Source organism: Diadema antillarum, unplaced genomic scaffold (genome assembly GCF_040938485.1).
Source record: "Diadema antillarum isolate AM-2024a unplaced genomic scaffold, OU_Dant_1.0 scf00000163, whole genome shotgun sequence".
NCBI lineage: Eukaryota > Metazoa > Echinodermata > Echinoidea > Diadematoida > Diadematidae > Diadema > Diadema antillarum.
Genome location: NW_027271052.1, coordinates 348,659 through 420,747, shown reverse-complemented (window position 1 = coordinate 420,747; position 72,089 = coordinate 348,659). Strand labels below are relative to the sequence as shown.

The following is a 72,089-nucleotide window of genomic DNA, read 5'->3' as shown; positions in this document are numbered from 1 at the left end:
ATTTTGCTCACTATAAGTTTGATATATTGTCTGATCACCTCTAAATTTGATGTCGTTTCCCGAAACTTATTACGCATATACGTTGTATAAGATATGTTTAATTAGTGTTAACATATTTTGGTTACCATGGCAACAAATAAACATAAGCAAGTTCCGTTTCACATTTTGACCCTTATTTTGTTACTTATTATCTTATGTATTCACAACATAAAATAATAAAATTTTCTACTTTTAAAGGAAGTATTCAATTATGTTTGAAAAAACTACAGCGCCCTCTTGTGTTTTGTCTTGATTTTTTTTCTGTGGTAAACACCATTTTCTTAAGATTTGGACCTGTAAATACTCCGAAAAGGTTAAAATGAAGTTCAAATGTGTCTTTATATGTCTAGATAGAGATCAACAGCAAAAACTATGCAATTTCGCCTTGACTGCCCGACATATGTCTTAAAATTAGTTAATCTAATATTATTTAATGGAATTCTCTTTGTTTTCTTTGTATTTTGACAAATTGCTCCCTCTTTGTGGTTTCCAAGAAAAGTTTTGATGGTGCCATTTTGTAGAGTATGTCTTGAGTTACATTTTTGCCACATTTCAGAGCAATTGATAGAAAAATATTGAAATGATAGAGGGAGCGGATTGTGACCTCCATGGTTTACCAAGCTTAAAAAAGGTATTTGGAGTTATGAGGGTTAACGGCTGATACTGAGACTAAGCTACTTCTCTGGAATTAAGCAGGCAAATAGACGTACCGACAGCTGACCAAGGATACTCATTACAATATTCTTTTTGGAAAAAAAAATGATAAAAGGAAAAGAAATTTATAGATAAGTGTTTGGCGTAAATATTCTAAAGAGAATGGAAAACGCCACTAAACACAAAACAACAACAACAACAACAATTGCTATCATAGCAAAATATCATCTACAGATACATACCATTTCAAAATGCATAAGCAGAATTTGTCCCTTTAAGTGGTACCAATATCGTAAAAATCTGGTCTTGGCCCATGGACTACATGTCTAGTATGAATTGAAGTAGCCCGACTGGGCTGTGTATAGTTAGAATTGAAGGTGAACTTGTCCTTTAAGACATGTAGATCTAGAAGTTGACCGAAAGATCGGCCTGTATCTGGTCATCAGGGATTTTATTCCGCGGAGACTGCGTCTCTGGCTTCATGGATCCCCTCCTCCGGAGAGCGATAACGTCAAAAAAATAAAAGACTCCTCCGCTCCGGAGATCCGGCCGGACACACGGATCTTTCTGTGTATAAACTCTAATCTAGAAGTAACCCCGTCGCGGGGCGCTGTAACACAGTACTTACGGTACGAATTTGTCCGTATGGGGTCGCTGCTGCGGTTAATCTAGAAGTACCTACTAGAAGTACCTGTACGTAGCAAATTTTACCGTTCAGGTTCACAAATTCTTGAGCTATTTTTCAAGCAGACAAAGAAACAAACCAACGCCGATGAAAACATAACCTCTTTCTCTAGCGCCTAGCGGAGGAATTAATGACGATAACAACAATGATATAGGTAGGCCTACGGGTATAAAAGCCAGGGTATCCACGCCCACGCCGCCATCCGCCCACCACCGTGCACCAGCCCATCGCATGCACGCACGGCACGGAGGTGCCGATCACAATCAGCGAGGCGGCTCGGCGCCCGGGCTCTCTCACCGTGCTGACCGTGCTGTGTGGCGGAAAAACTGTCTCACTCGATCCTCTTTTACTTTTTCTTCCTTACCTTTAGGCGGTGTCCAGTGATGTCGTCCATATGAAGTTTGCAGGAGTAAGTACTCGACATCCCTTCGCACTCTCCTAAAGATGATTAAACCAGCCGCCCGTAACATACCCTCCGATGTCATATTGCACGGATTTTGTGCCAAGCCGAGCTACTGTGGAATACCTTGCAATCAAAGGATTCTACATTGAGTGTAAGATCTTTAGTGCGGTGTATATATCGGATAATTTTAAGCGTGTAGTGGCGTGCTGTGCTCACAGAGCTGTATTCCAACTCTATGGCTGTGCTTCATCTTTTTTGTATCCGATCTAAAAAAAATGTACATCGACTTTGCGTGGACGCAGCAGCTGCAGCAGGTGCACGTGGGTGGCGCTAGCACCGTTGCAGAAAACAAAACAAACACTCGCAAACCAATTCAATATCAATTTCTAAATACTTTTGTAATTTAGAAAAGCGCAATAATGAAAGAAAAATTGTTCGCCAATTAAAGTCAGGTGATGGAGATATCTTAAGTGACCCAGATAAAATTTTGGAAGAAATTGGTATTTATTTTGAGTCCCTATATTCCTCTAATTGTTCCCAAGAAGATGTTGCAGCCGCTTCTCTATTCTTATCTGGCTTACTCAGTATTAGATGTTCCAACAATTTCGGAGATTCAAAAAGAAATCTTAAATGGCCCAATTACAAAATCTGAATTGTGGTCTACCTTAAAGATAATGTCTTCAAACAAGACTCCAGGGTTGGCTGGCCTCCCTAGTGAATTTTATGTAATATTTTTCAATGATATTGTTGATATGCTGATAAACTCATACAATTTTTCTTTCACTAATGGTTTATTAAGCCAGACACAAAGAAATGGAGTACCGGTAATAACATTGTTGTTGAAAGAAGGGAAAGACCCTCTAGAAATCAAAAGTTATAGGCCAATTTCCTCGTTAAATGTGGATTACAAATTAATTGCTAAAGTAATGAGTCAACGCTTAAAAAGGGTTATCAATTCTCTAATTCATTCAGATCAACAGGGATTCTTGAGTGGTCGTAATATTAGTGCAAATATTCCGACCATTATTGACCTTATTGAATACTCTGATTTTGTGAGTGAGCCTGGTTCAATAGTTTTATTAGATTTTGAAAAGGCCTTTGATAGGATTGAACATGACTACTTATTTAAGTCATTAGAGCAATTTGACCTTGGAGAAAATTTTATTGATTATATCCGAAACATTTTATAATAGTAGATCAAGCTTTGTCATTAATAATGGATTTTTGTCAAAGTCATTTTCCATGAACTGGGGTATATTTCAGGGTTGCCTCATATCATCTTATTTGTTTATCTTGGCCATTGAAATGTTGGCTATTGCTATTAGGGACAGTCCAGTCATCAGAGGTATTAAGGTTGGGGATGTGGAAAAAAAGATCTCCTTGTTTGCTGATGATACTATTTGCTTTTTAAATGGTGAAATTGATTCATTTCTCAATTTGTTTGAATTGTTACATTGTTTTTATAGTTTTTCAGGCTGCCGCATAAATATGTCTAAATATGAAGCAATTCACATTGGTAACTTAAAGAATAGCAAAGAAAAACCCTTTGAAGAAAATGGCCTCATTTGGAAAATTAAGACTTTTAACTTTGGGTGTTACATATTCTCTGGACACGCGATCTTTATATGAATTAAATTTCCCTGTGAAGTTAAAAAAGATAGAACAAGTTATGAATTGCTGGAGGAAAAGGAACTTATAATTAATTGGGAAAATAACAGTTGTTAAGACTTTATTACTGCGTCAGTTGTTGTACCTATTCTCAGTTTTATGTATCAACATTCCTAACTCTTTTTTTAAAAGACTGGATAGTATCATATGAATTTATTTGGAATAATGGCAATGACCGGGTTAAAAGAGTTTTACTCTGTGATTCATATGAAGAAGGCGGCCCGGGCTGAAAATGATTGATCCTTGTACTTTACCTATTATATGCAAAATCACAGAAAATGGTCTGAGTGAAACACTTTTTGAATAATGATTATATGAGTGCATGGAAATATATAGAAATCGAAATGCTCAAATTGTTTCACAATGATTATTTAATGTTATGGAAAACAGAAGCTCCCCAATGTGTGTTAAATAAATTTAAAAAATTGTCAAAACAATGGAAACTCTGAAGATTTGGTACGAATATAGACATTTAATATTAAAAGAAGTGAATTTAACCAAGTTTCATATTCAAGATTCCATTTGGTATAATAAGCATGTGAGTTTAAGACATAGACCATATTTTTACTATCATGCTTGGTATGAAAGAGGTATTTTGTATGTTTCTCACTTGTATAGGGGTGCCAATTTTGTGAAGACTTTTGAAGATTTAGTATTAGAATATGACATCCCTATAATGGACCGTCGCAAGTACGATTCCCTGATGAATGGTTTGTTTTTGGATTGGTTTACAGATCAGCATGAAGTCAATGAAAATATCTTTGATAAAATTGTTTCTGATGAGTTGGTTAGAAAACCCAAAGTACTTAAACATGCATATTCTTTGCTACGAAATAAAGACTATTTGTCTCAGAACAAGATTAAAAACAAGTGGGAAGAATGTCTTTGTTTGGATGGAAATGATACTGATTGGCTCGCAATACATAGAAACAATTTTAATTGTACATTAGATACCCAGTTAAGGTCTTTTTATTTTAAAATATTTCATAACGCAATAGCCCTCAACTCATTTTTGTATAAAATTGGTCGAAGTGATTCTCCATTGTGTTATTTTTGTAAGAAGTTTCCTGAAACCTTGAAACATATATTTTGTGATTGTACAGTAGTTGCTCACATTTGGAAGAAGCTTTCTTATTGTATTGACAGCATGATTAACAAGAGAGTCACTACAGTGTACCTTGATTTTAATTACCTATTTGGTGTTGATACTGGAAATAGGCACGACAGGTGTATTACTTTTTTATTCTTATGTATTAAATATTATGTAATTCGCTGCAAATTTCAGCAGGTAGATTTAAATTTTCTATCCTTTATGTCTTTTGTTCGAATGAAACAAAAAATTGAACATAAAATAGCTGAGAAAAGTGGTAAATTGGGCTCTCATTGTAAAAAATGGACATTCATTTATATAATAGTTTGATTCCTCTTCTCCCTACGTACATGTACCACAGTGATTAATCAGTAAAGGAATGTTACTTCATTCTAATTTTGTGCAGACATGGGTAATATTATGAAGTGGAGCCCCACCTATAATAATAGGCAGAGTCGTTTTAGTGTTTTTGGAGTGAATGATAGGGCATTTGCCCTTGTTATTATGTTAGAGAGATTGGTGGGGAGCTTACCTTAGTCGACAAATCTGTACTTGATTCTTTTTTCTTTCAAAAGTGGCACCCGGCCGTTATCTCAAATTATTGTGAATGCTTTTCCCTGTTATTGTGTGATTTCAATACATGTAATTATTATTTTATAGAACGTAATTTATTTCCATGGCTCTTGTTGTGGTGGGACTCCACTGCATATGCAGGGAGACATTTTCGTTGTGTTGTGTTGTGTTGTATTGTATTGTATTGTATTGTATTCTATTGTATTGTATTGTATTGTATTGTATTGTATTGTATTGTATTGTATTGTATTGTATTGTCTTGGTTGTGTGTTCATTTATGCTCCATTGAGCATTATACTTTCACAGGTATGATATGTACTTTGTTTCATGGCAAATGTTATAGTTTTCAATAAAAACAGAAATACAAAAAAAAATCAATTTCAATTTCAGATTATTTTCACAAACCATTTACATAAAATAAGATGTAATACAAACCCCTTGTGGGGACACGTGCTTTGTTTTGTATAATTACAAAAATTGAACCAGGTTGATGTTTATACATGGAATGATGTGTGGGACCTTGAAAAAGCACAGCTTGTTAAGATCCCCCCCCCCCCCAAAAAAAAAAAAAAACAACAACAACAACAACAAACAAACACATAATTACATGCAGGTTAGTGGAAATGATATACATAGTACAATGTATTGTAAAATGAATAAAGGAATGAGGTGAGACCGGAGGTGAGAAACAAAAACAAAAGGGAGGTGGGAAAGCAAGAGAAGAAAAGAAATAAAAACAGAGAGAGTGGTGACATGGTACAAGTACATGGTACAATTTTATTGTATTGTATTGTATTGTCTTGGTTGTGTGTTCATTTATGCTCCATTGAGCATTATACTTTCACAGGTATGATATGTACTTTGTTTCATGGCAAATGTTATAGTTTTCAATAAAAACAGAAATACAAAAAAAAATCAATTTCAATTTCAGATTATTTTCACAAACCATTTACATAAAATAAGATGTAATACAAACCCCTTGTGGGGACACGTGCTTTGTTTTGTATAATTACAAAAATTGAACCAGGTTGATGTTTATACATGGAATGATGTGTGGGACCTTGAAAAAGCACAGCTTGTTAAGATCCCCCCCCCCCCAAAAAAAAAAAAAACAACAACAACAACAACAAACAAACACATAATTACATGCAGGTTAGTGGAAATGATATACATAGTACAATGTATTGTAAAATGAATAAAGGAATGAGGTGAGACCGGAGGTGAGAAACAAAAACAAAAGGGAGGTGGGAAAGCAAGAGAAGAAAAGAAATAAAAACAGAGAGAGTGGTGACATGGTACAAGTATGCGTAATTACACACTTGGTCATTAATTAAAGGTCATATTATCATCAATCAATATAAGATGCAAGAAGGTGTTTTTTTTTTAATCTTTGCTTGAATACAGATAACCTTCGAGTCTCTATCCACTGATGATTGTCATATCTTCTAAGTGGGCTGTTCAGCTCCATATTTGATCAGATTTATTTATGGCAATATATATATACTATATAAAGTCAGAGAAGTAAAACAGTTTCATTGATTGCATGTGATGGACATGCAATAAGTGCAGAGCACAAGAATTTTGCATTGTTTTGCGAAGTTCAATTTTATTCAATTTTATTTACCAGTATGTAGATATCATGAAGATATAGGCTTACCTGTAATCAATCTTCAAGCTTCCATACAAACTTGTGATGTGTAGCCTGCAATCTCAAATGTTGATGTCATTTTTGTTTTTTATGGTTTATTTCAACTTTTTTTTTGTTTACAAATAATGTTCCTGTATGTTCCTGCATCATATGTTATATGTATCTGGTTGGGTTTGTTTGTTTGTTTGTTTGTTTATTTATTTATCTTTTAAGATGCGTGGACTTGTAGTGCTAAGAACACTCGCTTTGGCTCCCGGTTTGGCTGAAGCAGATGCCCGTGTGAAAATGAAACAGGCCCTATATAAATGAAATGAAATGAAATGAACTTCGCAACAGAAATTAGGCAGAAATCGGTAGGCCTATAGCACCACCATCAAATATTGATGCCATGAATACAATTTTGTCTTTTTTAATCTTTTTTAAGAAGGGGATTTGATACAGAATAGCTGATACTTATCAGTAAACAGGTCAATGTGAGGCTTCTGAGATGCTGATGCCATTTTATTAAGTTCACGTTATAGGCATATGTGATCTTGATCAAAATGATATTGAATCATGACAAGGAGAAATATTATTCATACCACATTGACTTCAGTGTAAGCAATAAAACTCAAACAATGAGCAGAACTTTGAACAGTGCATTCAAACTGGGCAAAGTACCGGTAAAAGAGTTTGACCTTTAATTTGAACTGCCCATGAACCCCCCCCCCCCCCAAAAAAAAAAAGAAAAAAAAAGAAAAGAAAAACAAAAAGCAATGAAGAGATATTGGTCACATCATAGAGGTGATGCTGTCATAGCCTCAATATCTTCCATGTTATCATTTTGCAAGCTTGCAAATCTAATGAGGTAAGTTTACTTGATCTAGCAAACATAGTCGAGAGGGTAATTCAATTATTCTATGACATGAGAAATGCACAAGATTGTAAGGCAATAGCATCATCACATCCAATCTACAGACTATATTTATTTGTTTATTTATTTATTTACTTATTTATTTACTTATTTATTTATTTTCTCATTTATTTATTCATTTATTCAATGTATTAATTCATTTGTTTGTCAGAGAACCCATCTATCAAGTTTTGGCATTCATTTCTAGGTTTCTTCTTTTTTTTCTTTCTTTCTTTCTTTCTTTCTTTTTTCTTTTTTCGTTCTCTCGCAGGGTAGGCCTAGCTAGCTAGCGCCTACTTAATTTCAATTTCTTTCACTTGACGATGAGGGCAGCACCACAGTACTGGCACTGACTGGATTTTGTGCGCGCGCTTCTCACATCGAATTGATGGGAACGTAGGATCTTCGATCGGGGCAGCGCAGGCTAGCTAGGCCAGCGGCGCCGGGGAGGGCCAAGCTAGAGGAAGGGTGAGTAAGTAAGAGCGGTCCCTCTGCTTGCTGCTGCTGCATGCATGCATAGCTATAGCTAGCATGCCATGGATCCTGATTGGGGATGCGCTCTGCATGCATGACCCACGATGGAACTGCTCTACCGATGAGTGCAGATCGATGAGTTTTGATCTTTACACAAGTAAGTTGTTAACATTGTTCCGCAATACTACTTAGTTACAGAATGATTATACCTAACTGAATGCGATGTGATGATATGATTATCAAAAATGTCGTATTTATACTAATATAGCTGTACGTGTAACTTGTTACTAGTCTTCATGGTCTTTTGCTGCCCACGGCCATAACGTTTCGGGATTTCGTTACGAAGGTCCCCCAGATCGTCGGGCCGGAGAAATTAGCATCTCCGCTACTCGCTAGCTCATGCGGTACTGCTTTTACGGCCGGATGTTACTTACGATGCTTATTTTCTTCTGCAGACTTACACCAGTGCAAGTGCCTGCATTGTTCCTGTGTAAGTTGCATTTAATTTTGCTTAACTGAATGACACCAACTAGGCCTACTGTGAACTAGAATCCACAGCCATTCATGAAATCAATTGTGAAATGTGAACTGTGTTTCAATCTCACGGCCCTGCCTGGGCTGGGGACTGGCCCAGTGTCAGTGTCGCATCATCCACCAGCACCCATATTGCATTGTCATTGATATTGTACCACCCTGTAATACTATAGTGATTTGTGTCGCGAGAGGAGAGTGGATCGAATCACTGGACGCTTATTTTTTGTGGTTCTGAATTCTGTACTCAGTCAGAGGATGAAATTTTGGTCAAATGTAGCACTAATTCTATGCACAAAGTCATGAAAATTATGAGTTTTGCAAAATTATGTCAATTTGAATATTCACTCCTATTTTTTTGAAAATAGACTTCAAGTTAACCCCTCTACAAAAAGTTATCTTTTAGCAAGGTGTACAAACTGTAAGTCGCATTGTGATTCCAGACACAATTTTCGTAATGAATTATCGACATCTTTCACATCTCGTCCATGCACCAGTAATGGCAGTATCACAATTTTATGCCCATGATTCATCATAGGCCTACACATTTGTGCCGATCTAGCCGAGTAGAAGCAAAGAGAAAATTATCAATTGAGGCTCAAATTTCATATTGTACGATTAATATTTTGAACAATTTATGTGATAAAATCTTGTGATAAGTTGACATCTTCTAAACCTGAGGAGAAATCTGGATTTCATTAAAAATGATATTGATTATCGGTACTAAGTTAAAAATTCTTAGGTTTTGTGTTGTCCTGAACATTATTCCTGCTTGAACATATGCTAACGTGTCTGTAATCATAATTCCATGTATGTTTTCTCATTTTGTAATTTTAATAGAACTTCTTAATTTCATTTGTTTCATGCCAATTTTGCATTTAGCGGCTTTGTGCTTTCAGTCATCTAATATCAGCAGTCGAACTTTCTCATTTGAAGATTATAATATGTGCACAAGCAAAGACAATGTTTTCATTAAGTTTCAGGATTTGATGGTGCTCCCCCTCTTTCCAAGATGTGACTAGTGAGCTCAGAATCGGTTTATTGCACTTCATATAGCACCTTAAGAAGTATACAGTCAACCTTGCCTAAGTCGAATTTATTTGGACTGAAGAAATACCTTCGACTTTTTTATTCGACTTATGAGGATTCCTGCTTGTTATACCATCATGCATAACAAGCAGGAATCAGTAGACGGCAAGTCTAAAAGATAAATGCATGGGACACATTGCACTGTCTGACGTCTTATTTCAAGAACATCAAGACAAATGTAAAGAGAAAAGGACTTGAAAAGACCTTCGACTTAGGCGATTATTCGACTTTTTGAGGTTAACTTAAGCGAGGTTGACTGTAATTACAAAAAGGAGTTTGAAGTTAAATTTTAAGGTATTGCTTCTTTAAAAACACACACGTACGATGATACACACAACACACACACACACACACACACACACACACACACACACACACACACACACACATGCACTCACTCACAGAAACACTGGGATTAGGTTTCATTAATTCCTGCACGTCATTAGTGATCAGTCAACATAATTCCATTCAAATAAAAATTCAATGCAACATCCCTCATCCCCAAAGAGCCTGAGTAGGTGGTGCTTTTCTTCTTTTTTTTTATAGAAACAACAATAAAAACTTTACACACGTATCCATTTTATAATATAAAACGGTTCTGCATCCAGCTGTTGTTGTGTATGCCTGTCGTCATGGTGCTATCAATGGGCAGGAAATTCATTTCTCCAGTCACTGTGCCTGTACCACCTGCTTCTCACGATCAAGGGGACTAAGAATATCGCCTTTATATCACTAACCCCCAAGTTTGTTGATACATGTATACACATCCCCTGTGTGTGTGTTTGTGTGTGTGTGTGTGTGTGTGATGTATGCGTATTGATAAGGGCACTCTGCCATTCAAACCTTCAGCTTTGAAAAAGATCTTATGTTAAGTTATAACCCTTTGCATGCCACATTAGTGTCTTGTCCATAGGTATGTGTGTGAAATTTGGTACACATTTGACTCATTGGTGCCTAAAAGGTAAACAAGGACTTCATTTTCTTTACCACATTTTCCATTGTAAGATTTCTGGAATGGACTTATACATCCCTCTTTCTTTCTTTTTTTCAAGGCGTAATAAAGGATGGATTTACAATTGTATGTGTTTTTCAGTTTGTACACCTACAATACCATAAATACATGGCATATTCATTTTATCGTTATTATGTTTTTTACATGATTTTGTTTACCAAATGGTAATGTACTGTGATATGATTTCAGGGTGGTTTTTTTTTTCCAGATATGAATTTGTCAGCTCTATGCTTAAGCTTGTTTATGATTTGCCCTAGTTTTTGAAATATGAATATTAAGAATTTAATTTTAGAAGACTGTAAAGCTTTGACAATGTATTGCCAGAGTCAGCTTTCCACATATTTTCTTCCTTTATGATCCCCAACTATATACGGGTAATGTGATGACACAGCACAAATGGTTAAGAACAGCTCATGGTAATGAGTATGGAAACATGAATGTGTGAGGTACCGGTAACTTATAATTTGAAGATCATATAATGACAGTCATCAAAATACATGTCTTTTAGAGCACAGCATACACACATGTACAAATGACAAACCACAGAGACATCACATTACAAGTGAAGAATTGAGATATACATTAGCCTAATTTTTTATTTACATTTAAGAGGATTCGTCTAGTTACTTATTGTATCTAATATAAACTTCTGTAATTAATGCTTCTGTAGCTCTGATGTGAAATGTTTCACAGCTCTCGATTGTTTGACATTGTCATATTATATTCCATAATTCAGGTTCTCTACACATATTTATGATTTGTAAGAGAAGTTTTTCCATAACATACTGCTCTTATAATGGTGCTTTTTGTTAACGTCGAGTCATTTCCTTTGTAAAATGTAGTGACTAAAATTATTCAACCGATGTTCTAAGAGCTAAACCGTGCACTTTGTACAGTTCTTGGAAACTTTAGTGATGTTCAAAACCATCATTAGTAATGATCTTTGATATTTATACTCAAAATTATTGTAGTAGATGAAGATCCTAGATGTTGATTGGTGTGTGTGTGTGTTTGTCTAGATGTCTCTCTGTGTGAAATCTATAAACTGTCTTGCCACTGCTACTCTGCCAGTTATATACAATTGTACAGTCATCACAATAAGTAGATCTTACACTTCATGTGTCTTATGAATATGAATAGTACATAAAATATCCTTCCATTATCTTTGTATTTGTTGTTTCTTCATTTGTCTACCAATATGTGTATTTACATACTGTATCTATCTCTTTATGAGTGTGTAATCTGCCTCTATTCATCTTCCCGGGGTCTGACGGACAGATGATTAGAGGATTGCTTTTAATACATTCATAATCTACCTTCCTAGGAAGCTTCAAACCAAGTTTTGTGTGTAGTGGGTGGCTCTTTTCATCTTTAATGAGGTGTAGACAGCTATTGTTGTGTGTAGATTAGAAGGAATCCTCTGCTTTGGTAGTTAAAAATAGAAATTTGGTCTACAGTAAACTGAAGTGTACCTAGCTGCAGTGACTTTATATATGGAGTGTTATTGTTGTGTTGATTATCGCTATTAAACTGAATATCTGCCATCCTGTCTGTGGCTGTACAAATCCCTGCCCCCCCCCCCCCCCCCCAAAAAAAAAAAAAGAGCTGAAAAAAGAGAGCTATTAATCAAGGTTGTACAATATCGCTAATGAGCACCCCAGATGGTGATGCATTGATTAATCCAGGATTATCTCATCAACTTGTGTGTGGAGACAGACATGAAGCATCAAGGCAGCTTAATCAAATTTAAGTGCAGACAAACTCCTGTTTGCATGCAGACACATGAAATACAATGAATTTGTATGCACTGCACTTCAATGATATTCTTTACAAATTCTGTTCATTTTTGTGCCATCTTATTCTTGAAGATTTTATATTTTGAGTATTTTTCTTGACCTTATGTGCATAATGCATCTTGCTGGCAGATTTATGATGTCTCTTCCAACGGTTTACATGACATCATGAACTTAGGTTCATTAATGTACTGGCATAGATGTCAGTCAACGTATAAGAAAGATTTCTTTTTTGTTTCGTTTTGCTGGTCTGTTCAAACTGTCTTAGTTTTTGCTGTCTTTTATTTGATTTCAATTTGTATTGCCCACATATGCACGTGTGTAATTCTTGAAACCCTCATGAACCTACAAGTCACGATGTCTATCCATCCAGCTTTTGTGACTTTTATGACATTGTAGCTCACAATTTTGCACAATTCATGCTCTCAGTCTCAAGTAGTATACATGGAAATATGCACAATCAGTCAGTAGAAAAAGAAGACCTCAGACAATTAGTTGTCAAAACTCTACCAGGGTTTTAATTTTCTGCCCCTAAATACTTAATGTGTGTGCAATTATGGGTTGAGGAAGGGGCTTTAATTAGAACCAAATACGCAGAAACCTGTGTGTGTGTGTTTCTGCAGGTGCAATTATGCTTACCACACACTTAATTTCAATTTTGATAAGCGTTTTTGGCCGAAATGGGGCACTAAAAACTGAGAGACTCCCCCTATTTGTCAACTTGTGCCGAGCTACAATTTGTAAATAGAGACAGGTGTAGACTCAAAATGAGATTTTTGCAGCATACTCTTATCTCTGGAGTCTGAGTATTGAAGCTGTTAAGGTGGCTGAGAAAACATCACTCTTTCGTTATTCATTTGATTAATTTCTCGAGAGACTACGTCCATGACTCCTGTTTTCATTACCTCGCCAGGTTTCTGAGTCATTAAGCGTTCAGGCAAAGGGGCTCAGAGAGGGGAACAGTCGCGGGAGCAAGTAAATTGGAAAAAGCAACGAAAGAGCACCTCTCTCTCTAAGCGAGTGCCGCAGATAGCATCATTGTCGTCTTTGAAGCGTGCGTGCTTGGCTCTGGTGGTGGTGATAATAGCCTCATTCATCTCACGGATGACCAGTCGCAGACCATTGTACTGGGCATCGTACAGAGACCCCTTGCCTTTCACGTTCATCCAAGAATCCGTGCAGTAGGGTGTTCTTGTGACCCTTTACTTGATACATTCAAAGGTAATTATTGATTTGTATCTTCAAGACCTTTATAGATCTGTACATTATATACTGGTACTGGTTCTAGTTGGTACACATGGTTTGCATTTTGTGTTGTGCAACAACGCATGCTTGGAGGTAAGTGTTAGGTCTTGACTATTTAAAATGCTATAAATATGTGTACATACAAAATGTGTAAGATGGAAACATGTACAGTTAACATAGTATAGTTACCAATCAAAAAGATAATTATGTGTTGCTTAAAGGTTTGCATGGTGAAGTAAATGAGGGAGAAAGGTTTGCAGTAACACCATGTGTATAAATACAGTACATGTACATACAATTTACGTGTTTGCCACAAACCCTTCTCCCTCAAAAAGGTAATTGCAGTGTTCAGCAAAGTGAAAATGATCAAAGTGGATGACTTTTCAAAATTAGTGCATGCAAAATGTCACTTCATAATTACATGCAACATGTACTTTTGCTATTAAATAGCTGATTGTTCTTATTCATTTGTCTGCATGTAGAGAAGATTTCAAAGTAGAACCACCTCGCAATGACTTTAATATCAAAGCAGCCTGCATGAAAATGTCACCTAATTGAATTATTTGGCTAAGAAAGGTCACATGTTATTTGAGAGAAAGTTGCTAGATGTGAGCAGTTTGCTTGTGATTACTAAAATGCTACTGGTCAGTGGCCCCTAATTTGTGACTATTGGTAAAGTTTCGTGGATGAGTCATTACATAAACATACGATTTATATAATGTTTACGTAGGACATCCTATTTTCATGATGAATAGTTTGGGCCCTTTTTTTATGTCCACAGTCAACAAACTTGTGACTTTAGGTCAGGGAAAGCATTTAGAGCTTGAACTGAAAGAACTCTTTCCGGTTTTGAAGGTCACTGTGGATTTGTATTGTTCCCTTCGAACCTACTTGCATTGCCCATAACGTGACTTTTAAAATGACATCCTTTACCTGTGGAGTTTTACTCTATCAAACAGTTTATATGCGATGGTCAGAGAACTTAACAATATACATGTACATTGTAATTGTCAAGTGTCTGCAGCACCACAGGAAATTACTCTCAGTTTGTGGTCACTGAGTGCAATATTTTCTTAAGCAAACTAGTTCGCAATAATGCATCATTTTGCCATGAATTTTGGTATCAATGTAAAATGATCACAGACTTTCTAGAATAAAGGTTCAAAAAGCTGTGTTTTGTCACAAGCAGAAAAACAGAACAAAACAAAACAAAAACAAAAACCAAAGAAGCAGGCAACTGTGACTGCATGATTACAAATTTGATCTGTAGACATTGCAGAGGCATTGCAACTTTTTCTGTGGATCACAAAGCAGTGTGTCAAGAATTTGGTTGCCATTTCATAAACTAGTTTTAATTCAACTGCCTCAAAATGTACATGAATGTACTAGTACTCTCGCATTGATGCCTGTAGTACCAGCATTCTAGAATTGGTAGTGCACAGCAAGAAGAAATTATGCAACATTGATGTCATGAACTGAAAGTGTTTTATATCACCAACATTCTGAGCTTTATCAGATAAATAGATACAGACACATTTGAATGTTGCAAGCATTCACATGTCTGATCGCACAGTATACACTATTGTTGTCAGGCTATCCAGCCATTACATTTTCATTTGAATTGGAGCAGAAGGAAATGTGCATGTCTGTGTGCATTATCATTGTGTGTAGATGGGTTTCTAGGCTTCTTTTTCAATTCTTGTTTTTTGGGGGTTTTTTTTTGTCTTTTGCCCATGTTGAGTGTATGCAGATATCTTGGTTTCTTCCCACTTCAGTGATCATATTGATATTGTGATTGTGTATTCTCATGATACAGTGTACATCTTTGTTGTTTTATTCAATTTCATATATTTTTTAAGCTGATTTGTGTGATTCATGTACAGTACAGCTGTATGTTCCACACATTTTCATGATGTATGAATCCATGTAAAACTGCAGGGTGCCTCTGGAAAGCAGTTTTGTACAACTGAATAGGTCCAACCCTGCAGGATGATATAAAGAAAACAAATGAATAAATTGATAATAGGAATAATAGTTAAATCTATCTTAGGCAACCGAATGGTAGAGCATCAATGTACGGTAATATGTATTATTCAATAGTATGCACACATTGAATGTGATTTATGATTGAAATAATACCTTTGAATAATGCATACCATGATATTTGGCTCAACAGCTCCGGCATGTAGTATGAGTGCATTGACCCGTTGAGGAAGAGTCCTGAGTATACTCAGGCAGGGGTCTGTGGGAAATGTGTGTTGTACATAGCAAAATCAGCCCGTTTTCAACGGGTTAACTTTATGCTGGGTTATACCGCGAGGGAGATTGCTTTAGATTTTGTGCATGTTGTGTTTATGGATTTAAGTTCACCTAGTCATAAATGTTTTTACAACATACAGTACATGAACATGATTGTCAAAGAAATGCTTTGTCAGATGTAGTCCCACTCATTAATTTCTAAGTTTGCATTGTGTCACATTGGTTTGTAGAGAGCATACAGATAAAAACATACCTGTAACCAATTTGCCAGTGCTGTTAACTGCACAAGTACTTCTTCATTATCTTCTCAGAATGTATACAGTGTAAGGGTTGTGCAGCAGCATTACTGAAAATGGACCTATCAGGGAAATCAGGTACAAAAGTTAATGTGTGGGATTTTTTTTTCTCTCCCTCCCCTTGCAATAGATTTACATAGTCAGCATGTTGTGATCTACAGCAGCACCGTGGAGATGGACTAGTTCGCTGTGAATGGCCATGGCTGGCGGAGGATCCTTGTTGGATCTGTGTCTAGCGGAGGCTCAGCTGGGCCAGTACTCGGCCTCCTTCCAGGCTAGGGGAGTGCGGGACCTGGAGGCTCTGGCTAGCATCTCCATGCAGGAATACACCAGCTATGGAGTGACTCCCGCAGAGGATAAGAAGCAGCTCTTTCGGTGAGTTCCAGAGCCACTTAGATACACCAGTTCACTGATTGTAATAATAATAATATTAGTGATGATAATAATAATAATAATAATAATAATAATAATAATAATAATAATAATAATAATAATAATGATAATGATAATAACAATAACAATAATAATAATGATGATAATAATAATAATAATAATAATGATAATAACAATAATAATAATAATGATGATAATAATAATAATAATAATAATAATGATGATGATAATACATACATACATGTAATTTCTATTTTTTTCCTATTTTTGTATTTAAATCTTTGTTTCTGTTGTCTCAAATTGAACTGTTTTCATTTGTAATACAAACTGTATAAACCATGCTGCATATGACTGAAGGACCACACATGGTGTAGGTTCTTCATAACATGCAGCTTGAAGGAAAATCTAGGCCTTGCAAGGGTATGGGGCAAAGAATAACCAATAGTGGGATCTTGAAACAGTGTAAAAGAGAGCTTGATTTAGTTTTAGATGCTCTATTGTTAAACAATACCTACAGCACATGTGGTAATTTTTTTTTACAATTTTTGTGGTGAAATGGTTAATCTCTGTCCTTCAAAGTGCACTGGGAATGTGTTGATTAGAAAGAAATTGACCAGGATTTGCTGGAATTAAAGAGAAATGGAGCCAAGATGTATATTTTCAAGTGTCATATAAATATTGCATTATCACATGGTTGCTCCTAGTCAAGTTTTGAAGATTTTTTAGTTTTAAATTTCTTTTTTTTTTAAAAGAAATATGTTTGGGTAGTCATTTTGACTGTTCTTTGACAACGTGAAGAACCTTTAAGCAATTGCATCTGTCTTCCTTTGTGCAGATTGATACATACACTACGCAATCTTGACCTCAACAAACTGTCAGACATGAAAAGCGACAACACGCCTCGACTTGATGACGTGGAAAACTGTGAGGTGCCAGATAGCTCACAGGGGGACATCAGTCACCTGGAGAACAAAAAGGCAGTGAAAAATCACCACAATAAAGCTTTCCAATCATCCAGAAATCTTCCTGTGGTCAATTCTCCATCAGAGAGGGGTGAAGAAAAGAGGGAACATCCCAGGATGTTAAAGGACACCCCAAGAAACAGTGTCCTGAATAGAACGTTTGACATGGATGATGACTCCGATAAAGAAAAGAGTGAGCAGTCAGATGTTGAAGTTAATGTCTACAACCAGGATGAGGGTGATGGTGGTAACCACGGTGATGATGCTAACCGTGGTGATGATGCTGATGCTGAAGTACACATTGTCGAGCACGAGAGGACTGGGTACAACTACGGGGTTCCCTCCGCATCACCTGCAACACAGAGCAGACTGAAATCGGCCGCGAAATCCACGCCGAGCAATGCCTCGCGCGCAGGAGGGACCGGATTTGAAGAGAGGATCCGGGTGTGCGTGCGCAAGAGACCCATGAGCCGTAAGGAGTGGAAGGGCGGGGAGGGAGAGGCAGTCACAACAGAGGGACAGACGACCGTGTTGGTAAAGGAGCGGAAGCTGGCAGTCGATCTCACAAAAGTGATCCAAGTGGTGAGTATACAGTTCAATTTGCAGATGTAAGGCAGTACTTACCACATAAAGAAGATCTTTTTTTAGATTCATTTTATAAATTTCCTTTCATGTCCTATCATATGACACTTTCATAAAATATATATTCAAAAAGGGAAATACAAAATGAATTGCAATGACAATATGCACATGCACTGTCTTGGTGTTGGACAAACATGCTAATGAAAGCGTAGGGTATGTGTTAGAAAGGTTTGTCTTGAGGCATGTGAAAGATACCCGAAGGATTTTAAAGAAAATATTGTACCTTGTAATGAAAAATGTAATAAACTGCAAATCACATTTCAGTGCATTTGTGGTTTGAGTAAGACGCAGAATGTCATTATACCAGAAAAAGTTCTGAAGTCAAGTGAATGTGACGCATATCATTTTACAAGATGTCATCATTGTCAGCAGACAAATATGAGCAGGCTGTTGCCTTCAATACTTCTAGAATTGCCTTCAATACTCGTAGAAAGATTTTGAACATTTATGGAAATAGGTACAAAATAGGTACAATTTTTTTTCATTTATGCTTGCTCAGGGTTGTTTTTTTTTTGTCCAGAGAATACCAAATTTGGAAATACACAATGCAAGAAAATGAAAATTAAATTTCTGACACTTTTTTATGGCAGTCTATGAAAATATTGAAGGTAATCATGTTATCTAGCAGAAAAAAAAAAGACAAGAAAAATGATGGGACACAAGAAATGCAGTGCTCGTAAATGTGAGTTATATTTCAGCAATTCATGATAGATGCATAAACCTGACTTTTTTGCAAATCTATCCTTTGAATGTAATGTACACAGCAGTGTGTTTACTCTTTATGGTACACGTAATGTTCATATTCAAAAGAATTGTAATTCTTATTCTTTGTACACACTAGTGTTGTGTTATTTACTTTTGGTCACTATATGTTACATATTTTCCCAATATCATGACATGTTATTATGTTTTAGTGTAAGTGAATATATTCAAATTCATCGCTTGTAGCTTCAGGGATATTTGTGATCTCATTATATGCTGGTTCCACCCAGTGCTATTTATTCAGTTTGTGTATTGCTAATAAATGATTCATTTGCAGGTTCATAGCTGGAACGGGATATGTCATAATGATGAATTGCACAAAGTATATCAAGTGCAAACATAAAATTTTAGGATATATTTACAGGGTCATTAGTAAGCCGAAAGACTGGTAGTTACAAAAATACTCATGATTTAGGTGAGCCAGGCTCTTTGTAGAAAATACAGGTCTACTGCACAATATATTGGAACGTTCAGTACTGTCCAGTATTGTTTCTTTTTATCTCAGTATTAGTTGAATTATAAGGGGCTATTGGTAGAAACACAGAAGGTAATGATAAATGAGGGACACAGGAAAATCTTATGCCACATTTTCAAATATTTGACAGGCTTTAGAATCTCAACATTGACACAAAGCATGGGTGAATGAGCAGAAGAGTATTATTTAAGAACTTACTATTCTACATGTCCAACCCCCACCCCTCCCCCCCCCCCCCCCCCCCCCCCCCCGGAAAAAAAAATGCTGGTAATATAAATAATGTGATAATTTATATGTTTCTTTGCAGCACAAGTACCATTTTGATGAGGTCTTTCATGAGGCCTGCAGCAATGAAGAGGTGTATGAAAGAACAGCCAAACCACTAGTCAGTGCCATCTTCAACAAGTAAGTACAAAGTTGGATAGTTTGCATTGAACAGACATTTATGAAATAAATTAATAAATAAATAGATAATTTTAGTGCCTCTTGTAATTTGATCAGGTGATTCAGTGTTATTGCATAACAATGAAAAGTCCACAAGTGTGTCCATTATTTATGTTGTAACACTATCATTCATACACTGCCAAATGTCAGTCACTACTAAGTGGCACATCTAATGCATTTCTAATTTATCTGCATCATACCATTCTGTGTGAGATTTTTTGTGCATATTGATGTAGTCTTTGTCATGTTGAATGTATATGTCTTGCATGCAATGTAGGAATGCCTTGTTCGTTTGTATCCCTTTAATTCTACATGCCAAGCCACAAAGAGCCCAAAATTAGGCAGCCCAAGTGTCACAAGTGTGTGTGAGGCCACGTAGTGTTCTCTAATTGCAGTCATCCTTCAGCAGTTGCGCTGACAAGATGGTAATTGAAGAAATAATGAAATTCAGCAGAATGCCTAGGACTGGACTAAAGACCTTTTTGCATTTATCCACATTAGTGATGCACTCTTACACTAACATTATTTTACTGTAGAGCTTGTTTGTAGATGTTTAAAATGTGTTTATTCCTAGGAGCTGCATTTTGACATTTTCTCAGAAGGCTGATCACATTTTGAATATTACACTCTATGTAGGCTATCTATTGAAATGTACAATCGATGTGCAATTACTTCTGCTTCCACAAATTCTACCAAGTACTACTCTAAAGGCATTTGTACATATTTAGCTAATCTATTGCTTGTCTTGTGAAGTTCATTTTAGTTTTATTTCTGCATTCCATGATATTCGATTCAAAACTGAATTTAAAAACTACTTGCTGTATGAATTATTTTTGTGCATCACTACACAAACTGTGATTGTATTGAAGGCACACTATAACAGTCAACATTATATGTCATATTAAAGTTACGCCGTAACAGAAGGAACAGTCTGAATAATTGTTTTGTTGTGGGGGGGGGGGATAAGTAATGAACACTCCCTTTAAAAAAAACACATCAATAGATTAAAAAAAAAAATCCCCAAGTTATGTTTGTCTTTAGTGGCTTTGTCAGTTATATGGTAGTTACATCAATTACCATATTCTTCGGAGTCAAGAGGGGCCTGAGCTTTCGATCCTAGCAGAATCTTCGTCAGAGGCAATTTTACTCCATTGGCTCGCCTTTATTGGATAAGCAGTTTTCAGCACCTTTTTTTGCTACCATATTCTTTGGTGGAAAGATATTTTCTTAATTGGGATCATGTAGTTTTTGATAATGTAGTTTGAATATGACTACAGTGTCTAATTTTGAAATTCTATTCTAAAATCCTTGACTTCAAACTATACTTATAATCCACTAGAGAGGTTATTACGTATGTAGATCAAGATTGTTACTTTTCATCAAAACTGAAGTCTGTGACCTGCAAGTTTTCAACAAGTCTAAAATGTAGGTAAAATTGTAAAATTTCTGTGTGTGGACACTCTAAAAATGTGCAACACACTGGCAGAGTAGATGACGCAGTATGTCTCTCTGACACCCCTCATGATTATACATCTTGTGCCACAGAGGAGAATGCTTATAATGCATTTATTCTCTGCAATCCATCCAGATACATTCTTTACAATTAACTCATCTAAAACCAGGAAAAATCATGGCATGTGCTTGCAAACATACCGCCCTAGGGGCAACATCGACAAATTTGCATTTGCCCAGAGATCCATACCTGAGTGGAACAAACTTCCAAGCTCTGTAGTTTGTGCAGTCTCACCTGAACAGTTCAAGGAACTCTTAATGACCCACCTTAAAATCACACCTTGTGATCAAGCCCACACCCCTCCTCTTATCGTGCACACAAGTCATATTCATCTTCGTGATAGGCTGCACTATATAGCCCTTTGAAGATTAAAGAAGAAGAAGAGGAAGAAGAAGAAGAAGAAATGCAAAGAAAGGAAGCAAAAATATGAACACTCTGAAAGCTGACATTACTTGATGATCTCTCGTGCACCCAAATGTGTCTCTTTGTAAAGTCTTACTCCTAATCCGGCTTTAGCTTCAAAGCTTAAAGAGTCCTTGATGTTTAAAGTACCTTCCCGTGAGATTATCTCTTCACACAAGAGTGAAAGCATTGAATAAGCCAAGACAGTGGCTGCATCATGCTTGCTGATGGACACTTTCTGTAAATCCCCACAAATCCCTTTGTGCTGCCTGCTTGTAGACTATTTGATGCTAATGTCACCATGGAAGGCACCAGTAATCTGGCCATGCCTCATTGAAAGGAGCATTGATGGATGAGACTGTCATGCCTTGTTGCTACATTAACGCACACTCTCTCTTTTGAAGCCATTCCAAGTCTGTCAAGTTTTGATAGATACATGTGTGATTTTAAATCCTTGAATTCAGACAGGGGGATATTTACATAATTGGTCTTAGAGGTTGATGAGTCAGTATTTACAGATACACTAGATAAAAGAACCTTTTTATCGATGAAAATTGCAAATAGTCTTCGATTTTTGTTTGTTTTGTTCAATGTTTTTGTTTGTTTGCGTGTGTGTGTGTTTGTATGTGTGGCTTTGGCTTTGGCTTTGAGACATACTAGAAATGTATATGGTTTTTGATATGGTAAAACCATTTAGTATTTTGTGCTTTTCCCATCCAAGCACATCTTATTGGATACCCGTAATCATATTAGCTAAAATTGTCTTGATACAAATTCATCGACTTACAGCTTTTTAAAAAAAAGAAGATTTTTAAAATTATTATAACAGTTGCATCATCTTGTTCTTTGATACCTATGGTACATCATACATGTACTTCCTATTTAGCTAAAGTCATTTCCATTAATTTTGCTATTTGATTTTATATTTGAGCCCAATTTGGCCTGTTGCTTTTTACATTGTTCTTCCTTCAGGAGTTATAAACTGTAAATATAATACTGTGCAATTCCATTGCATGTGTATGACGATACACATGCTGCAACTGCTGCGTGGAACCCTGTAGAGTACCTCCTTCGTTAAAATGCAGGGCTAGATATAGATTTGATATACAATGTAGACTGAGCACAAGCAATAAAGTCCCATTTGTTGTACACTCGGTTATTCATTAGAGCGTATTGTGCTGATGCCCAGTATGTAGTACACATAGTTGCTTGCGAAGGACCACTTAGATTGGCTATGCATGATTTCAGCTGCGCTAATTAAGGAATAGTGAGTAGTGAATTTGTGGCTCTGTACGTAGCTGTGTCTGGCAAGTGAGTCATTGTGATGTGTTCCGACTTTAATAGGCAGTTCATCACGCATTCTGCTGGCATCCTCTTCCCTGTCTGGCTGTCTCTACAGTGTCACATTCTCAAACCCCTAGAGGGCAGTCTTTCCTCATATTGGTTTTTTTGTTTTTGTTTTGTTTTTGTTTTGTTTTGTTTTTTGTGTGTGTGCATATGTGTGTGTGTGTTTTTTTTGTTTGTTTGTTTTTTTAATCTGTCTATCCCCCTCTCTGTTTCTATTTCTCTATCTTCATTTTTTTTTCTCTGTCTGTCGCTTGATTTTTTATTGATGTAATTTTTTTAGAGTTGACATGAGATATATCATCCTTCCATCTGTTCATCATGTTCTCCCATAAAAACCTGCTTACCATCACCTCTTCTTTTTTTTCCTGTGTATAAGCAGGATTGTTGTAGTTGTGGCACCTCAATTTTTGAATATTTAATATCCTTCAACATCTATTTGTAACATTGCATAATGCATGCATGCTGCAATTTAAAGCACCATAAGGACACATGGGTAGAAGTGAAATGGCCCCACAAATCTTATTGAGGTATTTTAAATTAGTCTAGGGAGGGTAGTTTCACTATGATTTTGTTCTAAATGATTATTAGGTCACATAGAAAGAGTAGCTATGGCGTGTACCATACAAGCCCTACTTACAGTATGCATGTGTTCTATGTACATGCTTCTATTCCCTTTTTTTTTAATGCTGGGGCTGCCACCTGAATGCATTCGGAAACAGTCACAAATCTACACCATTATATATGCAGAAGCTACATCGTACAGTGCATACTTCTAAAATAATATGGCAACCACAAAGAGTTACCAACTTTATAACCCATGTAGCTGTAATTTGGTCATTGAACAGTATTTGCCACTTTTTCATACGTCTGTATCCTATCCCTCACAACATGCTTCTTTATTCAAAGCATTAAAGATGATTGTTGAAATTGTATAATTGTTATATACACCTGGGGGGCATTTCATGAAGCATTTTGGTCGGATATTTTTCTGACAAACTGTTACAAGCTATCAAAATCCTTGCATCTGATTGGCTGAGAGCCCATTTTGTCCGACAACTTGTCGGACAAAATGCTTCATGAAATGCCCCCCTGGTGTATATTTTGTAGTGTTTTTTATCATTAGGTATTTTCACAAGACAACTTATATTAGCACAATAAAAACCCAAGAAAATATTGCCTTTTGTAATAGCAACACAAATGAGTTCTACATCTTCTTCCAAGGTTAAAAATCACTAGCTTTTCTTCTAAATAGGGGAAATACTTTGTTTTGCATTCTTTTACTGTGGTTCTTATCACAATTCAACAACTCATGAAATTGTCCTACAAGTCCTTATTCAGTAGATATATCCGTGGCATACTGTGTAGAATGTGCATTCAGATGTTGACAAAATCTGGTGTTGGTGAATGCTCTCCCTATAGGTGCAATGCAACGTGTTTCGCCTACGGTCAGACCGGCGCCGGGAAGACGCACACTCTCCTCGGAGGTCACGGCAAGGTCAAGGGCCTCTACCTCCTGGCAGCGGAAGATATCTTCCGAGCCATCAGGTCATCACTAGAGGGCGCTGTCTTGGTCGTCTACATTAGCTACTTTGAGATTTACTGTGGACAGCTCTTTGATCTGCTCAATAACAGGGAGAGGTGAGCCAGTGAAAAAAAAAAAAAAATGATGATTGTGTTTTTCTGCTCCTTCTCTGACTAAAACCTACAAAGATAGGGTTCGTGAAAAATACTGAAATGAAATGTAAACTGTAGACTAGACGGATGGCCTTTTCTTCTGTAAAGCAGAGACTCCATTACATCAATTGAAATATATTGTGGTTGCATACGTTTCATGACTGTTTGACACTTGTCACAAACTTTAGAATGAGCAGATTGTTATCCAAGCTGTGTGAAGGTTCATTATATATCACATGTACTTCATATACTTAGTGAAGCTAAGAGTCTTATACTAGTATAGCTTGCCATTGTGAAATGTAATTCAGTGGAAATTTTTTGTTCTTTTTTTCAAAGATTAACATTGTGTTTGTTTTTAAAATTTGTCAGATTACCAAGAATTTCACTTTGCCATGCAGGTTACATGCCAGAGAAAATGCTCATCATAAAGTCTGTATCACGGGTCTGAATGAAGTCAGAGTCAATGGACCACAGTCATTGATACAGGTATGTCCTGTAATTTTAATATGTCAATAGCATAATGGAGCTCCTCCCACTACGCAAAGCATGCATCAAGCCACACTCGTTTGATTGCAAACATTGATCCTATGACATTCTCTGTTGATGCCGGTTAATTCATGCAATGTAAAGGGCTTTTTACACTTGTAAAATTTTGCTTAGCCCCGGACCAACGGTGGGGCTAAGGGGGGGCCTTAGCCCCACCGTTGGTACGGGACTATCCTTAGCCCACTTTCTGTTTACACTCGTTTTTGCCAAAGTGGGCTAGCCCCACCGATAGTACGGTACTATCTGGCCCTGCAAAATAGCAGGGGTTAGCACCGCAATTGCGGTGCCAAGCAAGTGAGTGTAAACAGAACGAAAAAATAATCCTGGGCTAAGCGACGGAGACGAAGTCCGACCCTCACTGACCAATCAGAAACGAGGTATAAAATTGTGATTTGTAACTTTCAATGTATACCTGCAATTATCTAAAGGGATAATTGACCTTGTTATGTATAAGCATTTTCTCGAATAAAGAAATCATTCAATCGAAACCATGGCACCTCCATGTTTGAAGATTGGGTTCATGTTTTTCAGTTCCATGAAAAATGAAAAAAAAAGTACAACATTGATGTGAACCTCTTTTTTGTTACTTTACTCCCCCGGATACATAAATACGGTGTTATTTTCGCGACATTAAACTTTCGTGACTTACAGCCGACGGTCTTTTTCGCAGGCATGAAAATAAGTCCGCGAATTGCCACTGGCATCAAATGCATTGTTTAGAATCGCGCGCATTTTGCTTTCGCGAATATTAGCTCCTCGCGAATTTGCGAAGTTTCATGTCCGCGAAATTTTCTGCAAAATGAAATTCAGCATTCAAACCATGAAAAAAATACAGGGGGCTCCTACACAAATATCAATGAGTAGATCCTGAGGGGACATCTCTTCAAATGTGGTGCTTTTATCTGCCGTGTAACGTTAATATCAAAATTTGACGTTAAAGCGACCTGACTACATTTCACACAAGACAGAATTAGAACAATGGACAGTGGTGCTACCAAATTTTCAGTTTTACGCGCAAATGGTGAATTAAGTTGTTGAGAGTGAATTCTTTAGACTTTTGTCGCTCTGGTTTCGAAAAACAAAGTTCATAACCCAAACATCCTTATTTTTCCTTTCATGTGAGACCTCATGCGTCAAATATGAATATCGCAAGCTCAAAAAAAAGTTTCATGAAAACATGCTTCATTCCTACCGATTCTACGGAAAATACAAAAAGCAATCATTCGGCTCTCCGGATTTAGCACTAGACAATGGGTCATCTGCGCAATGAAAGAGTAATTTACACAAAACAACAAGTGAATAATGTTGAGAGGTATTTACAGAGAATGATGCATGGAACGGAAAACTCCTTGTTGTTAAAAATATTCAGAATAAGCTATGAGACTTAAATCCAATAACTGAAGACTAATGTCGTGAATATTCTCAGGCTGCATGGAGTCCGATTTCTATGGGAAATCAACAATGGTACGGTACACATTTGATGATTTTGTACATCAAACTTATCTCACTGGTTTAATTCCTCACTATTTTTTTTCTCAAGCGTGGTTCATCCTTCATCACTTACAGAGTTTTGAAGTTTTTGAAAGTGGAGGCGAAGCAGAAAGAGAGGGGATATCACCTTTTTTTTATCACTGAACTTGCACTTCTAACATTCTAAAAGTACAAGCACTGGGCAGAAAATCGTCTTTTTGGAGGGACTCGGAAGGCTTTTTCGGTTGGTTACCCCCCCCCCCCCCCCTTTAAAAAAAAAAAAAAAAACACCCTTTGCTTTGTGGTTAGCTGCACGGTCAGGCGAGCTCATGACCATGTGCTAATTAACAACCCTATTCAAACCGAACCGTCTGTAATATTCCCACTAATCCCCCCCCCCCCCTTCCCATATGTTTTTGTGAATTGATTGAAGCATGCATCCCGTTGTTATCTCCCAAGTCGGGCAGGCGTCGGGAGAGCTACATGGCTCTTCCTTTACTTTCCATCTATCTGCAAAAAAAAAATTAAGCATATTTTCAAATTAAGTTTTATCGAATAGATCATTTTTTTTTCACTCATAGTATGTCATATGAAAGTGAAAAAAAAGAAATGAATGTTAAAGGCATTATTTACCATTTGCAGATCAAACAAAAACCCAGCTTTAGTGCTTCAAAATAGTTCTAAAATGTGAGTTAGGAATAGAAACTACCAATGTAACAAATTTAATCATGATAGTCAATGTTGAGTATTGTTAACTATACAAAATGTAAACAATAGTTATAATAAAATTATTTCTAGACTTAACCGTCTACAGTTATGGCTAAGTTAGAAAAATAGTGATATCCCCTTATATTATAGGTTTATTGTCAAATTGTTATATGGTGAGAAGTTTTGTGATACAATATTGACCTATATACACATATACGTCAAATGTGATAACTCGATCATTTTTAAGTCACTATACTTGCAATCGTAAACAATACCTTTAATTTTATTTTTTGAAAAGATTGTCGAAAAGGCCTGTAAAACTCACTCAAAGTCTTTGTTTCACCTTGTTTTTGGATATCTCAGCCATTTCAAAACCGATTTTCATGAAGTAAACTTTTGATACCCCTTAGAATTGCATGCTCTTTGACATCTCATAGAGTGGTTTCTGAACATCTCACAAAACTTTAAAAGCTAAATCCTCACCTCAACCAGAACTGTACACACCCTTTAAACAAGTGGGGCCGTTTCAAGCAAAAACATGTATCAAATTGCACCATTTACAACATCAAAAAAACAACATCAAAATGCAAAAAGTTCTCATCGTGGGAGGGGGACACCCCCTCCCACACCCTCCCCCTCTCACTCCCTCCGCTCGGGCTCGGTCGCTTCGCTCCCTCGCATGGTAACCGCCGCCCCCCCCCCCCCCCCCCCCCGGGCCGGGCAGCAGGTATGATTAAAATTTGCAAACAGAGATCGGTTCATTGTAGGCTTATATATCTAATTGCTTTAAACGCCGACTCTTGTTTAGAATTTGAGAAAATGATCATGTAACATCTCACCCTTGTAACAACTAGACCGGGCCTCCCCTACTCCCAGTCTGTAGTGAAGTTTGCCTTGTCTTTGCATAGATCAAGATACAGCTGAATAATGCAATAATAATTTCTGATCTGCTATCAAGTATTCGTTAACCTATATCGAATGTAGTTGCTCACGCAGGTACATTTGTGTGTGCTGTTGTGAGAAAGATAACACAGCCCCTTCTAGTAGTAGTGACTGACTTGAAATCGCCCATTGTCTCACTTGTTTATCACAGTATTGTCATGTATCATTCATAAACTATTTTTCTAAACTGATGTGTGTGCGCACGTCTGTGTTTGACTGGGGGGTGGGGGGGGGGAGGCTTCAGGCGAAGTGTTCGTAGTTGTGTAGGTAGCACCCCTGTAGAGCCCACTAATGTCAAAATCGCCCACTAATGTCAAAACAACCACTAATGTCATAACACGTCGACGACAAATGTCAAAATCGGATCAACCACTAATGTCATTACACGTCGACGACAAATGTCAAAATTTCCATTTTTACTGCAAATGTCAAAACACGTCGACGACAAATGTCAAAATCGAATTAACCACTAATGACATAACACGTCGACGACAAAATGTCAAAATTTCCCAATTTTCTGTAAAAATGTAATGACGCGTCACAAGGGCGGATCGAGGAATTCCATAAAGTGGAGGCGCCTTTACAAAATCAAAGGCTGGCGCGACCCTCGCCCCCCCCCCCCCCATTTTCTTATTTTCATTTCTGCTGTGTTTACAAAATAAAGAGAAGGGGGCACTAAAGGAGAATGTGCCCCCTCTAAATCCGCGATTGCGTCAACCACAAATATCAATATTGGATTAACCACAAATGTCATAACACGTCGAGCACAAATGTCATAACGCGACACAGGGGCGGCTTTACAAATTCAAAGGCTGGCGCGACCCCATTTTCTTATTTTTGTTTCTGTTAGTGAGGGTGCACGAGAGAGGGAAGCACCCCCTCTCGATCCATCATTGCGTCAACCACATATGGAAAAACTCACTGCTTGCATTACAGGGGCGGATCCAGGAATTCCGTAAAGGGGAGGCGGCTTTACAAAGTCAAAGACTGGCGCGACCTTCCCCCCTCCCCATTTTCTTGTGTTGACGAAATAAAGAGAGGGGCACTAAAGGGGGATGCGGCCCCTCTCAATCAACAATTGCGTCAACCACAAGTCAAAATCGGGGATTAATCACAAATGCAATAACACGTCGGTCGACGTGTGACATAACGCTTCACAGGGGGGGGGGGGGGATCCAGGAATTCCGTAAAGGGGGGGGGGGCGCCTTTACAAAATCAAAGGCTAGCGCGACACTCCCCCCTCCCCATTTCTTATTTTTGTTTCTGTTGTTTTAACCTAATAATTACAGTGAGGGTGCACCAGAGGGGGATGCGCCCCCTCTCGACCCATCATTGCGTCAACCACAAATATCAAAACTCATTGCTTGCATTACGGGGGCGGATCCAGAAATTTCGTAAAGGGGAGGCGGCTTTACAAAATTAAAGGCTACCGCACCCCCATATTTTTTTATTAATTTATGTTGTTTTAACCCAAAAAAAAAGAAAGAAAAGAAAAGAAAGGGGGCAAAAGAGGGGATGCGCCCCCTCTTGATCCATCATTGCGTCAAGCACAAATGACCAAACTCATTGCTTGCATTACAGGGGCGGATCTAGGAATTCCGTAAAGGGGAGGGGCGCTGAAAAAAAAAAAATCAAAGGTTGGCGTGACCCCCCCCCCCCATTTTCTTATCTTTATTTCTGTTGTTTTAACATACTGTAGTGAGGGGAACCAGAGGGGGAAGCGCCCCCTCTCCATCCATGATTGCGTCAACCACAAATATCAAAACTCATTGCTTGCATTACAGGGGCGGATCCAGGAATTCTGTATAGGGGAGGGGTGCCTTTCCAAAATGAAAGGCTGGCGCGACCCTCCCCCTTTCCTTCTTTTTTATTTCTGTTGTGTTGACGAAATAAAGAAAAGGGGGCACTAAGGAGGGGGGGGGGGGTGCGCCTCCTCTAAATCCGCGATTGCGTCAACCGCAAATGTCAATATTGGATTAACCACTAATGTCATAACACTTTGACCACAAAATGTCATAACGCGTCACAGGGACGAATCCAGGAATTCCGTAAAGGGGGGGGGGGGGCCTTTACAAAATCAAAGGATGGCGCGACCCCCCTTTTCTTATCTTTTTTTCTGTTGGTTTAACCTAATATAGTGAGGGTGCACCAGAGGGGGAAACGCCCCCTCTCGATCCATTGTTGCGTCGTCCACAAATGGGAAAACTCATTGCTTGAAATTATGGGGGCGGGTCCAGGAATTCCGTAAAGGGGAGGGGCGCCTTTACAAAATGAAAGGCTGGCGCGACCCTCCCAAATTTTCTTCTTTTTATTTCTGTTGTGTTGACAAAATAAAGAGAGGGGCACTGAAGGGGGATGCGCCCCCTCATAATCCGCGATTGGGTCAACCAAACGTCAAAATCGGACATAAACCACAAATGTCATAACACGTCGACCACAAATGTCATATCGCGTCACAGGGGCGGATCCAGGAATTCCGTAAAGGGGGGGGGGCGCCTTTACAAAATCAAAGGCTGGCGCGACACTCTGCACCCCCCCCCCCCATTCCTTATTTTTGTTTATGTTGTTTTAACCGAATAATTATAGTGAGGGTGCACCAGAGGAGGATGCGGCCCTCTCGATCCATCATTGCGTCAACCACAAATGACCAAACTCATTGCTTGCATTACAGGGGCGGATCCAGGAATTCCACAAAGGAGGGGGGGGGGCGCCTTTACAAAATGAAAGGCTGGCGCGGCCCTCTCCACTTTTCTTCTTTTTATTTCTGTTGTGTTGACAAAATAAAGACAGGGAGCACTAAGGAGGGGTGCGCCTCCTCTAGATCCGCGATTGCTTCAAACGCAAATGTCAATATTGGATTAACCACAAATTTCATAACATTTCGAACACAAAATAATGTCATAATGCGTCACAGGGGCGGATCCAGTAATTCCATAAAGGGGGGGGGGTTTACACAATCAAAGTCTGGCGAGACCCCCCTTTTCTTATTTTGTTTCTTTTGTTTTAACCTAATATAGTGAGGGTGCACCAGAGGGGGAAGCGCCCCCTCTCAATCCATTGTTGCGTCAACCACAAATGGAAAAACTCATTGCTTGCATTACAGGGGCGTATCCAGGAATTCCGTGAAGGGGAGACGCCTTTACAAAATCAAAGGCTCGCGCGACTCCGCCCCATTTTCTTCTTTTCATTTTCTCTTGTTTTAACAAAAAATAGAGAGGAGGCACCATGGGGGATGCGCCCCTTTCGATCCATGATCGCGTCGACCGCAAATGACCAAACCCATTGCTTGCATTAGAGGGGCGGATCCAGGAATTCTGTAAAGGGGAGGAGCCTTTACAAATTTAAAACCTACCGCACCCCCTATTTTTCATTTCTGTTGTTTTAACAACAACAGAAATGCTTGCTCATTGCTTGTACAGGAGCGGGTCCAGGAATTCCGTAAAGCGTAAAGGGGAGACGTCTTCTCAAAATGAAAGGTTGGCGCAGTCCCCCTCCCCCTTATTAATATCTATTTATTTCTTTTGTTTAAACGACAGTTAAAGCGGCAGTCTTTAATTTTGTAAAGGAGCCTCCACTTTACGGAATTCCCGGTACAGCCCCCTCTAATGCAAACAATGGGTTTTGCCATTAACTTGTGGTTGACGCAGTCGCGGATTTATAGGGGGACACAGTACCCCCTCCCCGACTATATTTTTGTTATGTCACAAATGTACACACTAGTAGTTATGTACACATGTATGATGTACTGTATGTATGGCTGTTTTAATGTGTATGTACACAGGTTGACCAGATTAATGGAGAACATTTTATGTGGTATAGATATAGTACATACAGGCTGACCAGATCAGTGGAGAATTTTCTAGGTGCTATACAATGTAGCTATACAGTACATGCATGTAACAGGAAATACATTATAGCTCACTCAATTTAGAATGATTTCACCCATTCCAGAAGGTTCTGGGAAGTGCTAACATATTTGGCTGAGTGAGGCACTGTCCCTGTAGCCCAATGTGATTGGTAGTTATTCTTGGTAATGATTTTTGTACATAGTTAGGCAGTGAGTCATCCAGGTTTCCTGGAACTTGGACTGGCTAGTAGGTTGGAGAGAGTTATAGAATGTGCTAGAAGGGGGTGAATGGATAGTATATAAGCCAGAGAAATTCTGCAGTAGGCAGAGTACCCAACACCTCTGCTCTGAGAGTTACGTCACTTCTGGCTCTGAAGCGACTTGTTATAGTCAGTCCTGTGTTACCTGCTGACCTGTTATGTTTGTGGAGATACTTGGCCTGGGAGACATTTTTGCCTGCAGAGAATTAATGTGCCCTCATTGGAGATAGACACCATGTTTGTGTCAATGGACATTGCTACGGCAAAGCTGTGATGGGCTCGATTCTTAGCTGAACATTATTAAGTGAATCATTATTCAACGCATCAACTGGACGTGGTCGTCACAACGTTTGGACTCTGCACATTTCGCCATGGACATATATCGTGGATTTTACCCCGGATCTATACCGTGGACTATCGTAACCTGCGCCTCTGGAGTTACGTCGGAGGAATCATTCATCAGTGCGTCAAGGATCATTCGTCTGTGCATCGAACATCGTATTTGGACACTTTCAAAGGATTATTTAATACGTGTAAGTGATTCCACTACCGATTTATAACCGTTTCTATTGATCATTGTTGTATTGATGTGACGCCGATTACCAGTCTGTACCCACAATATCACTGTTAATAAATCGCCTGAACATCAGTTGATTGTTTCTTTTGTGCGATCATTCTCAGAGTGATTTTGGTCGTAACAAAATTGGGGGCTTGTCCGGGAAGTGAATTTTAAGCCAAAACTTAGAATTTGGAATGTTCCGGAAGCCAGAATATTGGTACAGACATAATACCAGTTGTGTTGGTTGTTCAATTGTATATTGTGTGTAATACATTGTGACAATGTCAATCAGTACAATGGATGTTCCGGCATTTGTTCAGAGGACAGATTTGTCCCTCAAAGATTTGCAAAGGTTACGCAAATGTGATTTGACTGTTATTGCACAGCATTTGAATGTTGATGTTCCACAAGGTGCAAGAAAGGCAGAGATTCTTGACTTAGTAGCTGGTCACATGGAGCTCAAAGAAGAAATCGACATTCCAGATCAAGCTCAAATTTCTGATCAGACACGGCTTGAGCTTGCTCGATTGGAACTAGAGAAAGAAAAGATGAGATTAGAAATGGAAAGAGAGAGGGATAGAGAACGAAGGGAAGTGGAGAAAGAAATTGAAATGAAGAAACTTGAGCAACAACTGAAATTGCGTGAGATGGAATTGGCTCATGCACAGACTGTAAGAACTCATGAAAGGGCTCCCTTTGAATTTGATTTGGCCAAGAACATTCGATTGGTGCCAAAATTTGAAGAAAACAGAGTTGATGCATACTTTGTGTCATTTGAGAAGGTGGCTGACAGTTTGAACTGGCCACAGGAATTTTGGCCCATGCTTCTTCAAAGTGTGTTTGTCGGCAAAGCAGCCGACGTGTACTCATCTCTCTCAAAAGAGCAATCACGTGACTATGCTACAGTCAAGAAAGCAGTGTTGAATGCTTATGAGTTGGTGCCAGAGGCGTACAGACACAAGTTCAGAAATTCGTACCGCAAACCAGGCCAGACACATGTTGAGTTTGCTCGTGAAAAAGAAATGATGTTTGATAGGTGGTACAGATCCCTGAAAGTGGATCAGGACTTTGATAACCTACGTGAGGTTGTTCTCTTGGAAGAATTCAAAAAGAGTGTTGCTTTCAGTGTGAGGTCACATTTGGATGATCACAAAGTGACAAGTTTGCATAAAGCAGCCTTGATGGCTGATGAGTATGAGCTGACCCACAGAAATGACAACAGACCACCTTTCAGGAATTTCTCTGGAATCAAGAGAGACAAAAATCAGTCGAGCAATCCAAAGAATGCTGGTCCTGAAAAAGGCACGAGTTCTGAAACTTCATCGGCACCAAAGCCTCAATCTGACAAAGGGTCCAGTACAAGTGCAAATGTCATCAAATGTTTTCACTGTAACAAGACAGGGCATGTAAAGTCACAGTGTTGGAAGTTGCAAAACAAAACAAAGAAGGACTTGGGATTTGTCATGTCAAAGAGTGTCCTACCCGAAAACAGTGTCCCGTTCAGTGAAACACAGGCCATTGAAAGTCAATCTCCCAAATTCAAAGATAGGCTGAAGCAGGTGGATGAGAGCTATCGTAGCTTTTTGTTTGATGGTGAGGTGACCCCATGTACTTCTGGTGAGGCAGGTAAGCCAGTGGTTATCCTGAGGGATACGGGGGCCTCTCAGTCGTTGATGGTGGATGGTGGTATGACTTTTCCACCAGATAGTGCAGTGAATGCAAAAGTCTTGATTCAGACTGTTGATGGCAGTTATATGTCAGTGCCACTGTATAGAGTGGATTTGAAGTGTGACCTAGTTTCTGGTCCTGTTACTGTTCGAGTTGTTCCTGAGTTGCCTATGGCAGGCATTGATTTCCTGTTGGGGAATGACTTGGCTGGGGACAGGGTGGTTGCGTCTCCAGTTGTTTCGGATAAGCCAGTGGTGGTTGCTGAAACTGAGCAGTTGCAGGAGGAGTTTCCTGGGATTTTCCCAGATTGTGTTGTGACTAGGTCTCAGGCTCGTAGAGCTGTTCAAGATGATGCGGATTCTGTTGATGTGGAGGAGAATTCCGGTGTTTGGTTGGCAGAAACCTTTTTCAAGGATTTGAATGATGGGGTTGCTGTATTAGGCTCCAAGGCTAACAGCGATGGGCTGTCTAGCAAGTCTTCCTTGGTTGAAGCACAGCAGGCAGACTATGAGTTGAAAGGCTTGTCTCAGACGGCGTGTTCTGAGGCTGAGGCTGAAAAGGTCCCTGAGTGCTATTATGTCAAAGATGGCATTTTGATGAGGAAGTGGAGACCTCCCCATAGGCCAGCTGATGAGGATTGGACGGTGGTCCGTCAAGTTGTTGTCCCTCCTAGTTACCGCGGTGAGATCTTGAGGATTGCTCACGAGTTACCAGTTGGCGGCCATTTAGGCGTCAGAAAGACAAAGGATCGGATCATGAGGCATTTCTATTGGCCGGGGTTGAATGTGGATGTGGCTGAGTTTTGCAAGACTTGTCACACATGTCAGGTGGCTGGTAAACCACAGCATTCGGTGAAGCCGGCGCCATTGATTCCGATACCTGCGTTTGAAGAACCATTCAGTCGGGTTCTAGTTGACTGTGTTGGACCTTTGCCTAGGACTAGGTCAGGTCACAAGTACCTCTTGACAATCATGGATATGTCTACACGGTTTCCAGAGGCTATCCCATTGCGAAATATCACTGCTAAGACTGTGGTAGATGCTCTAGTGCAGTTTTTCACTAGGTACGGGTTGCCCAAGGAAGTGCAGTCTGACCAAGGGTCAAATTTCATGTCAGGCATATTTCAAGAGGTGATGTATCGTTTGGGTGTGAAGCAGCTGAAGTCGTCAGCTTATCATCCCCAGTCCCAAGGTGCGTTGGAGCGCTACCACCAGACCCTAAAGACAATGATTAGGGCATTTTGTGAGGAGTATCCCGAGGATTGGGATAAGGGCATCCCTTTCCTGCTGTTTGCAACGAGAGACTCCCCAAATGAGTCGACGGGTTTCAGCCCATTTGAGTTGGTGTACGGTCATGAAGTCAGGGGCCCACTGAAGCTCATCAAAGAGAAATTCATGACTGAGGATGATGAGGTCCACCTACTTGACTATGTGTCAAAGTTTCGTGAAAGGCTTTCAAAGGCTTGTGAGGTAGCTAGGGAACACTTGAAAGTGTCACAAGACTCCATGAAGAGAAAGGCAGACAAAAATGCCAAAGCCCGAACTTTCAACCCAGGTGACAAAGTTCTTGTACTGCTGCCCATACAAGGTGAACCACTGAAAGCCAAGTTCAGTGGCCCGTACTGTGTCAAAAAGAAACTTAATGATGTGAACTATGTGATCAGTACGCCAGACAGACGAAAAGATCAGAGGGTGTGTCATGTAAACATGCTGAAAGAGTACTATGAGAGAAAGGCTAGTCAGCCGGTAGGCGTAGCTCAGGTGGTAGAAGAGGAAGTAGAGGAAGAAGGGGAAGCTCAAGATGAGCATGGAAGTGAGCCCTCTAGTGCCAGGTTGTCTAACTCAGAGATGTTAGGGAAAGTAGATGAGGCACTGAACTACCTACCTGAAAATCAGAGGAAAGATGTGACTAGTCTATTACATGAGTACAAAGAACTGTGTAAAGACAAACCAGGCTGCACCCCTCTGGCTGTACATGATGTTGATGTAGGAGATGCTGACCCTATCAAGCAGAACCCTTACAGACTAAACCCAAGCAAACTGCAAAAAGTAAGGGAAGAGGTTCAATACATGCTAGACAATGACATAATAGAACCTAGTAAAAGCAGTTGGAGCTCCCCAATCGTCATGGTGCCCAAAGCGGATGGGTCTCAAAGATTCTGTATAGATTACAGAAAGGTGAATGCCGTGACGAAAACAGACTCTTTCCCTATTCCCAGACTAGAAGACTGCATTGACAGGGTCGGAAATTCTGCATATGTCAGTAAAATAGACCTTCTAAAGGGATACTGGCAGGTGCCCTTGACCGACAAAGCCAGAGAGATTTCCGCCTTTGCTACACCAGATGGCTTGTTCCAATGCAAAGTAATGCCATTCGGCATGAAAAATGCTCCGGCCACCTTCCAACGGCTGACAAACCAAATCATTGCTGGACTTGACAATTGTGTAGTATACATTGATGACATCCTAGTGTACAGTGACACGTGGGAGGAGCACATTACACACTTGCGGCAACTTTTCGATCGACTCAAGGAGGCCGGATTGGTGATTAATCTGGCAAAGAGTGAATTTGCAAAGGCCAAAGTAGTGTATCTCGGGCATGTAGTCGGTCAGGGACAAGTATTGCCAAGAGAAGCAAAGGTAGAGGCTATACTAGGCTTTCCCATCCCCCAATCCAAGAAGGAGTTGCTCAGATTTCTGGGCATGGCTGGTTTCTACAGGAAATTTGTACCGAATTTCAGCACTGTAGTCACCCCCCTAACAAACCTGCTGAAGGGCAGGGCAAAGTACACCTGGACTGATGAGTGTCAAAGAGCCTTCGAGAAACTAAAGGCAGTCCTTGCTAATGAGCCTGTTTTGGCAGCTCCTGACTTCGCAAAGCCATTCAAGGTGGCAATAGATGCTAGCGATGTAGGAGTGGGAGCGGTTTTGCTCCAAGAAGATGAAGAAGGCACTGAACGACCAGTTAGCTACTTCTCCAAAAAATTGAACACATACCAGAAGAAGTACTCCACAATTGAGAAGGAGGCTCTCAGTCTCATCCTTGCCCTCCAGCAATACGAAGTGTATTTGACAAATAGCAAAGGGGAGATCACGGTCTATACTGACCACAACCCCTTGGTCTTTTTAGACCGGTTCAAAATGAAAAACAACAGGTTGTTCAGATGGAGCATGATGACGCAGCCATATGCACTCAAAATCAAACATGTGGCAGGCAAAAACAATGTAATTGCAGACGCTCTGTCAAGAGTGTAACATGAAGAGAGTATCAAAGGTGAAAAGTTTTCACCGCATATCATTTCCAGTGTATGTGTTTAGCATATTCATTAATGTGTGCAAAACAGTTTGATATGATTGTATAAGCTCTGAGAATCCAAGCAATATCATTGTAAATGGTATCCATGAAAAGAGAACATGGAATTAATACAGCTATCCAAAAGGCATGTGATAGTATGTGATTATTGTTGCTTGACTTGGATTTTACCTCACATTCATTGTAAATAATAATGAGAAATTGTGAAGGGAAAAGAAACCCTTGCTACGGCAAGGCTTTCTTTTTCCCATGGGGGATGGTGTCACAAATGTACACACTAGTAGTTATGTACATATGTATGATGTACTGTATGCATGGCTGTTTTAATGTGTATGTACACAGGTTGACCAGATTAATGGAGAACATTTTATGTGGTATAGATATAGTACATACAGGCTGACCAGATCAGTGGAGAATTTTCTAGGTGCTATACAATGTAGCTATACAGTACATGCATGTAACAGGAAATACATTATAGCTCACTCAATTTAGAATGATTTCACCCATTCCAGAAGGTTCTGGGAAGTGCTAACATATTTGGCTGAGTGAGGCACTGTCCCTGTAGCCCAATGTGATTGGTAGTTATTCTTGGTAATGATGTTTTGTACATAGTTAGGCAGTGAGTCATCCAGGTTTCCTGGAACTTGGACTGGCTAGTAGGTTGGAGAGAGTTATAGAATGTGCTAGAAGGGGGTGAATGGATAGTATATAAGCCAGAGAAATTCTGCAGTAGGCAGAGTACCCAACACCTCTGCTCTGAGAGTTACGTCACTTCTGGCTCTGAAGCGACTTGTTATAGTCAGTCCTGTGTTACCTGCTGACCTGTTATGTTTGTGGAGATACTTGGCCTGGGAGACATTTTTGCCTGCAGAGAATTAATGTGCCCTCATTGGAGATAGACACCATGTTTGTGTCAATGGACGTTGCTACGGCAAAGCTGTGATGGGCTCGATTCTTAGCTGAACATTATTAAGTGAATCATTATTCAACGCATCAACTGGACGTGGTCGTCACAACGTTTGGACTCTGCACATTTCGCCATGGACATATATCGTGGATTTTACCCCGGATCTAACCGTGGACTATCGTAACCTGCGCCTCTGGAGTTACGTCGGAGGAATCATTCATCAGTGCGTCAAGGATCATTCGTCTGTGCATCGAACATCGTATTTGGACACTTTCAAAGGATTATTTAATACGTGTAAGTGATTCCACTACCGATTTATAACCGTTTCTATTGATCATTGTTGTATTGATGTGACGCCGATTACCAGTCTGTACCCACAATATCACTGTTAATAAATCGCCTGAACATCAGTTGATTGTTTCTTTTGTGCGATCATTCTCAGAGTGATTTTGGTCGTAACAGTTAACACAAAAGAAATTAAATGAAAAAAAAAGGGGAGGCACTTTGCGCAACTTTTTGATTTTATAAACGCTTCTCTCCTTTACGGAATTTGGACGCCCCTGTAATGCAAGCAATGAGTGTTGACATTTGTGTTTAACCCAATCGCGGATCGAGAGGGGGCTCGTACCTCTATGGTGACTCCTTCAATTTTCTTTCAACAATAGAAAAATTAAAAGAAAAAATAGGGGGGTGCGGCAGATTTAAATTTTGTAAAGGCGCTTCCTCTTTACGGAATTCCTGGATCCGTCCCTGTACGGCAAGCAATTAGTTTTGATATTATGGTTAACGCAATCGCGGATCGAGAAGGAGGCGCATCCCCCTCTGGTGCCACCTCTCTTCTTTTTAAACAATAATAATAAGATATGGGGGTGCGGCCGCAGCCCTTATGTAGTTATTTTGTAAAGGCGCCTCCCGTTTGCTGAATTCCTGGATCCGCCCTTAATGCAAGCAATGAATTTTGACATTTGTGGTTGACGCAATCATGGATTGGGAGGGGACTGATACATCTCTGGTGCCCCCCCCCCTTTTATTTTTGTTAAAACACCAAAATTAAATGAAATGGGGGGGGGGGGTGGAAGCTTTTAATTTTGTAAAGGTGCCGACCTTTTACGGAATTCCTGGATCCACCCCTGTAATGCAAACGGTGCAGCAGCTTTGATTTTGTAAAGGAGCCTCCCCTTTACGGAATTCCTGTATCCACCCCTATCATGCAAGCAATGAGTTTTGACATTTTGTGGTTGACGCAATCGCGGATCGAGAAGGGGGAGCATCCCCCTTTGGTGTTCCCTCTCTTTCTTCATCTTTAGTTAAAACAATAGAAAAAAATGGGGAAAAATGGAGGGTGGGGCCCCTGTAACGCGTTATGCCGCACCCCTTTTTTTATTTCATTTCTGTTGTTAAAAAAAAAAAAAAAAATGAGAGGGGGTACCAGAGGGCGATGCGCCCCCCCCCCCCCCAATCCGCGATCGCGTCAACCACAAATGTCAAAACTCATTGCTTCCATTGCGGGGGCGGGTCTAAGAATTCCTTAAAGCGCAAAGGGGAGACGTCTTTTCAAAATGAAAGGCTTGCGCAATCCCCGTCCCCCTTATTTTTCTTTTTATTTCTTTTGTTTAAACGTAAAAAAAAAAAAAGAATGGGGGTGCGGCAATCTTTTGTAAAGGGGCCTCCCCTTTACGGAATTCCTGGTTCCGCCCCATGCAATGCAAACAATAAGATTTGCCAAAAAGTTGTGGTTGACACAGTCGCGGGTCGAGAGGGGAGGGGGGGGGGATAAACTATTTTTTGTTAACACGAGAGAAATTAAATTAAAAAAAGGAGAGGTGGCTTGCGCAGGCATTTGATTTTTTTTAAAGGCGTCTCCCCTTTCTGGAATTCCTGGACCCGCCCCTATAGTGCAATCGCGGATCAAGAGGGGCGCATTCAACTCTGCTGCCCTCTTTCATTTTTTTTTTCTAAACAACAGAAATAAAAAGAAAAAAAGGGGGTGCGGCAGTTCTAATTTTGTAAAGGTGGCTCCCCTTTACGAAACTCCTGGATCCGCCCCTGTGACTCGTTATGACATTTGCAGTACGTTTGGAAATTTCGACATTTTTGTGGTCGACGTCTTATGACATTTGCGGTTGGGGCAAACGCGGATCGAGAGGGGGCGTATATTCCTTTGGTGCCCCCTTGCTATGTTTTGTTAACGCAACAGAAATAAATATAAGAAAATGGGGTGAGGTCTTGCCAGCCTTTGATTTTGTAAAGGTGATTCCCCTTTTACGGAATTCCTGGATCCGCCCCTGTAATGCAAGCAATGAGTTTTGATTTTTATACCCCCGCCAAACGAAGTTTGAAGGGGGTATAATATAGGAATCAGCGGACGGTCGGGCGGTCGGGCGGTCGGTCGGGCGGTCGGTCCGTTGCAAATCTTGCGTCGCGAACTACTTCCTCAGTTTTCAACCTATTCCCATAAAACTTGGCACAGATGTGTGCCTTGGGTTGTAGATGTGCAAGACGTATTTTTTGACAGTACCCAAAAGTACGTTGCCATGGTAACGGCATATTATGGGCAAAAATGGGTACAAATCTTGCGTCGCGTACTCCTCCCACAGTTTTGATCAATTTTTTATGAAATTAGGTACAGATGTTCATCTGAATATGTTAATGTGCAAGACATATTTCCGCAGTGGCAAAAAGTGCGTTGCCATGGTAACGGCATGTTATTGGTAAAATATAGGGCAAAATGCTTCATGGCAAAACTGCTTCATCAGTGTTCTTCCAATTCTCATGGAATTCATATTGAATGTTTGTCTTAGGATATAGGTCAGCATGACACATTTCTTGACAGTGACAAAAAGTATGTTGCCATGGTAACAGCTCACATATTATGAGCCAAAATGATGGAAAATTTTGTGTTGCAAACTACTTCTCAGTTTTTGCCCAATTTCCATGAAACTTGGTACAGATGTGTGCCTTTGGTTGTAGATGTGCAAGACGCATTTTTTGACAGTACCCGAAAGTACGTTGCCATGGTAACGGCATATTAATGGCAGAAGATCAAGGAAAGATCTTGCGGATTTAACTACTTCCTCAGTTTTTTTACCAAAGCTTATGAAATGTGGCACACACCTTGATCTTGGTGGGAAGATGTGGAAGACATATTTTTCGGACGTTTCGGAAGCTGCGTTGCCATGGTAACGGCATATAAATGGCAGAAAATCAAGAAAAGATCTTGCGGATTGAACTACTTCCTCAGTTTTTGACAAAAGCTTATGAAATGTGGCACACACAATAGTCTTGGTGGGAAGATGTGCAAGACATATTTTTCGGACGTGTCGGAAGCTGCGTTGCCACGGTAACGGCATTTAAATGGCAGAAGATCAAGGAAAGATCATTCCTTGGGTAAGACTGTCGTCACAGGGCGGGGGTATTAATCACCTTCAGTGATATTTCTTTTGTGGTTGACGCAATCATGGAACGAGAGGGGGCGCTTCCCCCTCTGGTGCCCCCTCACTATATTTTGTTAAAACAACAGAAATAAAAATAAGATAATGGGGGGGGGGGGTCGCGCAAGCCTTTGATTTTTTAAAGGCGGCCATCCCCTTACGGAATTCCTGGATCCACCCCAGTGATGCGTTATGACATTTGCAATTAGTTTGAAAATTTTGACATATTATATGGTCGACGTGTTATGACATTTATGGTTAATCTCCGATTTTGACGTTTGCGGTTGACGCAATCGCGAATTGAGAGGGGGCGCATCCCCCTTCAGTGCCTCCTCTCTTTATTTCATCAAGACAACAGAAATAAAAAGAAGAAAATGGGGGAGGGAGGAGGGTCGCACCAGTCTTTGACTTTGTAGAGACGCCTCCCCTTTACGAAATTCCTGGATTCGACCCTGTAATGAGAGCAATGAGTTTGGTCATTTGTGGTTGACGCAATGACGGATCGAGAGGGGGCGCATCCCCCTCTGGTGCACCCTCACTATAATTATTAGGTTAAAACAACAGAAACTAATATAAGAAATGGGGGGGTGTCTCGAAAGCCTTTGATCTTGTAAAGGCGCCCCCCCCCCCCCCCTCCCCCCGTACGGAATTCCTGGATCCACCCCTGTGACGCGTTATGACATTTGTGGTCGACGTGTTATGACATTTGTGGTTAATCCCCGATTTTGACTTGTGGTTGACGCAATCGTGGATAGAGAGGGGGCGCATCCCCCTTTAGTGCCCCTCTCCTTATTTCGTCAACAGGGGGGAAGGTCGCGCCAGCCTTTGACTTTGTAAAGACGCCTCCCCTTTACAAAATTTCTGGGTCCGCCCCTGTAATGCACGCAATGAGTTTTTCCATATGTGGTTGACGCAATGATGGATCGAGAGGGGGCGCTTCCCCCTCTCGTGCCCCCTTCTCTTTATTTTGTGAACACAACAGAAATAAAAATAAGAAAATGGGGGGGGGGGGGTGACGGTCGCGCCAGCCTTTGATTTTTTAAAGGCATCTCCCCTTTATGGAATTCCTCGATCCGCCCTTGTGATGCGTCATGACATTTTGCAGAAAATTGGGAACTTTTGACATTTGTCCTCGACGTGTTATGACATTAGTGGTTAATCCGATTTTGACATTTGTCGTCGACGTGTTATGACATTAGTGGTTGTTTTAACATCTGTCGTCGACGTGTTATGACATTAGTGGTTGTTTTGACATTTGTCGTCGACGTGTTATGACATTAGTGGTTGTTTTGACATTAGTGGGCGATTTTGACATTAGTGGGCTCTACAACCCCCCACCTCCAGTGCAGTCCTTCCTTTTTCTCGCGGTGTTGTCATGTGTCATTGCGTACTGTGTTATTGACAAGATGGCACAAACTAATTACACGATCCTACTTTATAAATGATAAAGGAACGATCCTGTCTAGTAAAAGAAAGAAGCAATGATAAAACCAACAGTTATTGCACGTAAACTTAAAGATTATAACATAACTTCCAAACCAATAGAATGTTGTTGTTGTTTTTTTTTCAAATCGTTTTATGTCTTTATTGTTTTAATGTACATGTCATTTTCCCAATTGAGTTGTCATGTAGGCTTAACACAGCAGAAATTATCCACTGCAGAATACGGTGTTACAGTGTGTCAAACTTGAAAGGCAAAATCAAGATGGAATACTTTATTGTGATTCCCAGATCCAAGCTTAGATAACTAGTACGTACATAATAATGGTTGAGATTCAGCTCTAAAGAAACAAAGAGAGTAAAGCCAAACTGAAACAAATTAGCTTAATCTCTTCCCACTGCTTAAATGGAGGTGCACTGCTTCACATGAGGTATTTTAAAATTCTATCATTTCGCATCTCAATGTTTGTAAAATGGTTAATTACACTGAAAATTGATAGGGCTCGATAATTGAGAAAAAATGCCAATAGAGTTGAGTACCATAATGACCAAGTGTAGGGCCTATCTCTCATCAGAAAGAAGGAAACATATCGCACAATAGAATGCTATTGTTATTAAAGTTTACTATTACTATAGGGGTTGAAATGAGAACAGTAATTCAACATTTCACATTTGAAAAATTATGCCCACATCGTTTCTGAACATACCGAAAGTCATCGGCACGTTCATTCTCTATTTACATAGTGACCATTGTATCAATAAATGTCTACGAAAGAATATTCCTATTCTTGCAATTTTTATTTTTGTCTCACAGCTGGCAGACTGCTCTATTGTGACGTTGGTGGAACCGACGCAGCCTACTACACTAACCTGCCTCCAGGGAGCTCAGGGCAGACTAAGATACCAGGAGTTGACATACAAAGTGTAGCCAGTGACAGACTCCTGAGGGATGTGAGCATATTCAACGACACAGTGTACTGGCTGAGGCAGGACGGTGTGGTGGTCACCAGAGACTACGCTTCGGACGATGCGATTTCCGTGCTACATCCCATAACACAGGATGAACTCGGAGGTAATATGGCCCTTGATCTGTGGCAAATGACCATCATTTCTGATCACTCACTGTAATTCTGCATTGTCGTCATGTCAAGTCACCGCAAAACCACCATAAGAAATGATAAAAATGATACAGTCATGTGATTTGATTCATATTCAAAGTTACGAATATGACAAAATAATTTATGAGTTAAAGATGTGGTAATGCTTTTATGATATCTTCATTTTGCAATGATCGTTATATTCCACATACTAAGAATGTTGCCGTAGGATTGGTCCAGAGCTGATCACGTGATGAAGCGTAGTTTTGCCCATCACATCACCTGAGAAGAAAAGTTCCTTACACTCTATGTTGATAGTCCCTTTGTTTCGCTGACCTAAACACAGTCCACACAGTCCTAACGCAAGATGAGTACGCGCAAAATAAAAGTGCGTTGCACCGTGGACTATCATGTGACCTAGGTCACTTGATAGTACACAGTGCAACGCACTTTTACTTCGGTGCCGCGCGGTGTTTTGTCGTCTATGCGCACACGTAGCCTAAGCCTTAGGGATACCTAAAAACAGCTAAAACGGTTTCAGATGTGGAATAAAATGGGAATTTCTAGGACCCTAGATGTGGAATATAAAGCAAATAATCAACTTTTAGTTTCAGGCAATGAGACAAACTATCACTTCCTCGGCGATCTGAATGTGTACGCTATTTTTCCTCAGCTGCGCTTCGGAAAGATAGCTACATCAAGATCGCCTCGGAAGTGATAGTTTGTCCCATCACCTTCACTAACGTTGATTATTTGCTTACTATCACTATCATCTGCATGATGTAGATGGGATTATGTGAAATAGAAGGTCTCACTGTCATTTACTGCACGATTGCTGATATGAGACTATTAGACAGTGGATAGTACGGATGTTATTAATTGACATTCTCTCTGGCATTTGCTTGTTTGCATTTATTTAGCTTTTCAAAACAAAATGAAAGTACGTTGCTGTCAAGAGAAACAAAATGAAACAAAATTAAAAGAGAGCAGAAGAAAGGTACGTTATCTAAAATACTACATTATATTTATTATGGAACTTTTGTGGATATCTAAATCATAATATTGATTCTACAAGTATTGGGCTGGAGACCATTAACATAAGCATGGCTTGACTGGGCTGACTGCTTCATGGTGATTTCAGCTCAAGTTTGCTTCTCAATAAAGGTAGATCTCTGCAATAGTATGTAGTATAGGGCAAAGATTTAAGGTATTGTTGTTGTGTGTGTGTAAGTGTGTGTGTGTGTGTGTGTGTGTGTGTGTGCAGTTGGTGCATGTTTCTGCTGGGGCTATGTAGTTTATCATTCTTCATCAATATCAAAGCAATGTATCGATAATGCTACTCAATTGAGGAGAACAGAACATAAGACCAGAATCTATACAGTGTTGTGTAAATTATGAAGTTGTTTTCTACGGAGTGTATCTCATTAGAATACACTTCTTTTGGTAGCTTTAAAGGAAAACAGTAAAGAAAACAAGAGATTATCAAAACAGAGGGATGAAGATATGATGTGAAATATTCTATTAGTATAAACATGTATGGGACATCTGCTCGAACAAGTGGGGTGTATTTATCACGAGAATTAGAACAGATATGAATGAATACTTTTCATTTGCCATTTTGGTGTCATCTTCGTGACTAGCATCTATCTAATCATTGCACCTGCGCTGAAATGAAATTTTGATTAATCAATGTTAGCATTGGTTTCGTTTCCGCGCATTCGACATTCAGCTTGGTGATTATGGTAAAACGGGCATATTTTCTATGACAGCAAAAATAAGGAGATGATCCGATATACCACTCCGAAATATTCAACTAAAAATCATCGTGAGTCAGAACATTTGAAAAATACATTATCAATAATCGCTTCTGATGTATGCGTAATACGTGTTGGCTTAGAAATATGGGGAGACAATGTACAAAGATAAATATTCAGCATTTTACTACCTGAGGTTGAAAGAAGAAGAAAATTAGGATTGAAAAATCAATAAACATTAACATACGAATTCATTTCTTCTTTAATCCAAGTTATCTTATTGTCTGTCAAGCAATAATGTCTTCACCTGAGACAAGTACGTGTACAGCTTTAAAACACTATCATTAAAATGTAGCCCTCAAGTTGTAAATGTATATATCTGAGTGCCTGAATTCACGTACCTGAAACACCGAAAACTGCAACAGGGTGGCACGATAATTGTTCCTACGACAGTTGCTTCGGTCTTATGTTCACCAGGGACTCAGGGTTAGAGTTATAGGGTTTATAGGGTTTATAAGGTTAGGGTTGTGATATGGGTTTAGGATTATTTTGACGTGAAGATTAGGATTAGGGTTGGCGTTATAATATGTGGGTAGAATCTATCTTTGTCTTAGCGCGGAGATGTTTCGTGGGAGCAATTGTCGCAGATTAAAATGTCATTGAACCCTCAAACAGACATCCAACCTAGAACGCACGCTGTTACCCACATGTGTCAATCGCCCTTCATTTAAGCTATCAACAAACTGTAAACCTCAGCTATTAAAAAAGAAATGCCTTGGTTAATGCACCCCGTCATGTTTTTATTCAAGTTCGTTACCACGTGCAGGCATCATACACCTTGTTGAAAGCAAGTACATTGTAAGTACACTGGAGCTACTAGGATATTGTTGTCGCTGATGTACCTATAACTAGTGAGGCTCTCGCGCTTCAAAGTTTGTTCCGTAGGATTTTAATTCAAAGTATATCGTGTGCACATGTTGATGATTGTCAGAGTGAAGGGGATTTTGTGCTAATTTGCCTTTCCTTTGAATTGATTAATTGGTTTCTTCATCAGCATTGTACATGTACACATTTACATTTTCGATAGCATTTATGATATATATGTGTACATTGTTTACAAAGTAATTTCATCTTGAATGGATTTACAGTGCTGTTTAATGGTAATGCAAAATATCATGATTAATATTTTCATATGACTTGTGAGATAGGAGTCTTCATAGGAGAACTGAGTTTGAATTAAAAGTGTACGCTGCACAATGAATGTCGCAGAAGGGCTATCCCCAACATTAGTGAAGCTCACTTTGTTGCAGCCCTTATATGCATGATAAACAATACATAGGGTAATACATAGGAAGAGAAAAAGAAACTGAAAGAGGACAGTTAGATCTCTTAAGATATGGTAAAAGGGAGAGGTTTGACTGCTTTCAGAAATTCTGTTTACCTTTTAGTTTATATAAGGTATCACGTGGATCACTGGCCGCTGATCCTTTTGGGACTGACTGTAAGTGTAAAATGGAACAGAATACATTGGTATCGTCGGCTTTTTTAAATTCTAATTGTAGTAACTAAGATGAGGATGAAATATCATCGTTGTTGACCAAGGATACAAAGGGGCCAAAGTGGTTCAGTACTTGATTTATTGTCAAAAAGAGTGTGTTGTAGACAAGTCTTTCTGTTACTAAAAAAAAGAGAGACGGGGGGGAGGTGTTTCATACAGCTGTTCATAAACTCACTAACAACTTACGAGCGACTGGTAATCAATTGTGATGTGCTACACTTATCGAAATTTCAATAATTCAGCACAAGAATTGATCACCTGTCGCTCGTAAGTTGTTTTTAACTTTAAGAACAGCTTTATGAAACAATCCTGGGAAGAAAAGAGAGGAGAACTATGGCTGAAAATCAGAAAGGAGTCACTTTTTCAACATTTTAGGAACTTGTGCAATTTTGCATGCGTTTGGAAGTATGCCGGTTATGAGTGGAAGGTAACAAAATCAATATACTTTTAATGTACACTATAGAGGCGTAGTAATACTGCAATCAATTTGTTTCGAAAGAATGTTAGTAATAGTAGTGAGATGCTCTCTTGTGGGGCATGTCGACTACATTTTGTTCAGTGCAACACTTTCTTTGCAATGTAAAAGTGATATTTGTGACAGCTTGAATAGAGCCATGTATATACTGTAATGCATCCGGAAATGATCGTGGTTCAGTACATTATATTTACCGTAAAAAAAAGATAACACAGTGTGTTATAAACAAGACATTAGGTCTTTCTATTGCACACAAAAGACCAGGAAGTAGATATAGAACTATTATTGGAAATTTAGAGGAATCTAAGGAGGAGTCATTTTTTGTGTCCGTGCAACTTTTGCAATTTTGCATGCGTTTTGAAATATGCCGGTTTTGAGTGTAAGGTAACAAATTTGTACTAGAGGTGTTATATAATATCAGCAATTTGTTTAAAAAGAGTTTTAGTAATAGGAGTGAAATGCTCTCTCGTAGTGAATGTCAATTACATTTTGCTCCTTACCACACTTTCTAACACTTTGCAGTGCACCAGTGTGATTTGTGAGAGCTTGAATAAAGTCATGTAGGGGAGATGCATGAGACTAGACACTTCTCGAAATATTTTAACAAGTGTTTGTTACCTAATTAGACTACAACTATAAAGATGTCTTGTTCCTATGAAATTTTATTCTAAATGATTGCCTACTTTTAAAATCTTTTCCTAGAAAAAAGAAAAGTCAAGTTGCTCAGCACTCCCACAGTGTGAGGAGAGTTACGATGTCTTTAGGAGAGCTGAGCCAGCTTGGGAGGGCATGTGACACTTTTTTGAAGAGTTCAGCCCTGATGTCAACAGATATGAAATTAAAAAAATAAAAGTATGAAATAAAAAAGAAATACACTTACAAGAAGTAAGAAAAAAATGTTAGCTTAAAATGGTCTCATACTACATCGAATTACAGGAATATCTGGAAAGAGGTTCAAACACTGGTTACACGCACTTTATCAACAGTCCTCGTAAGAATCACTCGTATTCTAATACAGTGAAGTTTTGCTTTATAGTATTTCGCAGTGGAATTTCATTATATTTACGCATTACCTTTCCATGTCTTAGATAAGATAACCTCTTGCATAATAAGGCCAAGCAAAAACACTTACGAAGTTAAAAAGTATCATTTTTTTAGACACATACAAAAGAAATGTTAAGGTAATAAAGTCATATTTTGGTAATATAACAAACATATATTTTCCTTTTCAGAGTGCTTGAGTATCTATCAACCTCTGAATAATTAATAGGCATGGCCCATAAATAAAAAACTACAGGCAAGTAATGTATCCATAGACGATTAACCAAAAATATGAACTTTGAGAGAATAAAATCTACTCTTTCTGGTTTAGTAAAGTACAAACAGTTTCTGGTGCCATTGCAGCAGAAAAGTAGTCATTTATATCCAAGAATGTGTGTATACTGTTGACATCCGTATGTGAAAGGCAAAGATCATTTATAAAGGTAAATACACAATGATTCATGCCATCAGGGATTTGCTGATATTTCCTTTGGAGACCTTGTAATCTAATACAACCTTTGAATGACCACTTAACCTAGAGTCAAAACGAAGGTTAAAATCATGCAACTCAAACCCTGATGTGCTTGTGAATCAAAATGGTGGCACAACTCTCCCAAGACTGCATTGCTAAACTCTCCTCAACGGGGCCATTTTTAACTTTACTTTCGCGTATCAAAATCAGCAAAGTCAAAAACCCATCAAATTAATCAAAGATGTAACAATGGGAACTAGATTACACATAACTCAGTGACTAACCAATTGCTGTCATGTGAGTAATAGAAAAGGTAATACCTAAACCTCATCAATTCATTTTTTATTTTTTTTTTTTGGCTGTCTTCTGATTTTTTTTTGACCTGTGTCTTTGTTGTGCTGTACCTCCTCTCCTTGCTTAAGAGTGACAGTGATGTTAAACACTACCAATAGAGGGTACAAGTGCTACATCTGTGAACTCTAACCAAGTTCGAGGGGGTGGCTCAACTTTCCTGCATCTCCCCGAACGTACATGCATATGACATACTGTTTTATATAGACTAGAATTTGATCGTGATCCAGTGCAACATTTAGCGTAAAATATATATATGTATTCAGTGTGTAATTTTGCATTTTGTAGTTTTGAAATATACCGGTTGTGAGTAAAAAGTTACAAATATCGTCAGCTGAAAAGCAGAAGGGCATTGTCGCATTCTAATTTTGAAAGATATGTATGGTATTGTTGGATATGAGGATTGGGCTTTTAACTTTCTGCGAGATACCACTAAGATACCACTCATGATATACCCGTATACAGAGTATGTTATGCTTATAATATGTACCATTCTTAGAAGAATTCAAAGTTTATTTGATGGAAATCGGTTTTGGAATGGCTGAGACAATGAAAAAGTACTACAAAGGAATCGTAATAAAAGGTGGGTCCCACTCTTTGTTCCGATCGATCTATTTTTGCTATTTCAAAACATATTTTCAACAAACGAACGTTGAATTCCTCTTGAAATTACATTTCCTTTCATAAGTTATGTTCATAATCTCGCAAATTAAAATAGGAAATGTTAGGAAAGAGAAGTTAGGTCTCAACCAAAACTATGCAATCTCTTAAAAGCATGAATATAACGACACAATTAATTGTCATGAAATAAGAAAAGCTAAATTAATCGAAAGTGGTAGATTTACTAGAATTGTTCCGAAAGTCGGGTTATACATCACGCTTATCGTTTCGACTTTTAACCTTTTCCTTTAAAAAAAAAGAAAATTATCTATTTTTGACACCAAAATGAAGAGGAGATCAATTTCCACATCGTAATATCAATAATTTAATACACCGAATAATTTTGATAACGCCCTTCTGATTCTCACCCGACGATAAGTACTAGAGGTGTCGTTATACCGACAAGAATTTGTTTAAAAAATGTTTAAGTGATGGAATTAAAGTGCTCTCTTGTGGTGAATATCTCGTACATCTTCCTCCTTGCAACAATTTCTAAAATTTTGAAGTGTAACAGTTAGATAACTGATTTGTGACATCATAAATAAAGTGATGTATTGTACATGAACATGACTCATTATGCACCAGGATTTGATCGTGGTTCAGTACATCATTTAGCATTAAAACGCAGTGTGTTATAGATAAGTCTTTCTATTGCCCTCAAAAGACCAGTAAGATTATAAATTAGAACGGTTGTTGGAAATTACGGATGATTAGATAGGAGTCATCTCTTGTGTGTGTGTGAAATTTAGGCAACTTAAGCAATTTTGCATGCGTTTGGTAATATGCTTTTTGTAAGTGAAAGGTTATCAATATATTATGTTCTAGAAGTGTCGTTATTTTGCCACCAATTGGTTTGAAATAAATCAGCGCAAAAAAAAAAAATAATCAGTATAATCAATGTTAAACATTGTGAAATCAACAAAATGTGAACAATATTTAAGATAAAGTTGTCTCTAGACTAAAGAGTCTACAGTTATGGTTTAAAAAGAAAAGTAATGATATCTCTTCATCTTTTAGGCTTTATTGCAAAATGCTTTATTGGGTAGAATGTTTTGTGATACGACACAACTGACCTATATACATATGCATCACATGTGATAACTTGAACATTTTTTAATTCACTACTCCCGAGGGTAAACACAAGGCCTATATTTAAGTGGCAGTGATGTTAAGCACTACCAACAGATGGCGCAAGTGCTGCATCTGTGAACTCTAACCAAGTTTGAGGGGGTGGCTCAACTCTCCTGCATCTCCCCGAATGTTCATGCTCATGACTGACTGTTTTATATAGACCAGCATTTGTTCGAGATTCAGTGCATAATTTAGCGCAAAAAAAAAAAGAATAATAATACAGTGTGTAGTTTTGCATATGTTTTGAAATACGCCGATTGTGAGCATAAAGTAGTTACAAATATCGTCAGCTGAGAAGCAGAAGGGCATTATCGCGTTCTAAGATTGAAACGGATGATACAGTGTTGGTGGATATGAGGATTTGGCTTTTAACTCTCTGCCAGATACTGAAATACCACTCATGATATACTCATATACAGGGCATATTATGCCTAAAATGGGTACCATTCTTAGAAGAATTCAAAGTTCATTTGATGGAAATTGAAGACCTGAATATAAAAACGACCCAAGTCCAATTTTTGGCCAAATTCAGTTTGACACGGGAAATTGTAGCTTTATGTATGGACTCATCTTGTGTATAAATGATAAATCCTGATTACCCCGGAAGTGCCTGAAATGAATGAGTGAAATCGTATATGAATGTAAGAATGACCCAAGTCCTGGTCACTTTTACATTCATATCATAGCGCCCTCTCTTATCGCTTCTCTCATCTCAAGTCCATATGATTCAAAGAACGACCCAAGTCCATCACACAAAATGGCCTCTCCACAATTAATGTAAATGTTAATTGTCATAATAATATATGTTTTAATATGTATGTGCAATGTTGCCTTCCCGTCACAGTTAAATAGAATACGATTGGACAAATAGAAAAGATATGACATCTTTTTAAGTTTACTCGAAATGGCCTTCCATGGACTTCGGTCGTTCTAATATTCAGATACCCAATTAATTTTGGAATGGGTGAGATACCCGAAAAAAAAATAATACAAAGGAATCGTAATAAGAAGTGTGTCCCACCCTTTTTCACAATGGATCTGTTTTGGATATCTCTTTCAAAACCAGCTTTCATCAAATAAACGTTGAATTCCCCTTGGAATTGCACTTTCTTTCATAAGTTATGCACATAATCTCGCCCCCCCCCCAAAAAAAAAGGTTAACAAAGAGAGGTTAGGTTGCGACCAAAACTATCCAATCTCTTTAAAGCATAAATAACGAAACAATCAATTTTCATGAAATAATGTCTTCTTTAAATCAAAAGTTGGTAGATTTACAAGCATTGTTTCCGATATCGGGTAAAGTAGCACCCTTATCGTTTTGATTTTTAACCTTTTTCTAAGAATGAAAATGATCTAAAATTAACACCAAGATGTAAAGGAGATTATTTCTATATTGTGATATCAATAAATCAATATCCCGAATAATTGTGATAACGCCCTTCTGGTTCTCAGCCGACGATAAGTACTAGAGGTGTCGGTATACTGCCATTTTTTTTTTCAAGAATTTTAGTAATAGGAGTAAATGCTCTCTGGTGGTGAATGTCTAGTACACCTTGCTCCTTGCAACACTTTCTCAATTTTTGAAGTGTACCAGTTAAATTTGTGATTTGTGACAGCATACATAGGAGTCATCTTTGTGTGTGTGTGTGTGAAAATTGGAGCAACTTAAGCAATTTTGCATGCGTATGCTAATATGCTGGTTGTAAGTGAAAGGTTGTTTTTAATATGTACGAGAAGTGTCGTTATATTGCCAGCAAGTGGTATAAAACAGTTTTATTAATAAGAGTATAATGCACTCTCGTAGTGAATGTCAAGTACATCCTGCTTCTTACATCACTTTCTAACACTTTGCAGTGTACCAGTGTGATTTGTGACAGCTTGAATAAAGTCATGTAGGGGAGATGCAGGAGACGAGCCACCTTTGGTATTTGGAAATATTTTAACAAGTGTTTGTTACCAAATTGAAGCAGATGATATAGTAATTGAAGAATATTAAAATCACGAAACTCAAACAATCGTGTGTTTGTGAATGAAAATTGTGGCACAACTCTCCCAGACTGCATTGCTAAACTCTCCTCAATCTGACCGTTTTTTTTTTACTTCTCTGACGCGTATCGAAATGAGCAAATCAAAAATCCATCAAATTTATTAAAGATTACAATGGGAACTAGATTACACATAATCAATGACGAACCAATTATTACTGTTCTGTGAGTAACAGAAAATTTAGTACCTGAAACTTGTCAAATCATTTTCTGCTGTCTTTTGAATTTTGTGACCTGTGTCTTTGTTGTGCTGTGTCCACCTCTACTTGCTTGTGCTAAAATGACAGTAATGTTAAGCACTACCAACAGAGGGCACAAGTGCTGCATCTGTGAACTCTAACCAAGTTTCATGGGGTGGCTCAACTCTCCTGCATCTCCCCGAACGTACATGCACATGACTTATTGTTTTATATAGACTAGAATATGATCGTGATTCAGTACATCATTTAACGTAAAAAAAAATAAAGTGTGTGATTTTGCATGCGTTTAGAAATATGTCGGTTGTGAGTAAAAAGTAATAAATATCGTCAGCTGAAAAGCAGAAGGGCATTATCGGGTTCTAAGATTTAAAAAGGATGATATAGTATTGGTGTATATGAGGATTTGGGCTTTAAACTTCCTGCAAGATACAAAGATACCACTCATGATATAGTACAGAGCATAGTGTGGGTAACATTCTAAGAGAAATTCAAAGTTTATTGGACGAAAATCGGTTTTGAAATGGCTGACACTTCAAAAGAAAAAGTAAAACAAAGGATATTGTAATAAAACATGGGTTCCTCCCCTCATTACGATCGATCTATTTTAACATCTCAGCTGTTTCAAAAATAAAATAAATGTTACATTCCTCTTAGAATTACAGTATCCTCTTTCATGACTTATTGTCATTATCTCACTGAAAAAAGATTAAAAAAATAAGAAAACAGAAATTAGGTCTCAACCAAAATTCTGAATATCTTTAAGTATAAATACACAAGGAAACCATCCACTTTCATGATTTTTTTAATGAAAGTTTTAATTTTTAACATTTTACTACTAATTAGAATGTCAATATTGACACCATAACGTGATACGTTGTATCAATAACTTAATACCATGAATAATTGTGATAAAGCCCTTCTGGCTCTCAGCCGACGATATGTAATTGAGGCGTACTTAAACTGCAAACAGTTTGTTTTAGAAAAATTTTAGTAATAGAAGTAAAATGCTTTCTTGTGGTGAATGTCTGGTACATCTTGCTCCTTGCAACGCTTTGTCAAACTTTGCAGTGTAATAGTGAGATTTGTGATAGCTTGAATAAAGTCATGTAGGCCTACTGTACATTCACATGTTATTGACTTGATTTCTTGATGATTGTCATACAGTGGAGATATGATTATATTATATTATATGTATGTATATATATATATATATATATATATATATATATATATATATATCAGTATATGAATATGAGAACGACCCAAGTCCATGGAAGACCATTTGTGACCGTGCACCTCAAAACGAACATAAAGTCGCACACACTGATTTTGCGTGAGGACTGAAAATATAAAGTGAAGTCGGTCAACTTAGCCGAACTTGAATTTTTCATATTTTCTGAAAGACAGGGTCTTCTTCTACATTATGCTAAAATTTAGTATCATAAAACGGGCAGGAAAGTGTATTTTTTAGCAGTTTATCTCGAACATTTTTGATGGAGTAGTGTGATTAGGTGTGTCTTTAGAATCCCTTTTTCATTTCTGAAAAACCTTGTCCACACTCTTCACTTTCAACTCTAATAACTTTTGAAAAGATAGTGCTACTGCTTTGAAAGTTGGCATTAATCGTGGACAGAAAGTATTAATGAGGCATGTTTAATTTCAGTTTAATCTAAAAATTCCTTCATTGTTGTTACTCTGGTGGTTTACTTCCTGTTTTTTGTCCCATTCATTGCACAGCCACCACGGTTTGGTAAAGAGAAAAGCGCTTGAATAGACACTGAACATAGAGCTTCTTTTCTCAGTTCACACTATTCCTGAGTTTGTGCTTTCTTTCCAATATTTAGATAGGTTAAGAGAGTCCATTTGATTTGAGTTATACATCATTTTAAAGCTTAAAGGCTGCTCTTTTAAAATATGGTCTTAAGTAAAAATTCATGTCTGGCGACTTTTTGTTTGTTTTGAGGTGCAGGGTCACATTTCAAGTAAACTAAAAAAAAATTCATATCTTTTTTATTTGTCCAATAATATTCTATTTAACTGTGATGGGAAGGCAACATTGTATATACAAATTAGAACATATATTATTATGACAATTAACATTTACATTAATTGTGGGGAGGCCATTTTGTGAGATGGACTTGGGTCGTTCTTTGATTCATATGGACTTGGGTCGTTCTTTGATTCATACACATGATATTCTGCTATAGAGATGAGAGAAGGATGAGAGAGGGCGCTATTATATGAATGCAAGAGTGACCCAAGTCCTTCATTCTTACATTAATATAAGATTTAACGCATTCATTTCAGGCACTTCCGGGGGTAATTAGGATTTATCATTTATACACAAGATGAGTCCATGCATAAACTATAATTTCCCATGTCAAACTGAATTTGGCCAAAAATTGGACTTGGGTCGTTGTTATATTCAGGTCTTCATATATATATATATATATATATATATATATATATATTGATATTGATATACCATAGTGAAAGATATGCTCTTGATCTTCTTCTCCCTTTTTATCAATCGAACTTTCAGCCTGTCATCAGGCCTTCATCACGGTCTACCAACAGATCACTCATTACAATGTTTGTCCAAAAGACATTATTATGTGCCATGACATTTAGCGCAATGTTGTACCAACGATAATCTTCTGAAAGAGCATGTAATTCTATGAGGAATTCAACATTTTTTTTTTGATGGAAATTGGTTTTGAAATGGCTGAGATATCCAAAAAAGAGCGATTCTAATAAAGTGTGGGACCCACACTTTATTACGATCGCTTTGTTTTACTTTGTTTTTGGATGCTTCAGTCATTCCAAACCTGATTTTCATCCAATAACCTTTGAATTCATCTTAAAATGGTATGCTCTGTACTATATCATAAGTGTGTTCTCCGTATCTCGCAAAAAGTTAGAAGCCCAAGTCTCATCTCCACCAATACTGTACCATTCCTTCAAACGCAAAACTACAATCTAACATCATCTAATCAACAGAAACATATCATGGATCAAAATATGAAAACATGAATTCAATTCCTTTATCAAACTTCTGCTATTCGATAATCGTACTTTGCCAAACAACAACAATGAAAGAATTATCAGATTCAAAACTGAAATTGAGCATCAGGCTCTATCAACATTCTTTCTATAATAAATGCATACTTTCAAAGCAGTAACAATATCCTTTCAGAAGTTATTAGGGTTAGAAGTGAACAGTGTGCAAAGGATTTGCACGAAATGTAAAAGGGCATCTGAGACTCCTGATCGCACTCGCACTATGCTACCAAACACGGGTTGTACAAAATCTACTGAAAACCCACTTTCCCATTCATTTTATCATCGCAACGTTAGGAATAGTGTATAAAAAGGAGAATTGTCCTGGAAGACTAAGAAACTCAAAATGGATTTCTTTGATTATTTTCACCTTTTTTGAGCCCTCACATAAAAATCGACTGGTGCGACTTTTGTTGGTTTTGGGACGGACGGTCACAATATGCCTACACATACGAACAAGGAAAACCTCTTTTTGGTATTTTCTTTCCAAAATATGTATTATTGTATGTAGGATTATTTTTGTTTGAATAATGGGTGTATATTGGATATGCCGACTCATGTGTGCGTGTGTGAGAGAGGCTTCGTGTGTGTCTAGTTGTGTGAACGCATATCTACAGACATAAGGATAACCAGCCTTCAAACATGTCGGGTTCTGGTGTGGCATCAGTGGTTGTAAAATGAACGATGAGCCATATTAATGACATCCAAACTGAGAATTAGTACAGTGCCATCGGAACAATAGTTATCCCGTGTTCTATAGGACAAACCAAATGAAAGATATTGGTCAATTTTTTGAGGATATCGTGTTTTCGATATATAACAATTATAATTAAAGATGCACTGCTGTTTGTGCTTGATAGGCACACATGTTAATACATGCTTGATATACATGCATACACTCTTTATGTGCACTAGAGCATTACGATTATGTAGGGCCTACATATTGATTATAACATTAATTGGTTTTTAAAGTTTCATACAATGTGTATAAAAACAATATTTGATTTCCTTTGTCACACGTTGATGAAAATGTCAGAATGATTTGGTCAGAATCGTTTCCCGAAGTCGGTCTTTCATTTCATTTCCTTTCATAGATTATTTCATTTCATGATATCTTATCTCATTTTATGTTATATTATTTTGTCAGTATACACTGTAAAAACATCGGTGTTAGATTTAACACCACGGGTGTTAAATCCAACACCGATCAAACTTCAATAAAGGACCACACCTACAGGTGTTAAAAATGCACTGTAATGGTGTTGAAAAGTGTTCACCTGACACTTTATTTTATGTTATTTTATTTTGTCAGTATACAGTGCTACAAGGGCTTGGAACTGGCGGTATAATATGTGTTCATAATCATCGTGCATTATGCGCAGTCCATACTCAGGCCTACATGAGAAAACATAGAAAGCAATGTCATGTTGAATCCACATTAAAAGATAGAACACATGCTGTTAGTGGAGCAAAGAGAAAATGAGTTGAAAGCAGCGGACCGTCTCCATAGGCATAGCTTTACTAAGTAGATGAATTTATGGAATGATGGTCAAGAATGAAACATATAGACTCTCGTAATGGTGCGTTTACATCATGTTCCCGGCAGCCACGGCAGCCACGTTTCAGGCCACCATGGATAAAACAGAATGGATGTGAGACAATGGGGTGAGACGGGATAGGCAAACATGACAGACTGTGGATGCCGTGTTAGATTTTTAACATGTCAAAAAAAAAATGTCAAGGCAGTCCCGGTGTTAATGAGGATTCTTGTGTGCCGTGGTAAAACAGGGTGAACGTAAAAAAACTCGACGGCACGTAATGGCCCTCAACAAAAAAAAAAAAAAAATCGCGACACTGTTATTACTTTTTTACACTCTCTGTCGCAGCAAGGACGCATTGCTGAGATGGATATTATTCGAAAATTTTAATCAGACAAAGTGGCTTCATTGCATTCTTAATGGGGCTAGCAATGAAACACACCCAAAAGAGGAAAAAAGAAATCATCAAACAAAGTTTGCATGAAAATGTGTACTGGTAAGACACACACACAAACACACACACACAAACACACACACACACACACACACACACACACACACATATATATATATATATATATATGGAGAGTTCTATCGCAAAACCAGCTAAATCAAGTCTTGTTAAGTTGGGATATTTGTGATTAAAGCTGCAAAAAAAAAAGGAACAGAGAAACTAATGAGAAACTATATGATATTTTAAATCATAACTTCTTGGATATTCCGACTTACAATGTATGTCACAAGTGAGGTATTACTGGGAAAGGTTTAATGTTGCTCTATCTGATGATGACCTTACATTGAAACGTTTGAAAATGGAGCTTTGGTCATTTTGCAATAAAACTCTTAATATATATAATTATTATTATTGCTATTATATCTATATATATATATATATATATATATATATATATAGATATATATGTGTGTGTGTGTGTGTGAATATATATTTATGATTCGCTATACATATGACACATGCGAACATACAAGCAATACCCAACGGAGAACACCCATGACATCACGTCTGCCTCTCCCTTTTGTCATTTCGAGAGAAACACCGGATCCTCTTCCTATAGTTCTAGTTAATCGGGATATCACCTTCATAGGGATGCTACAGGCGGAAAACTCAAACGATTTACATATTGTTATCCCAATGGTGACACTATATTTACTCCTGCGACAATAGCACTTATTTTCTCTCGGACTTAGGGTTAGGATTTGGGTTGTAATAGGATTTTAGGCTTAGGCAAGTAGAAAGACTTCATATCTATGATGGGTCTTTTATCTTTTGATTTAGCACAAATGTTCCGGTGTCATCTGTAACTCCTGTAAAGAGGGTGATGATGATAACCGGTATAAAATGTAGCCAACATACCAATGTGTGATGTTGACTTACTATTTATCTTCTCTTTCTTTTTTGCTTGGAAGACTGAAAAAAAAAGAAAAAAAAAACTCTCTCTGCACCTGAATTGAAGTCAGACCATTAAGTTATGTTACTCCCGCACGCACTGCGCACGGGGCCGCTTCGTGCGGTTGCCGTGCTGGTTCGTGCGATTTCGCACGGGTGCGTATGGCTCCGTGCGCCCCCGTACGCGCCCGTGCGTAGTCGTGCGCCCGCGTGCGGATCTGTACGCCCGCGTGCGGATCCGAACGCCTGCGTGCGAATCTGTACGCCCGCGCCCTCGGACCCGTGCAGCTCTGGCGCACAGACCCGTGCGGTTTTGGCGTGAGATTTCGCACGGCCCCGTGGGATTTCGCACGGTGTACCAGCTTTTCTCCCCAACTCCGTACGGCCGCGTGCCGCCAGTGCTTGGTTCCCCCAGTGCATACACGGTACGTGTGTATCAAGCGTACGCTGTAGTATACCGCGTGCGAGTTTATGCGCCATTCCCCGACAAGCGTGAACTGTGATGAGACGATTCCCGACAAGTCCAAGTGTTGTTACTTGCCAGTCGTCAGTCGGCAAGCCCGAAAAAACCCCGTCCAGAATATCCAAGTCCTCGCACGCGTGACCTCGAGTTGACGTTGACCCCGCAGATCATAGTCACTGAATTACGTTTTCACACGATTTTTCTTTTATTTGAAAGGTTAAGGTTAAATCCTGAATGCAATATTGTTACATTTTCCAAGAACGACATGCAATATTACCAACTTCGAGGCTGATTAATTACCGATCTGTCCCGGAAATGACGGGTTCAGATATTCTTCTAAAATTCTCCTATTTAAAAGTCTTCTTTTTCATCGTAGGGCACCAACGAAAGTCATAATACCATGTAATAAAAAAGGAAAATCATTCAGCTTTCTTATGATACCTAAAGTGTAACGTGATGATTAGATGGGTCAGCAGCTAGCTGAAAGCTACGTTAAAGACCTAATAAAATGCTTGCAAAATGTTTTGATATGCAAAAGAAATGTAAAATATATGTCATGATTATCAATGTAAATATGTTGTCAGTGTCGTTCCGGTTTTTATCGCTTCTAGAAACTCCCCCAAATATCACATTTTTGGAGGACCCCGTTGCAGCTTTTGCGAAAAAGATAGTCACGTGACCAACACCCCTGAACTGATTGATGACGTATAAGCACGGAGTTGTGCTCAGTTAGCAGACGCCGCTCAGCACAAGCACTCAGATTACTAGCTTGGTACACGCGCGTACACGATAGCTAGCGGCAGCCCGGCCAGGCCCGGGCCCCGCGGGATGTGCGCTCCCGGTCGACCCACTGACTGTCGACATGTACGCATTATACCACGTACATTATCACTAAGTTAGCTTGCACAGATACCTGGTACCTCGAGCATAATGTCTTCCCCTATATGGGTAAACTTCCACATTGATGATGATGATGAAGACTGCAGCTCTGACGATAGCGGAGAAGAAGAGGAGGCACATGAATTTGAAGGGGAAGATGGGGAGGGAGAGGCAGCCGATGAACCAGAACGTTATCGTGGGGCTGCACCTTACCGATATGAACCAGCTGCATCTCCCCCGCTGCCAGTGCAAGAGCGTATGAACATGGCACCAAGCCCGAGAATAGACCTCACGGAAACGATCGCCTGGGAAATACAGAGTGGTATGTCTGGTATGCCCCCATATAGTTTAACGTTAGAAAGGATATACAACCTGTATTCTACATGATTGACATTGTAAGTTGTAACTGTTTGTCTAGTACGTAAGTAGATTAGAAGAGCAGGCCCAGCTCGCTCACAAAGTGAGCGGCTACTCCGGCCGCAGCAAGCAAGCGGGAGCGTCCCGGCCGTGGCCTGGCCCGTCGGCCGGCGCTTACAAGTTAAACTACCAGTAGTAGTCTAGTAGTAGATCTAGTAACAGTCTACTACAGTAGTAGTTATAGTAGTCTACTAGTAGTAGTAGTCTACTAGTACTACTACTAGTAGTAGTGCTATTACCACTACGGCACTAGGTCTAGTAGACTAGTGAGTAGTAATAGCAGAATCTTTGGTAGTAGTACAGAGGCTACACTCTAACGCCTAACGGTTAGGGGGATATCAACAGGGTGGGTCGTGGCTCAAAAAAAAAAAAAAAAAAAAAGGCCTAACCAGTTTCCCGTAGTCAGTTTCTGCAACATTTGTTATCAGTAATTTAGATGCGCCATTTTCTAAGAAAAACGATACCAAGAATTATCGTCAATTTTGGTCGAGTAGTTTTTGTTTTATGCTAAAAATCATACTGTGGAAGGAAGCCCAAACGCCGTGCTTATCTACCGATGAATGCCACGGTGGGGCTGGATTCACGAGTAGGTCTAGGCCTATAAAGCAGGCGAGTCGCCGTAGTATTAGTACAGACACGCAGTGGTAGTGGGGCTATCGTGAAATAGGCCCCACCGCAGTGCGCGTGCACCGTACCCGTGCGTTTATAGCAAGCAAGGGTAGGTCCTCCTAGGGTTTAGGGTTAGGTAGGGTTGTATTTATGGTTAAATTGGCCGTTAAATTAGTCGAGGGCCATATTATGAAGTCATTTTCGCCGCATTCACGAGTATTCACTGTGGAAGGCAGCCCCACCGCCGTGCTTACCTACCGAGATGAACGCCACACGGTGGGGCTGAAACAAGCGAGTCGCCGTAGTATTACTATTAGTACAGACACGCAGTGGTAGGGCCTATTTCACGAGTTTGCCGAAAATAATGGATATCCAAGCGTACCACAGTTGTAATCTGTATTATTGGCAGTATTAAATCCGATACAGTTCATTAAATATTCTTTTGTCTAAAGGCTTAGCCAATGACAATAGTGCAGCGCAGCACCTGCTATGCGCTCGCTAGCTCGCTCCCCCGCCAGCGCTAGCCAGTGCAGCCGCCGGCTGGCTGTCGCTGCGCTGCGCTAGCATAGCCTTGCCAGCTCGCTGGCTACGGCTAGACTGGTCGTGAACGACTCCGTTCTTAGACGTCATCACAATTTAGAAGTGATAGTGCGCCGCATGCGGCGAAAGTATAGCAAGTTTTCCAAAACCGAGGAAATTGCATCCATTATGTTAACAAATATAGAACAAAATTCAGAACAGTAAAAAAACCCGCACAACCATAGAATTACGTAGAATTTAACATTTGATATTATTACATCATTGAGAAAAAAATGCCTAAACCATTTTATTAGGTCTTTAAGGAAGTCATTCCCTTTTACTAGGCACGAAATCGCGAAAATATAGTACTGTCCCACATATGGAAATTGATGTGTTCCCTCGATGCCTTTGTTCGTGTGTGTGTTAAGGCTGCGTTCACATAGAAGTATACGGTATTCGCTATTCGCTATTCGCTATTCGGGCACCCAGTACACGTCACCCGCACCATCAACTCCCCATCCCATGCAGGGAAGATTTCTTCCTCCTACATCCCAGCAATCTCATTAGCAAATTCGAAACTTTATCAGAATGTCAGTGGATCTACATGCTTATTTTGGCTAACCCTTAAAGGGCAAATCCATACCAAAATTGTTATCATTAATTTTTTTATAAATGAGAGATGGTATACGCTGCAAGAAAATCGAACAAGCTGTGATACTGTGTGATACTGTGATACAAGCATGTGGTACTTTATTCGTCCCACAGGATGATATACTGTTTATATTGAATATTTCACTTAAACATTTATTTTGTGGACATAATCATGCAATCATCAATCAGGTGAAAAAAAGAACGACCGCTAAAGAGTGCCAGGAGTCCAGCGAATTCTTTCTTAAATAAAAGGGGGAAGCAGTCAAAGTGTTTTTTTTTCCGTTGTGTATCATTATTCTCCTTAACTAGTTTATAATGAATGGTTTGTGTTATGATATTAGTTTCAGTTCAAGTTCAAGTTTAAGTTCAAGTTCAAATTCATTTTCTCTTGCCTTATTCGTCTAAACAGATGGTACAGTTCAATTTGAAATGGGCATTCAGGTTTTTTGAATTTTTGCGAGATAAGGACCCATTTGTATGAAATAGAAAAAGCATACAATTCAAAGAATTAAAGTTTATTTAATGATAAACGGTTTTGAAATGGCTGAGATATGGACAATCAAAGCAAATCAAATTAATCCTAATAAAAGATGGGTAAAAGTGATTTCAAATTATCTCGCAAGAAGTTAAAATCTGGATCCCCATCTCAAAAAACTATACGATCTCTTTAATTTTATGGGAGGGGAGGGGGGTAAATGAAATAACTTTAGCATGATGTGTTTTTCTCACTTTTGACTTCAGAAAAAATCTACTGTCTAGCCTGCTCCAAATGAGTTAGCTCAGTTTGCTGAAGGTACAGACACAAATAAAAGACTCCGTCCAAATGAATATCAAAGGATTACCTTGAGAAATAGTAAATGAAAACAGTCAAACTTAAACAGTTTTTTAAAGGCAGATTAGTAAATGATACTAAAAACTTTCATCGGCTGGGGATGATGAATAATTAAATGACTGAGCCTCAACCAACCTTGAATTGTAGAGGGCAAGCTTTCGTCCTCTCCTGAGGACTTTCTCAAGCCTTATGCAGTGGAGTGTTGTCTTGCAATATGGTGGAATTCACTCTGTATTGTATCATTGTCAGAGGTTACATTTCGAGCTCTCAAATACAAAGATCTAGCAACTCCCTCCTTTGTGTTAAGTGGATGATCCGAATTTCACTATATTGACAAGGGCCCTTGCAGCATGTGGATACCCAGCTTGGATGAGACAAAAAGCCAAGGACAAAACAAGAACTAAGTCACCCACAAAGGAAAGAAAGGAGACTAGCAATAGGGTAGTCCTCCCCTTCGTAAGCACCATATCCTCCCGTCTGAAAAGAGCATTCCACAACAAGGACGTTGACATTGCATTCAAGAGCTCTAATACCCTGAAAACTAGACTAGTCCATGCTAAAGACAAAGTCCCAAGGCAAATAAGGTCCGGCACTGTAAATAAGATCACTTGTGCTGATTGCCATGATTGTTACATCGGGGAAACCAGTAGAGCCTTGAGCGAGAGACTCAAGGAACACAAAAGGGCACTGAGACTAAACAATCCATCACACTCGGCGATAGTTGAGCACTCTTACAACACAGGACACAACATTGAATGGGATGAGGCGCGTATCATTGACTTTGAAAGCAACCGGTAGAAAAGAAAAATAAAGGAAGCACTTTGGATCAGAAGGGTCAATCCAGCTCTCAACAGAGACTCGGGCTATATCCTTTCACCAATCTATGGTCCAGTGATTAATAAAGACAGGCAACGGCAGCAAGACAACACTCCACTGCATAAGGCTTGAGAAAGTCCTCAGGAGAGGACGAAAGCTTGCCCTCTACAATTCAAGGTTGGTTGAAGCTCAGTCATTTAATTATTTAGATTAGTAAAGTTTCGCAGAATACCCAGAAAGACCTAGTGTGATAAAATGAATGATTATTTGCCACACTAAATGATGATTTTACCATAGGGATTTGATTTCACATCCGTAAAGAAATATTAGTGATGTATCTATTACAGCATTCATTGGGTGACAAAGGTGCCTAAAAGCCTGGGGTAGAGCTTCTTTAGTCACGTGAGTAAGTTTCGCTGGAGGTGTCATATTTCTCATACCATGTGGGGTTACAGGCATGCTAAGTCGAAACTTTCTCTGTTATCATTTCAAAGGTATGTCGGGGAAAATTACGATGGTTATTGGAATATTGAAATTATATCAAAATTAATAAATGGAGTTACATTAAAAAATATCTCTTTTTCGTATCATTGTATGTTTTAGTACATGAAATAGATGGATGGATGTTGAATAATTCACTTCAACTGACTCTAAATTTGCTCTGTGTCAAATCCTTATCAATATCTTACTTCATTAAATTGCCAGTTTTATTAAAACAACGGTTTTCGTATTGTTCCTCTTACTAACAGAGGGTCGCTTTAACTATACATGGAATGAGCTGTGCTAGTCCTCTCCTCCATACTTTCTAACACTTCTGAAAGAACAATACTCTCCTAATGAGGGAGTTAAGAGCCATAAAAGCACTTCAGGGGAATGCAGATTTTAGTTACGCTCAGACGGTGAACCTTAACCTCGAGGATAGCTGTCTTCGAAGATAAGCTCGTAGTTAACCACCGTGTAGACGCGCGCATTCGTTGATAGCTAAACTTGAAGTTCACTCGAAGATAGCTATCCAGGAGATATTTCAAGCAAGTGTCAAGGTTAGCGCTCTATCAAAGAGTCGCGCGGGGGGGGGGGGGGGGGGGGGGGGTGTCCCACTCGTAGTTAAGCATCGTGTGGCCAGAACTTGTTGATAGGAACTTATAGATAAGCATAGTTACGAGGTGCAGTGAGCCTATCCTCGAGGATAGCTACGTTCGAGGATAAGCTTCCTCGTGTGAACGCGCGTCGTAGTTAGGAGGCCAGAGCTTATCCTCGAAGATAGCTATCAGTCTACAGTAAATCACATTCATATTGGATAACTAAGATTATGTGCGAGGGAACTTACAGATAAACAGATGCTGGGGGGGGGGGCGGGGTAGGTAGGTCCTCAGAAAAGAAGGCAGACACATCTCACAAAAATATGCAGTAAAAAAAAAAGACAGTGCAATATAAAAGGAGCGTATAGTAATTGTTGGGATGAGGATTCAGCTTTTAATTTCTTGCAAGACACGTAGAAACTACTTTATAAAATGTTAAAGAACATACAATACTAATAGGAAATAAAAGTTTATTTACTTAATGAAAACGATTTTAAAATGGCTTCGATATCCAAAAACAAACTAAACAAAGCGATCGCAAAAAAAAAACTACTGTTGGGTTCCACCTTTTAATAGGATCGCTTTGTTTTCGATATCTCAGCCATTTCAAACCAGTTTTTATCGATGAACTTTGCAGTCCTCCAACAATTATATGCTCTTTCATATTTCATAACAAGCTTCTCATTATCTCTCAAAAATTGGAAACCTAAAGCCCCATCTCAACCAAAATTATACCATCCCTTTAACGGTCATTTTGCTGACAGTAATATAATAACTATACAAATGAGCTGAGGGAGAGTGAGAGAGAGAGAGAGTGAGAGAGTGAGAGAGAGAGAGAGAGATGAGGGAAACCTACAAAGAGCTAAAAAAAAGAAGAAGCAGATTTCCTATAAGGCATGAGTTATTAGATGCAGGGAGGTTGCAAACGATTTGAAACTGACCATAAAACGAATATTCATAATCAAAGATTTAAAAAAAAAAAATCTGTATTAAGGCACAACTACAAATGTTTAAGAATAGGACAGTGAACTGACTAATTCACAATGTATTTACATATACAGTTCGACGTCGATTATCCGGCTTCCTTTTATCCGGAAATCTCTATTTTCCGGACGCGTTCACGCAGTGAAAGATTTTTTAATGCAAAAATTTAGAAAAAAGATTGACTTTAAACTCAATTAAAATTTCCACAAAACTCACATGATTTACCTACAATATTCCCAACAGAACTAAAATAAATTCACACCACATTATCATTGTAAAGGTAAGCATTCATGATCTGTAAATTCACCATAAGAACCACGGTTGCGGGGTACGCTACCAGCCTAGCTGCCAGTGCACTGGGACGGCAGCTTGGACGGCAGCTATATACATAAACATTGTGTCTCCCATACCCGGCCAATTCGCTTATCCGGATGAGCGCCGGTCCCGACATGGCCGGATAATCGAGGTCGAACTGTATTATAACATGCCATTGGAGTGACTTAAAGGGCAATTTTACACTATGTTGTAGATACTGCCCATTTCGATTAAATTGGGATTGACTGAGATAAATATGTTGAAATTACACCTGTATATAATGTATGTGTGTGTGTGTGTGTGTGTGTGTGTGTGTGTGTGAGTGTGTCTGTGAGTGTATTTTGTCCCCCCCCCCCCCCCCCACATTAAGTTCGTTTGGGCGTTATTGTTGTTGTTGTAGCTGTTGTTGTTTTGAGGGACTGCATACTGAGTTGAGTTTTGAAAAGTCTCTCAAATAGAAGAAATGTGACAACCAAAATGCACAACCAATTTCTGCACAACATAACTTTCACACACCTCTAAAAAAGTGACTTGCTTCCTCAAGAATGAAATATTTTATCTTTTCATAATAAATGAAAGGAAGGATCATCAGTCATCTAACGTTTTCGGAAAGTATTACATTTTTTTTTTTTTGGGGGGGGGGTACTGTTTCAGAAACTCGGGGTTTTGGTGTTTGTTTGCTTTTTTTTTGCACCATCATTTATAGCTATGATAGCTCGATCAGACGAACAATTGACGAAAATCTCACATGCCTAACATGAGGCTGCAGTTACAAAGTCCTAATAGTCTGCTTCAAATTTCCATACATCTTACACTTGCGTGGGCAATCTTTCACGTCTGACTACAAAAATATTTTGAACCAACGACTTCCTCTCAAACAAAGCTCAAACAAACATAATTCAGATGTCTGTAAAAACAAACAAACAAACAAACAAACAAACTGGCAAAAACAGATATTCAAGAGGCTTGTAAGAAAAAAAAGTTCTTGTTCAGTTCGTGTGAAATTCATTTATGGCAGTTGTAGTTCCTCACCCCCTGTTATATTTTTTTTTTTTACACTCTGAAAATATTCAGCCTTTCTTTCTCCTGATGAATACAAGGTAATTCATTCAAAAGGAAATCCTGCATCAAAAAAGAGATATAACTTGAATCTAAAGTTAGGTTGGATAGCGTGCATTAGCACCATGCGTTGCCTCTTTTTCCTGGTGAAGCGCATCCGGGACTTAAGTCTTCTCAAAGTAGAAAAGGACCATTCTTCGGTGGCAAAGAACAAAGAGACTTCTAGTTTGATAATAGGTGATTTACCGAGGCCTCTAGATACATCTCTTGAATTCAGTCTATAGAACCTTCACAGAGAACACGTATAAAGTTTGCATCGGACAAGATTGGTTTTGAATAAGCAAAGCTTAGCTGGAATAAGCGATTTCAAGCAAAGCTTGAATAAGCAAAGCTAGTGGGATTACAAAAGGAATCATTTTGTAATCCTATCACCGAGAAAGTGGAAATATGAAAATAAACTTGAACTTGAACTTGAACTTGAACTACTACAGAAACCTCGAGAAGATGATGTACTTTACAAGCTACCTAAACTCTGTGTCTGGCCTTTAGCTTAACCAAGCTGCAATACCTTAAAAGAAAACAACAAAAATGATTGTGAAAGATTTGTTTTAAAATGGCTAATTTTAAAACCCAACTTTACTAATATGATGTCTATATGCAAGGATGGAATGATGGAATACAATGTATGTCATTTTTTGTTTGGTTTGATGGCTTCTTTTTATAGCGTTCTTGTCCCCCATGTGATTGATTCTCTACCATGACCCCTCACTTTCTTAGAATCACCAAAGAGGGCGTCTTTGACTAAAGATAATAAAATCCCCCGGAATAATGTCAAACATAAAAAGTAAAATCAAAGCAATGATTTAAGTCTTAATGCCTTACAACCAATGACAAATAAGTCCAACATTCGACGATAATGTTGAATGCATAGAACATTGCCTTTTTTTTCACTGTTACACTTAAAACAACTCGATCAACATTTCGGATCAAAAGAGCCTAGTTCAAAATTTTATGATGCTAAGAATGTGTCTAGCTTTATAGAGTAATACAAAATGTGCATCACTAAAAGTCTTGTTCACATTGGCTGATTGATGACATAATATTTTTGCACACTTCGATGTAATATTCGTTCCTAATGTGATAGATTTTGTCCTTTCGTCATTTCTTGATGCTAATGTCGTAATGTTAATTGTTTGATGATCAATACTATTATATTTTAACTGCTTCGTTCTGATGAATTTCAAGTAGTTGTATGAATTGGAAAGAATTGTACGTTTTTTTTTATTTTCCCAATTTTTTGTGAAGAAAACTTCAAAAATTATAACTCCAATTAGACGTCTTTGAAAAAGGATACGGTTTTACTCTTAAAATGAATGATAAATAAATTAACACGTAACTCACCTGTCTTCTGAGTCTACAAAACAAAATGTAGTCCCTCTAGATTCTCCGGATAGCGTGTCAAGATCTTAGTAGTCAAACCTTACCTTAATCCTCTCCTTCTCAGACCCGAAGAGGGTCGGAAAGGAGAGAACTTATCTCGTGTCCTCCGTGGCACTTTTGCAGACTTGACATAACTTCAGAGGTTACAACTCTAACCGAAGTAGACTTAGACCATCCCGTGGACTATGTGTGAGCATGCTTTATTTATTAGTTTGTTCATGTGTTACAAATTGTCCCGTTTACAGTGTATTCATACTCTGTATTGAGTAATAATGATATACCTCAATGTTGAAACGATTATCCGCAGGCTATTAGTCAGTGGCACGGGGTTTTTAAGATAAATCTTGGGTATTGTTGTCCCACTGTTGATAATGGCGGACATTTTTTTTTTTTGCGCTTGAAGCCTTTGTGTTAGTATGTATTACGAGTAGTTTCAGTAAACAGCTGTGTGTTTTGTACAGATGCAATAATTTATTCGAATCGTACTACTATCATGCATCCTCAATTTCTTTGCATACCCTGTCCCATATACTGCACAATATGTCAATTTCTCCGTCATATGGAGAGGATAAAAAAGGAGTAAGTCGAAAATAAAGTAAGTTATTAGAATTCCACGGAAAACAAGTATCAGATACCTTATGGTTGAGGGCCGCTATCAAAAAATATTCTCAATTCCAGTGAAACTTCAGGTTAAAGGGATGGTACGGTGTTGATGGAGATGAGAATTGGGCTTTTAACTTTTTGCGAGATACCAAGAAAACACTTTTGAAATAGTACAGAGCATACCATTTAAAGAGGAATTCAAAGTTTATTTGATGAAAATCGGGTTTGGAAATGACTGAAACATCCAAAATAAAGTAAAACAAAGCGATCGTAATAGAGTGTGGGTCCCACACTTTATTAGAATCGCTCTTTTTTGGACATCTCAGCCATTTCAAAACCAATTTTCATCAAATAAACGTGGAATTCCTCATAGAATTACATGCTCTTTCATATTTCATAAGAGGTTTCTCATCATCTCACCAAAAATGTTAGAAACCTGAAATTAGGTCTCGACCAAAACTGTACGATCCCTTTAAAATCCCTGTAGAGTATCGGACCAGGAAGATTGGTCCTGTACAAACGAAGCTAATATAAAATCCTAGAGAAGATGGTATGGGTAATGCACTTTACAAGCTAGGATA

At 38.7% G+C, this 72,089-nt stretch overlaps 2 protein-coding genes across 2 annotated transcripts in view; one reads left to right on the top strand and one right to left on the bottom strand.

The window, feature by feature from the left end:
* The window catches only part of LOC139722326 (bis(5'-nucleosyl)-tetraphosphatase [asymmetrical]-like), a 5,706-nt gene extending 3,821 nt beyond the window's left edge, over positions 1-1,885 (bottom strand). Inside the window, exon 1 of the mRNA XM_071633636.1 lies at positions 1,743-1,885. Within this exon, the coding sequence (XP_071489737.1) occupies positions 1,743-1,863 (121 nt within the window). The 5' untranslated portion in view covers positions 1,864-1,885. The remainder of the gene's footprint in view (positions 1-1,742) is intronic.
* A 14,603-nt stretch (positions 1,886-16,488) lies between these two features.
* On the top strand, positions 16,489-45,183 carry LOC139722325 (kinesin-like protein KIF24). The gene is made up of 5 exons (XM_071633635.1): positions 16,489-16,726; positions 17,580-18,288; positions 19,893-19,990; positions 24,711-24,929; positions 44,877-45,183. Exons 1-5 carry the CDS (start codon positions 16,545-16,547, stop codon positions 45,181-45,183), a joined length of 1,515 nt encoding a protein of 504 aa, XP_071489736.1. The 5' UTR covers positions 16,489-16,544.
* Positions 45,184-72,089: the final 26,906 nt, after the last annotated feature.

Coding starts and splice junctions, on each gene's coding strand:
- LOC139722325 (XM_071633635.1), top strand. CDS start 16,545: ATGGCCATGGCTGGCGGAGGATCCTTGTTGGATCTGTGTCTAGCGGAG. Junction 16,727..17,579: donor GATAAGAAGCAGCTCTTTCG/GTGAGTTCCAGA, acceptor TCCTTTGTGCAG/ATTGATACATACACTACGCA. Junction 18,289..19,892: donor TCACAAAAGTGATCCAAGTG/GTGAGTATACAG, acceptor GTTTCTTTGCAG/CACAAGTACCATTTTGATGA.